This window comes from Schistocerca serialis, chromosome 5 (genome assembly GCF_023864345.2).
Source record: "Schistocerca serialis cubense isolate TAMUIC-IGC-003099 chromosome 5, iqSchSeri2.2, whole genome shotgun sequence".
NCBI classification, from domain to species: domain Eukaryota; kingdom Metazoa; phylum Arthropoda; class Insecta; order Orthoptera; family Acrididae; genus Schistocerca; species Schistocerca serialis.
Genome location: NC_064642.1, coordinates 58523132 through 58595220, shown reverse-complemented (window position 1 = coordinate 58595220; position 72089 = coordinate 58523132).

Here is a 72089-nt window from a genome sequence, read left to right as displayed (position 1 = left end):
TTGTGCATCCATTTTGACATTACGCTTGCTCTCTCTTAAACTTAGTACATAACTCATAAAACATCAAAACACTAAGTATAAAAATCTTTTGTTGAGTAGAGGCAAACTATGCAGGTACATGCTCTTATTCTAGTGACCCGTTCATGTGAGCAGAGTGATGTATATATTTGTAAAGTAATAAGATAACCGTCAATTAACTCCTTCCTTCAGTTTCTCACTACTGTTCAGTTGTGATCCTCTTAGGTAAGGACGACTGTGCAGGCACATGTCTTTTGCAAATATTCCTCACGTTGATATGTAATAAAATTTCGTAAGTGTACACATCATGACTTGATAGTATATTTGCATTTCAGCCTCTGTGAACTCCCATAAATTATTCACATAAGTTTTGTACTTATGAACCTCCCAAAATGCAACAAAAATGAAACTGTGTAAACAGATGGATCTCTTGACAAATAAATGAACTAGAGTATAAGTTTACCAGTGTGTGACTGATTCTATGTGCCTTCAGCATAGTAGAATCTGAAATACAAGTGTGGTTAAGTAGTATAGTACCTGACAAAGCTCTCCAATCATCCTGGTCCTTGGCCATCGTGCATACAATTCGTGAACAGCGAACAAATCACAAATACAGGACAGTAACAATGTGTGTATCTCACAAGAATACTGAGAAAATGGCTTACAAACTGCTGTGACTCACATAACTGAGGCAACCGTTTGCATATCATGCAGTATGACTTTGTATAGATTCTGTATGTGCACCATGAAACACAAGTAATTCGTATTTTATCAACAAAATATTTCCAGTAACATAACAATGTATGTGTAATCAGTTACTTAAAATCACTTTTAGTGGTGTGTATAGCATAAACAATGTAGAGCTCTTTCAAGTGAGCATATCTGAGTCAGTCTGTTGACAAACCCCAACGATCTCTTCCTAATAGTCTGCAAGACACTCAACAACTTGATGGCAAGAACCATAGTGAAAGTAATAGTCATCATACTCATTGGGTATCACTAATTCCTTTTTCCCTTTAGCAGTAGCATAAAAATCATGTTACCAGCATATGTAGACAATATGTGCCTTAAAAAGTAGTTTCAAGTGAAATATGTATGCATTGGATGAGAACAGTATCCATCTTCTTTTTACTCATTACAAATCAACCACAAAGTTAACACAATATGTATGTAAAGTATGTAACATGAATTCACAGGAATAGTCGCATTAGGATATGATCCTTTGTATCAAAGTAACACTTACATAGTACTTATGTACCAAAGTAAATTCCTGATCCCTTTATAACCTAAAGAAGTACACTGAAGAGCCAAAGAAACTGGCACACTTGCCTAAGTTCTTGTAGGACCCCTGCAAGCATGCAGAAATGGTGCAACAGGACATGACATGAACTCTATCAATGTCTGAAGTAAAACTGGAGGGAGCTGACATCATGAATCCTGCAGGGCTGTCCATAAATCCACAAGAGTACGACGAGGTGCAGATCTCTTCTGACTTGTTCCACATCATATCGATAAAATAATCGTGAAAATGATCTGCGCAGCATGACACAACTAAACTAAACTAAATAGCACTTTGCAAGGCATCCCAGATATGCTCAATAATTTTCATGTCTTGGGAATCTGGTGGCCACAGGAAGTGTTCAAACTCAAAAGAGTGTTCCTGGAGCCACTGTGTAGCAATCGATATGAATGGATGCAGATGATCAGATAGGATCCTTACGTACATGTCACCTGTCAGACTCTACATCTACATCTACATCTACATTTATACTCCGCAAGCCACCCAACGGTGTGTGGCGGAGGGCACTTTACGTGCCACTGTCATTACCTCCCTTTCCTGTTCCAGTCGCGTATGGTTCGCGGGAAGAACGACTGTCTGAAAGCCTCCGTGCGCGCTCTAATCTCTCTAATTTTACATTCGTGATCTCTTCGGGAGGTATAAGTAGGGGGAAGCAATATATTCGATACCTCATCCAGAAACGCACCCTCTTGAAACCTGGCGAGCAAGCTACACCGCGATGTAGAGCGCCTCTCTTGCAGAGTCTGCCACTTGAGTTTATTAAACATCTCCGTAACGCTATCACGGTTACCAAATAACCCTGTGACGAAACGCGCCGCTCTTCTTTGGATCTTCTCTATCTCCTCCGATCTGGTACGGATCCCACACTGATGAGCAATACTCAAGTATAGGTCGAACGAGTGTTTTGTAAGCCACCTCCTTTGTTGATGGACTACATTTTCTAAGCACTCTCCCAATGAATCTCAACCTGGTACCCGCCTTACCAACAATTAATTTTATGTGATCATTCCACTTCAAATCGTTCCGCATGCATACTCCCAGATATTTTACAGAAGTAACTGCTACCAGTGTTTGTTCCGCTATCATATAATCATACAATAAAGGATCCTTCTTTCTATGTATTCGCAATACATTACATTTGTCTATGTTAAGGGTCAGTTGCCACTCCCTGCACCAAGTGCCTATCCGCTGCAGATCTTCCTGCATTTCGCTACAATTTTCTAATGCTGCAACTTCTCTGTATACTACAGCATCATCCGCGAAAAGCCGCATGGAACTTCCGACACTATCTACTAGGTCATTTATATATATTGTGAAAATCAATGGTCCCATAACACTCCCCTGCGGCACGCCAGAGGTTACTTTAACATCTGTAGACGTCTCTCCATTGATAACAACATACTGTGTTCTGTTTGCTAAAAACTCTTCAATCCAGCCACACAGCTGGTCTGATATTCCGTAGGCTCTTACTTTGTTTATCAGGCGACAGTGCGGAACTGTATCGAACGCCTTCCGGAAGTCAAGAAAAATAGCATCTACCTGGGAGCCTGTATCTAATATTTTCTGGGTCTCATGAACAAATAAAGCGAGTTGGGTTTCACACGATCGCTGTTTCCGGAATCCATGTTGATTCCTACACAGTAGATTCTGGGTTTCCAAAAACGACATGATACTCGAGCAAAAAACATGTTCTAAAATTCTACAACAGATCGACGTCAGAGATATAGGTCTATAGTTTTGCGCATCTGCTCGACGACCCTTCTTGAAGACTGGGACTATCTGTGCTCTTTTCCAATCATTTGGAACCGTCCATTCCTCTAGAGACTTGCGGTACACGACTGTTAGAAGGGGGGCAAGTTCTTTCGCGTACTCTGTGTAGAATCGAATTGGTATCCCGTCAGGTCCAGTGGACTTTCCTCTATTGAGTGATTCCAGTTGCTTTTGTATTCCTTGGACACTTATTTCGATGTCAGCCATTTTTTCGTTTGTGCGAGGATTTAGAGAAGGAACTGCAGTGCGGTCTTCCTCTGTGAAACAGCTTTGGAAAAAGGTGTTTAGTATTTCAGCTTTACGCGTGTCATCCTCTGTTTCAATGCCATCATCATCCCATAGTGTCTGGATATGCTGTTTCGAGCCACTTACTGATTTAACGTAAGACCAGAACTTCCTAGGATTTTCTGTCAAGTCGGTACATAGAATTTTACTTTGAAATTCACTAAACGCTTCACGCATAGCCCTCCTTACGCTAACTTTGACATCGTTTAGCTTCTGTTTGTGAGAGAGGTTTTGGCTGCGTTTAAACTTGGTGTGGAGCTCTCTTTGCTTTCGCAATAGTGTCCTAACTTTGTTGTTGTACCACGGTGGGTTTTTCCCGTCCCTCACAGTTTTACTCGGCACGTACCTGTCTAAAACGCATTTTACGATTGCCTTGAACTTTTTCCATAAACACTCAACATTGTCAGTGTCGGAACAGAAATTTTCGTTTTGATCTGTTAGGTAGTCTGAAATCTGCCTTCTATTACTCTTGCTAAACAGATAAACCTTCCTCCCTTTTTTTATATTCCTATTAACTTCCATATTCAGGGATGCTGCAACGGCCTTATGATCACTGATTCCCTGTTCTGTACATACAGAGTCGAAAAGTTCGGGTCTGTTTGTTATCAGTAGGTCCAAGATGTTAACTCCACGAGTCGGTTCTCTGTTTAATTGCTCGAGGTATTTTTCAGATAGTGCACTCAGTATAATGTCACTCGATGCTCTGTCCCTACCACCCGTCCTAAACATCTGAGTGTCCCAGTCTATATCTGGTAAATTGAAATCTCCACCTAAGACTATAACATGCTGAGAAAATTTATGTGAAATGTATTCCAAATTTTCTCTCAGTTGTTCTGCCACTAATGCTGCTGAGTCGGGAGGTCGGTAAAAGGAGCCAATTATTAACCTAGTTCGGTTGTTGAGTGTAACCTCCACCCATAATAATTCACAGGAACTATCCACTTCTACTCCACTACAGGATAAACTACTACTAACAGCGACGAACACTCCACCACCGGTTGCATGCAATCTATCCTTTCTAAACACCGTCTGCACCTTTGTAAAAATTTCGGCAGAATTTATCTCTGGCTTAAGCCAGCTTTCTGTACCTATAACGATTTCAGCTTCGGTGCTTTCTATCAGCGCTTGAAGTTCTGGTACTTTACCAACGCAGCTTCGACAGTTGACAATTACAATACCGATTGCTGCTTGGTCCCCGCATGTCCTGACTTTGCCCTGCACCCGTTGAGGCTGTTGCCCTTTCTGTACTTACCCAAGGCCATCTAACCTAAAAAACCGCCCAGCCCACGCCACACAACCCCTGCTACCCGTGTAGCCGCTTGTTGCGTGTAGTGAACTCCTGACCTATCCAGCGGAACCCGAAACCCCACCACCCTATGGCGCAAGTCGAGGAATCTGCAGCCCACACGGTCGCAGAACCGTCTCAGCCTCTGATTCAGACCCTCCACTCGGCTCTGTACCAAAGGTCCGCAGTCAGTCCTGTTGACGATGCTGCAGATGGTGAGCTCTGCTTTCATCCCGCTAGCGAGACTGGCAGTCTTCACCAAATCAGATAGCCGCCGGAAGCCAGAGAGGATTTCCTCGGATCCATAGCGACACACATCATTGGTGCCGACATGAGCGACCACCTGCAGATGGCGCAAGTCGAGGAATCTGCAGCCCACAAGGTCGCAGAACCGTCTCAGCCTCTGATTCAGACCCTCCACTCGGCTCTGTACCAAAGGTCCGCAGTCAGTCCTGTTGACGATGCTGCAGATGGTGAGCTCTGCTTTCATCCCGCTAGCGAGACTGGCAGTCTTCACCAAATCAGATAGCTGCCGGAAGCCAGAGAGGATTTCCTCCGATCCATAGCGACACACATCATTGGTGCCAACATGAGCGACCACCTGCAGATGGGTGCACCCTGTACCCTTCATTGCATCCGGAAGGACCATTTCCACATCTGTAATGACTCCCCCCGGTATGCACACTGAGTGCACATTGGTTTTCTTCCCCTCTCTTGCTGCCATTTCCCTAAGGGGCCCCATTATGCGCCTGACGTTGGAGCTCCCAATTACCAGTAAGCCCACCCTCTGCGACTTCCCGGATCTTGCAGACTGAGGGGCAACCTCTGGAACAGGACAAGCAGCCATGTCAGGCCGAAGGTCAGTATCAGCCTGAGACAGAGCCTGAAACCGGTTCGTCAGACAAACTGGAGAGGCTTTCCGTTCAGCCCTCCGGAATGTCTTTCGCCCTCTGCCACACCTTGAGACGACCTCCCACTCTACCACAGGTGAGGGATCAGCCTCAATGCGGGCAGTATCCTGGGCAACCACAGTCGTAGTCCGATCAGGGGATGCGTGGGACGAGCTGGCCGTCCCCGACAAATCCCCATCCGGACCCCCACAGTGATGCCCACTGGCAACAGCCTCAAGCTGTGTGACCGAAGCCAACACTGCCTGAAGCTGGGAGCGAAGGGATGCCAACTCAACCTGCATCCGAACACAGCAGTTGCAGTCCCTATCCACGCTAAAAACTGTTTTGCAAAGACCGTCTGAACTAATCTACTGAGAGCGCAAACAAATCGACAAAATGTAAACGGTTATTAAAATATAAGATTGCCTAGTAAATGCAGTAATGCTGCTACTTGCGCACTGCTGACACTGCTCGGCGGCGGAAGAAGACTAAGCCCGCATCTCGTGGTCGTGCGGTAGCGTTCTCGCTTCCCACGCCCGGGTTCCCGGGTTCGATTCCCGGCGGGGTTAGGGATTTTCTCTGCCTCGTGATGGCTGGGTGTTGTGTGCTGTCCTTAGGTTAGTTAGGTTTAAGTAGTTCTAAGTTCTAGGGGACTGATGACCATAGATGTTAAGTCCCATAGTGCTCAGAGCCATTTTTTTGAAGAAGACTACACGAATTTACACTATTCAGGTACTAAAACGCGATGCTACACTCTCAAATACTATAATACTCCCGAAATTTATGAATTAAACAATGCAAGTACCAAAAACACGCAAAGAAATTAAGAATTAAACTATGTAACAAATGAGTGAGCTAGGAGTATACGACTTGCTGCTCAGCTGCTTATCCAACGTATCTAGATGTATCAGGGGTCCCATATAACTCGAACAACTCACATCCTATACCATTACAGAGCCTCCATCAGCTTGAACAGTCCCCTGCTGACATGCAGGGTCCATGGATTCATGAGGTTGTCTCCATACCTGTACACATCCATCTGCTTGATACAACTTGAAACCAGACTTGTCCGACCAGACAACATGTTTCGGGTCATCAACAGTCTAATATCAGTTTTGACAGGCCCAGGTGAGTCATAAAACTTTGTGTCCTGCAGTCATCAAGGGTACATGGGTGGGAGTTCAGCTCCAAAAGCCAATATTGATGATGTTTCATTGAATGTTTTGCAAGCTGACACTTGTTGTGCAGCCTTTCCGCAAACTGCTGTAGGTTTCATTCACCTACAGCAGTTTGCGGAAAGGCTGCACTTCTGTAACGTTGAACGATTCTCTTCAGCCATCATTGGTCCCGTTATTGCAGGATCTTATTCTGGTTGCGGCGATGTCAGAGATTTGATATTTTACCGAATTCCTGATATTCAAGGTACACTAGTGAAATGGTCGTATGGGAAAATTACCTCTTCCTCACTACTTCAGAGGTGCTGTGTCCCATCGCTCGTGCGCCGACTATAACACCACGTTCAAACTCACTTAAATCTTGACAACCTGCCATTATAGCAGCAGTAAACGATCTAACAACTGTGCCAGACACTTGTTGTCTTATATATGCGTTTCCGACCGCAGCGCCATATTCTGCCTGTGTACATATCGTGTATTTGAATACGCCTGCCTATACCAGTTTCTTTAGCGCTTCAGTGTATATCTATCAGTATCAATAATAATTGATTTCCGTGGCTTCTTTCTTAACACTGTTAGGACAACTAATTGATTCCAAGTATAAAATTCTGTGGGCATAGTTAAGTGTTTACTTCAAAACAACTTAGCTCAGTTTACATTGATCAGCCAGAACATTATGATCACATACTTAATAGCTGGTATGTCCCCACCTTTGGCACAGATACCAGTGTCAAAGAATCTTGGCATGGAAGCAGCGAGATCTTGGAAGCTCGCCGAAGGGTGATGGCATCACATCTGCACACACAAGTCACCTAATTCCCGTAAATTCCAGAGAGGGTGGCAATGAGCTCTGATGCTGCGTACAATCACATCCCAGAAGTTTTCGATAGGGTTCACATCTGGCCAGTTGGAGAGCCAGCACATCAATTGCAACGCCCTACTGTTTTGCTCGAACCACTCCATCAGACGCCTGGTCTTGTAACATGGCGCATTATCTTGTTCAAAAATGCCCCTGCCGTAGGGAAATATGATGGTCATGAAGGGCTGTACGGTGCTCCTTGGCTGTCATGATGCTTGCACGAGTTCCAATTGACCCATGGATACCTGTGGCAATATTCCCCAGAGTATAATAGATTCGACACCAGCTTGTCTCCATCCCTCAGTGCAGGTGTCAAGGAGCTGTTCCCCTGGAAGACGATGGATTCGCGCCTTCTTATCAGCATAATGGAAAGGTTTAGGATTCATCAGGCCATGCAAAGTTCTGTCACTGTGCCAACATCGAGTGTCGATGGTCATGTGCCCATTTCAGTTGTAGTAGCCAATGTCGTGGTGTTAACATTGGCACATGCTTGGATCATTGGCTGTGGAAGCCGATCATTAGGAGTGTTCAGTGCACTGTGTGTTCAGACATACTAGTACTATGTTGCACTTAAGTCTGATGTTAGTTCCACAACAGTTTGCCACCTGCCCTCTTTTACCGGTCTGTCGAGCCTACGATGTCTGACGTCCATAGTGAAGGGTGGTCGCCAAACGCCATGATGTTTCGACATGGTATCACCTTGGTTCACCACATGTTGAAGACACTCACCACAGCACTCCTTGAATAGCTGACAATTCATGCAGTTTCTGAAATGCTCGTGCCAAACCTCTGGGGCATCAGAATCAGCCCTCAATCAAACTCAGGTACTTCGTGCACTTTCCCCATTCTACATACGAAAAGCAAGCGCACTGATACTAAATGCTCCATGCATGTGTCTGACTACCAGTCATTTCTCGCCAGGTGACGTTGTTATCACGTGGACGTGTTTATATCGATAGTAGGTCGATGGTCACAATGATCTGGCTGATCAGTGTAGTTTTACATAGTATACACACACAAACATACACACACTTAGTGTGTACAATCCACTACTTCAACAAAGTCTTCCAATACTGCAGCAATATGTGTTTCATGTATGTAATATTATTTGACTTAACTTGTAGTATATAGTGATGTAGATGACAAACCCACAGAATACAAGTAAGCTGGAATTAATATATAAATAACAAAAGTGTCTGTGCACTGATTGCGATTATTTGTAGAATTAATATTTCATCATTTGTACCTGAGTAATTTTGTAATATAATGTAAACTTTTCTCTTCCAACTATGCAAAATAACTACAATTTCACACCGTTAGTTAAGTTAAAATTGACATTCAGAAGTCAAATGTCGGCAGCAGAGATAGAATAAAAGAGTAGTTAGCGAGAAACTGTACATCAGATATTATATTTTATGTTTCTTGCATTCAGAAAATAGTGTGTAACAGGTTTCTAACTTTTCCACTCAAGATCACATGGCAGTTTACTTGCTCTTTCCTTGTATGTAAGCTTTTAGTTGTACTAATTCTTTAAATCAGATGTTTTTCCTGTTTTACAATAAACTAATTTCTAAGCATTTGGATAAGGATTTGATATCACTTCAAATGGTCCAATGCACATGTCAAAAGACCTTATGATTTTTTTATTAATTGCGCTAGATTTTTTATTAGTCTTCACAAGAACCAGGTCACTAATTCTGAACTGTGCAGTTTTTATTTTTCTTAAATTGTACTGTTGTTGCATGGTCTTCGTAACAATTTTCCCACATTCCTTGTGCGGTTTAGCTTTTACATTAATGGTGATTTATTAATTCACTGAAAATATTGTCAAGTTTTGTGTCACACATGATTTCATAAGGAGAAAATCTCTGGCACACTGTTGTTAACTATTTAAAACGTCTACAAGGTCTCTTACACAGTATATTCATCAACAGTGAGGTTTACTGCGATATTTCCTAAACAATCTACCTATCTCTCTCATGTACTTTTCCATTGGATTGATAGCCAGAAAATATGCAGATATTAATATGTGTTTTATGTTTTCATCCCTCAAAATGTTTTACATGCTCTGGAAGTGGATTTAGTCTTTATATATTTCAGAGATAGTCTTCTTACTTGTAGCTTTTCTTAATGAGTAAAGTCTCATGAATTTTGAGAACAGATCACCCATTTAAAAAATATAATTATAACCACCATTACATTTTGGTAACTGCCCAAAAAATTCCACCCATACGAATTCCATTTGTGTTTTTGGAGAACATTTTGCATATAGTCTCTACATTTTTGATTACCAACAATTATTCTCTGGTACCTGCCACAAGTTGCTAAAGGGTTTTTAATTCTGTTTTGTATGTTACAAAAACAAAATTTTCTGTATACATTTTAGTGTTCCACAGTAGCTTTCATGTAATTACCAAATAAGTGTGTCAATAAATTATTCTGGCCAACATAACTTCCACCTGTCACTGTTTCTCCAAAAAAGATTCCCCTTGGAAACCTTAGACTTTTTCTTTTCTCTTCATACCAATACAGCTTTTATTATTTTCCAGTGTGAATCATGAAACTGATTCTGCCGAATGTCCTTAGATATCTTAGTTATCTACTTCTCATCTTTAATTCTCCTCATAAACATAGTTTTTATATTTTTATGACATTCCTTTCCATTCTTCTCATTCTTACCCCCCCCCCTCTCACCCAACAGTAATCTAGATAATGCATCAGCAGTCACGTTTTCTTTATCTTTAATAATTAAATTGTTGTAGAAGTGTTCATCACCTGGTCCTGTTGTGGTATAGTTTAAAGTCCTGTAAATAGTTCAGTGCTTTACAATCTGAATGCACAGTGATTTCATGTTCTAACAGACGATTACTGAATTTTAAAAAATGCCCAGTGAATAGCAAATACTTACTTTTCTGTAACTGCGCTATTTTTTGCATGATTCTGTGAAGTTATACTTCCCAAAACAATTGAACAGTGCTCCACTTTCCCAGATACAGATTTTTCTTCAAATAAGTGAGCCCCAAACCTACTATTAGTGATGTCATACATTATTAAAAAGGGTAGAGAAAGTTTGAGCTGTCCCCGCCCCACTGATGAGTTCTATTATTTGCGTAGTTCGGCTCTGTCTTAATGTTGACTAAATTCGTCGAGTGAAAGAGGGGACGGCGCAGCTGTTCCAGAAAATGTCGCCTATGGCGATCATTCACCAGTAACTGACGCTGACTGACTGCTTCTCATCATAGCTCTTATTCAGAACTCCTTTTTTACAATAGTTACAGCGATTTATTTCAGATACCTATGTACAGTCGGCGCTTTAGGTACCGCCTATTGCATTACCAGCAAAATTGCTTCTTCCTACTTTCGCTGTTATACTCAAAGTTCGTCATTATACATTCTTCCTTTTTTTTTTTTTTTTCTCCGAAGTCCAACAACCGCCTCGGAGTATCCCGCCGCCGCGACTCTGGACCTCCATGGAGTGACGTCATCAGCCTCACTGTGTTTGCTGCACGACAGCCCACTACTTGCCGCGTCAACGAAAGTCTGCGCCCGTTGCGGGCTCGGTGTTTGAATTATCTGCACATATAAAAACCAAATACTTCCACAGTATTTATGCACATAACTAACAAATCCTAACCCGCAACTCAATTTTATCATTTAATTAGAATTTGTGCTAGGCCAGGGGCGATGGATGGCGCATGCAACAGACCACTTGTCGTCTGTTACACCACAAGTTCAGGTTTGTGTAAGATTTTCTGTCATTAAGTTGTTTCTTTATCTCCTCAAAGACTTGCTAACCATTTTTAACCCAAATCCAGTACTGTTTTCCTTAAGAAGATTATTCAGACATGGTGCATTAAGGGCTTGTATCTTTACATATGTTCAGTAGAAATTAGTTAATTTAAAAAGACTTTAATCCTTTTTTATTTCTAGAAATAGGAAATTTTACTGTGGTCAAGATTTTCTCTTCGTCAGGTAATACTCCTTTGTCTATTATGATATGTCCCAGAAACTTCAATTTAGATATAGTAAACTTGCACTTTTCTAATTTTCAGGTCATTCCCCCTTTCCTTAATTTCTGCCCACTTCTATTAAAATATTCAAATGCTCCCTCCAGTTTTTACTAGTTTCAAGTATGTCCTCCTCATATAAAGTAAGTTTGTTTAACAGATCCAAATCCCTTATAATCTCAGCTACAGACACATTGCAATGTAACCCTCAGGGTGTATGTTTGGGTTAAGTATCAGTAGAACTCTACCCAGTGGGAGGATTACCGTTACTTAACGAGTCCAGAGCTTATGTAAGTTGCCCTCTGTAGCTTTGGCTCAATATTCGTGTGGTGCACGAAACAATAGGTCCGAGACTTAATACTGGGGTGTTAATGCTTCAACAAGGTGGTTTAATTAACACACCAAATTATAAACGCAACGGATAACGCGTCTATAAAAGCCGCTACAGAAAGCGCCTAAACAGATCTCATTAGGGGGCATCTGATCTTTCAATATTTGTTGATTAGATCAAACATGTGACTAGCTAACGGGATTCATTTGTCTCTCACCTCTTAGGGAAGATTAGTTAATTTCTAATTTCTGTACTGGAGCATTTGAGCTATTTGAAATTTGAATGTGGCTTTAAATTATTGATAACAGGTGTGAGGAAAAACTATTGGCAGTTCTATACTGATTGGAATTTATTTTCTAAATGATACCAAAACAATTGTTAACACATTAGTACTAAGCAAGAACCAAAGTCATACAACTGCAAGGGTATCAGCCCTATTTACTCTCAAAGAAGGTCTCTCTAACAAAATATGCTTATGGTAATTACCACGCAATTGTGGGAAGGGAGGGATGGAGTGCTGACCTGGCTTCATATTCAACCAAACAGTCATGCCTAGACCCATGCTTTGCTTTGGTATTATTACTAAGTGCTGCAACTGAAACGCAGAGCAAGTCCAGCTATCGAGAACTCAAGTATACTGGTCAGTACCAACAGGATGCACGATATGCCAACATGTGTCTCATAAGGATGTAGCAAGTTGTCTGCTTATCTTTGGTTTGGCAATTCGGATTTATTTATGTGTTAAGATTATGCAGACATACTATCACATTCCAGGACCCAGCTTTCCTTATTAAACATAGCTTCCTTGATTGTAACCCGTAAATTGGAGCAAATAATTTTCACACACATCTACCGTTCACACATAGATAAAATGGGGCACACACGCACATTTACTAAGTACCAAGTGGCTGGGAAATGATGTAACTATCAGGGCCATCAAAACTATACGTAAAATTGGGGCTCTTTCAAATAAATAGTACCTTACTGTGCATGTTTCAGGGTAAACATCATTATAAAGCAAAAGATAAACTGGTGGGGGAATGCTTATCTCGTACCACGTGGCGGTAAAGTTACGTGAATGTTAATGATAGAATTATCCATAAAAATCAGAAATCTCTCTAATAAACGGTATCGTTCACTGAAGGTTGCGTGGCAGCCACCATTATTCTAAAGCAAAGTGGTTGGGGGGGAGCTCAGTAACGTTTGCCTCGTACCACGTGGCGGGGAGTGTTATGTAAGTCTTGATAGGAGCACAAATTATACCGAAAAACGGAAATTTCTCTAATAAACTGTATCGCGCACTAAACATTTCGCGGCAAGCTCCGTTATTCTAAAGCAAAGTGATTAAAGGAACTCAGGAACATCTACCCATTACCACGTGGTGTCAAAATCACACGAGTATTAATGCCGGCAAAATCGGAGCTCATTACCAGGTAAACAGTACTGTACTCCGCAAGTCACCCAGTACACTTCATTCTTAGCAAGGCAAAATGTTTAAAGAGGAGGGCACACGCACATCTGCCAACTAACATTGGTCCCAGCTCGCACTCGTGGCCAAGTTGGAGTAACTCAAAGCATGGACAATTCACGAAATCTTGACACACCAGATTAACTCGACCGTTTATTGCAGTCGTGCACTACTGTTTAATTATTCATTTGGGTCTCATATTGATAAATCTGACCTGTTTTCTTATGAATGGCCCTTGATCCCACTTCACGCCAAAATGAGCCCGCGCACATTCCCTAACATCAAATATTAATTTTAGGCACGTATTTATAATCACGGAACTAATTTACTAGCGAAACTGTACTGAAGCTAATTGAACATCTAAGCGATAACCGATCTATACTTTAATGCCATGACCGTTACCCCAACTGGCCACATGGCTGGAAACTGTGTACACAAAGAAAACATCGAAAAAATCATAAATATCCTCCAAAACTTTACCATACAGAAGGGAGCACACAAAAAGCCATGAAATGAAATAACAATCTTCACACTTAGACCCAAAATACGACCGTGAGCTTAGGGCCCATGGTCCATGCCTGTGCAACGCACAAACCGAAAGTTCTTACGGAAATTTAAACCAAATAGCGAAAATAAATTCCGTTATGGGGGTTTGCCGGTAACGTTACACCTGCTTCCACCATCCTGACCTTAATCAGCAGCAGTTTTGAAACATTCCAATACATTACATCATACTACCATAAAGTGCAGAACTGCAACTTCTGCGTCTGTACTGCGCCGCTGCCCCGGAACAAGTGCTCTTCCAACCGAATTCGCCTAACCGTTCTGCTTACAATCGTGGTGGGGGTGGCGCGCCAACCTGATAGAGCCAATTCGCGCTCCTACGTGTCATCTTTGCACTGACCATCAAACTGGGTATCTGCTAAACTTGTTCACGCTTGGGGGTTGGTACTACCCTACCATAGAACTCATTTATACCCTCCAGGTCGCACAAAGGAAAGGAAAATGGGAAACGTGGTACACAACAGAAAAAAAATTCAATAGATAACACATTTAGTCCATTCTCTCCTTTTGGACACCAGCTGAGGTACTACCTGCAAGAGAAGAAACTCTTGCTAATAATTTATGCATGCTAGAAATTTAATAAAACATTGGAACAGTACAAGAAGTTCCGTTTCAACATTTAACCCAAAAAGGTATGACACAATACTGGAAACATCTCCCATCAAACAAACAAAAACTGTGTATTTCCTAAAATTACGCTCAAGACAAATCCCATGGAAATCAGAGGTGAGGTCAATACTTGAAATATAGGATAGGCGTTGAAATTTATTTAGAAGGTCATCTGTATTTTCTGTATGATCTGTTTCTCTCTACATATGTTTATTCAACTTTCTGAAAATAAGTACAATAATTCTCATCTCTCGTTTCTCCAGTCACCAACAGATTATTATATTCACTACAACCCTTTTCTATGTCCCCATAAGTCTTCATTTTCTGTAGTTCCCTCTCAACAGCTTCTCTTTTTGAAATTGGGTTGCAGTAAGATTTTGTGAAAAATGGGTCATAAATTTTCAACTTTAAATTACTTTTACAGTTCTTCACTCTTCCAGGTTTCTCATTAAAAACTACTTGATATACAAGTACAAATGCTTTCAATTCCCATATTTAGTTCTTGGTTAAGCTCACTAGCCTCATTAACTTTTGAATTTAGCAAATAATAACACCCATATACTTCTTGTTCTTCATCATTACTGTCTTCTTTGTCAATTGCATAGGCCCTGTCTTAATTATAAACAATCCCTTTTATCTGATTGGTTTCACTGCTACAATTTAACATAAACAATTTTGTTTTCCCAGTAATTACACTCTTTGGGTCTGTAAAAATTAACCCTGAGCTACCTGACTGAAACATATCCTTGCTTTAACAACGCAGTCAGCCCAAAAACTTAATGAGCCAATGATCAGGAAAACTGAAGGTCACCTCAACAGGTATCTATCTGTTTGGGTAGAGATAAAATCATTGGGATCAGGCAAAACCATATAGGACTAGAGAACGCAACGTGAAATCCCACAGATTCAGTAGTAAGGGGATTTCCCAGGTAGGTAGATTACATTTTGATAGCGATTGATTTGAAAGCAATGAAGTTTGATGTATATAATAGAAGAAATTTAGAAACTGGGAAAAGATGTGAATGTAGACTGGATGCAGAAACTTTCACAAAATCTATATACAACAGTGCAAATGTGATGGCCTGAAACTGTTAATGATAATGATAACTGTGATACTAATAGTGTAAATAATCTGATGAGTAATGGATGTATGGGAAGTGTGAGTGAATCTTTTTGTTATGGCGCTGAAATTAGTGAGGCTGTTGATCTTGTTCCAAAGGGGGAAACAGAGAGTATTAAACAGTGCTGAGGCTGATGAGGTTCATAATGATTTAGCAGCTTATGAGGCTGAGGAAACTGACAATGTTTCTGTGATTTGTGAAAGTAATACTGAGAGATTTTGTGACATTGGAAGTTAATATATTGTAGATGGAACTGATGATGAGATGAGAAATGAGATTGCTCTTAATGATGTTTTAGATGGGATGATTTATGTGGAGATTAAAGGTGACGTTTTGAAGGGAGATGATGATGTAAACAGGGATACTGCATCACTGGGGAGTGATGCATGTGTTAGGGTGGCAAAAGAAGTCAGATGTTGCAAGTGAATGTCGGAAAAGCATGGGACACTGATACTGAGCATGGGACATTTCTGTTCATTTCCAATGATAACCAATTCTGACCCTATTCACATCTCTCCTCACATATTTAGCCAGATTTTTACTCTTACTTCATCGGTTTGGTTCATATCTGTTATTGCTACTAAAATTACTGTCTTGATTTTCGTATTATTTCAAAGCTCTATATAGTTTGTCCACATATCTTAGGAATTCTTCTACAGATTCATCTAGCCCGTACCCAAGTCCCTACTGCACTCTGCTGTCAAGTCTCCTTTTCAAGATATCAGTCTGAGTAAGTTAACCAAGTGATTTCTTTAAATCAATTAGTCTCCTAAGCTGTTTCTTGCAAAATGCTTTCATGCTTTCCTGCCTCTCTACAAATCGACCCATTCAAAAATGCTCTCTTTATTTTTTCTTGCTCTGTTTCAGACTAAAATTTATTTGGAAAACACCTCTTAGATTCATGATAAGAAATTTAAGTATTAATATTTAGATTTGTCCATGATGGCCCCTCCCCACCCGAAAATTCCTTTACAAATTCAAATTTTAAAATAGTAATTTGGCTCAGGAACTATCCCCGCATTGGTGCAAAACATCACCTGGGCGAATTTTACTGTCATCTAGAAACTTCTTGATTGAAATGTTAACCCAAAAGTCAGTACAATTATTGCTAAACTTTTAGCTATAAAATTTTCGTACAACTCAGTGAATCCTTTGTTCGTATCGTTTATTTTGCTAGTACATGTGTCTGTATTGGTAGTTAGAAATTATTTTACATTAGTGACTTTGTAGTGTCACTTTGATATTCTGTTATTACAAATGTCTTCTACATTTTTTAATTTAAATTCAAAGTCTGACTTACTGTTATTTACTGTATTTTTCAGTGCAACATCATTATCTTCTACATTTTTCTAAACAACTTTGAAACTGTATTGGTATTACCGATTTCCTTGTTGAGTTCTGTTTGGTACCAAGTACCCAGCTTGAGCATCACCCTGTTTCCAATCTGTTCTTACCTGATTTTTAAGTTTTGTTATGTTGTCTTCGATTTCAGTTATTCTTTTATTACTATTTTCCAACAGCAAGTTAAGGCCCTTCAAAGTACTGTTTGTTTCAACGATTTGGATGCCTAAAGTACTAGTTAGAGTATCAGTTAAAGAATCTGGCAGCTGAAGCTTCAACTGTTTCAGTAATTCTGCCACCTTAACTTTCTCTTGTAGCCTTGATTTTCGCAATGAACCTGGTCGATAGTTCTACAATTCCACTGCTCGAGCCTGCAGCTTCACTTCTGTTATGAAATGCCAAACAAGTACTCACATTAACATTTCGTACTGCTTCATTGTCACAAATCTGGTTCTGTGTTGCCTCATTGTTTACTTTGGATTCACTCTGATTATTGGTAGTATAGCTGTTCAAACGCACAACATTGTCTACTATGTGTTCCTGATTTCTTACTGGTACAATTTCTTTGTCATTATTGCTTGTCATAATGATAAACAAACACATGAAAGTCTCCGGCAGCAAACCCGAAGAGACTTTCATGACTTATTACGCCGGAAAAGCCTACGTAATCACATAAACAAACACAGATCTAAACAGTTTTAATGAAAATTTCAGTCTTCACACTAAAATTCTAGTCTTCACACTAAAATTGTAGTCTTCACACGAAATTTCTACCCCACAACAAAAAGTATTAACAATGAAACCACTTATCTTAACTTTCTACAATGACATAGCTTCATGACACAAACATCTACTTTTTTGAGTCCACTTTTTTGGTTATCGTCTCTCTATTTTCCTTTCTGAGTCAATATGTAATCCATTTCAGATTTCCATACCATGACTGTCCTTTAAATTTTCCTTTTTATCAGCGTCCATAATTGCAGAAAACAACCTGTAACTAAGATTCCTGATACCAAAACGTTATTAGCAGGTGTAGTCCCAGCTCCTCAGTCACAACTGAAATATTATGAGTCTATTCCAGGCATAACTGTTAGTAGAGAATACTCATCTTTGTTTAGTGGCGAACTCTGACACTACAGTGGCTGCAAAGGAAAATGCAAGTATCTGCTCCACCAAATTTGCTGCAACTTCCTGAGTCTTCACAGTGTACGTAATAGTTCATTTGTGCCAACAGAATTTTTAAGCAATCAAGTCGACATGAAATTCGGAATTATTTGTTTATTGTACAGAAACTATCTTAAAATTGTAGCAAAACTAGCCCACCATGACTGATCCGCCATTACTTACATATTGTTTCAATAATTGCAGGGGGAATCATCTATTATCATTAACAGAATATTTTATTATATCAGTCAGACACTTACGGGAATATACAAAGTGGCAGTAAAAATGAAGTACCAATTCGCTCCTCCCACACTGCCACATTAAATTTTACTTGGTTCTTATTTTTTACCATTGAAATTCAATGTCTTACAAAGTTGCTTATATCATTGGAGTTATTAGCTGAATAATGTTGCTATCATGTACTTGAGTTCTTTACATAAATGTGGTAAAACCGAAAAGCTAAGCATTCTTAAGTTACAAACTAAGAGTGTTTATGATTTATGTTTAGGTATCGATTAGTAACCCCCCCCCCCCCCCCCCATGAACCATGGACCATGCCATTGGTGGGGAGGCTTGTCTGCCTCAACGATACAGATAGCCATACCGTAGGTGCAACCACAACGGAGGGGTATCTGCTGAGAGGCCAGACAAACGTGTGGTTCCTGAAGAGGTTCAGCAGCCTTTTCAGAAGTTTCAGGGGCAACAGTCTGGATGATTGACTGATCTGGCCCTGTAACACTAACCAAAATGGCCTTGCTGTACTAGTACTGTGAACGGCTGAAAGCAAGGGGAAACTACAGCCGCAATTTTTCCCAAGGGCACGCAGCTTTACTGTATGATTAAATGATGATGGCGTCCTCTTGGGTAAAATATTCTGGAGGTAAAATAGTCCCCCATTCAGATCTTCGGGCAGGGACTACTCAAGAGGACGTTGTTATCGGGAGAAAGAAAGCTGGCGTTCTACGGATCGGAGCGTGGAATGTCAGATCCCTTAATCGGGCAGGTAGGTTAGAAAATTTAAAAAGGGAAATGGATAGGTTACAGTTAGATATAGTGGGAATTAGTGAAATTCGGTGGCAGGAGGAACAAGACTTTGGTCAGGTGACCACAGGGTTATAAATACAAAATCAAATAGGGGTAATGCAGGAGTAGGTTTAATAATGAATAAAATAATAGGAGTATGGCTAAGCTACTACAAACAGCATAGTGAACACATTATTGTAGCCAAGATAGACACGAAGCCCACACCTACTACAGTAGTACAAGTTTATATGCCAACCAGCTCTGCAGATGACGAAGAAATTGATGAAATGTATGATGAGATAAAAATAATTATTCAGGTAGTGAAGGGAGACGAAAATTTAGTAGTCATGGGTGACTGGAATTCAAGAGTAGGAAAAGGGAGAGAATGAAACATTGTAAGTGAATATGGATTGGGGCTAAGAAATAAAAGAGGAAACCACCTGGTAGAAATTTGCGCAGAGCATAACTTAATCATAGCTAACACTTGGTTTAAGAATCATGAAAGAAGGTTGTATACATGGAAGAACCCTAGAGATACTAGAAGGTTTCAGGTAGATTATATAATGGTAAGACAGAGATTTAGGAACCAGGTTTTAAATTGTAAGACATTTCCAGGGGCAGACGTGGACTCTGACCAAAATCTATTGGTTATGAACTGTAGATTAAAACTGATGAAACTGCAAAAAGGCGGGAGTTTAAGGAGATGGGACCTGGATAAACTGAAAAAACCAGAGGTTGTACAGAGTTTCAGGGAGAGCATAAGGGAACAATTGATGGGAATGGGGGAAAGAAATACAGTAGAAGAAGAATGGGTAGCTTTGAGGGACCAAATAGCGAAGGCAGCAGAGGATCAAGTAGGTAAAAAGACGAGGGCTAGTAGAAATCCTTGGGTAACAGAAGAGATACTGAATTTAATTGATGAAAGAAGAAAATACAAAAATGCAGTAAATGAAGCAGGCAAAAAGGAATACAAACGTCTCAAAAATGAGATCGACAGGAACTGCAAAATGGCTAAGCAGGGATGGCTAGAGGACAAATGTAAGGATGTAGAGGCTTATCTCACGAGGGGTAAGATAGATACTGCCTACAGGAAAATTAAAGAGACCTTTGGAGAAAAGAGAACCACTTGCATGAATATCAAGCGCTCAGATGGAAACGCAGTTCTAAGCAAAGAAGGGAAAGCAGAAAGGTGGAAGGAGTATATAGAAGGTCTATACAGGGGCGATGTACTTGAGGAAAATATTATGGAAATGGAAGGGGATGAAGATGAAATGGGAGATATGATACTGCGCGAAGAGTTCGACAAAGCACTGAAAGACCTGAGTCGAAACAAGGCCCTGGGAGTAGACAACATTCCATTAGAACTACTGACACCCTTGGGAGAGCCAGTTGTGACAGAACTCTACCATCTGGTGAGCAAGATGTATGAGACAGGTGAAGTACCCTCAGACTTCAACAACAGTATAATCATTCCAATCTGAAAGAAAGCAGGTGTCGATAGGTGTGAAAATTACCGAATTATCAGTTTAATAAGTCACGGCTACAAAATACTAGCATGAATTATTTTCAGATGACTGGAAAAACTGATAGAAGCCGACCTCGGGGAAGATCAGTTTGGATTCCGTAGAAATGTTGGAACACGAGAGACAATACTGACCCTACGACTTATCTTAGAAGAAAGATTAAGGAAAGGCAAACCTACGTTTCTAGCATTTGTAGACTTAGAGAAAGCTTTTGACAATGTTGATTGGAATACTCTGTTTCAAATTCTGACGGTTGCAGGGGTAAACTACAGGGAGCGAAAGACTTTTTACAATTTGTACAGAAAGCAGATGGCAGTTATAAGAGTCGAGGGGTATGAAAGGGAAGCAGTGGTTGGGAAGGGAGTGAGACAGGGTTGTAGCCTCTCCCCGATGTTATTCAATCTGTATATTGAGCAAGCAATAAAGGAAACAAAAGAAAAGTTTGCATTAGGTATTAAAATATGTGGAGAAGAAATAAAAACTTTCAGGTTCGCCGATTACATTGTAATTCTGTCGGAGACAGCAAAGGACTTGGAAGGTCAGTTGAACGGAATGGACAGTGACTTGAAAGGAGGATATAAGATGACAATCAACAAAAGTAAAACGAGGATAATGGAATGTAGTCGAATTAAGTCGGGTGATGCTGAGGGAATTAGATTAGGAAATGGGACACTTAAAGTAGTAAAGTTGTTTTGCTATTTGGGGAGCAAAATAACTGATGATGGTCGAAGTAGAGAGAATATAAAATGTAGACTGGTAATGGCAAGGAAAGCGTTTCTGAAGAAGAAAAATTTGTTAACATCGAGTATAAATGTCAGGAAGTCGTTTCTGAAAGTATTTGTATGGAGTGTAGCCATGTATGGAAGTGAAACATGTACGATAAATACTCTGGAGAGGAAAAGGATAGAAGCTGTCGAAATGTGGTGCTACAGAAGAATGCTGAAGATTAGATGGGTAGATATATCTAATGAGGAGGTATTGAATAGAATTGGGGAGAAGAGCTTGTGGCACAACTTGACTAGAAGAAGGGATCGGTTGGTATTACATATTCTGAGACATCGAGGTATCACCAATTTAGTACTGGAGGGCAGCGTGGAGGGTAAAAGTCGTAGAGGGAGACCAAGAGATGAATACACTAAGCGGATTCAGAAGGATGTAGGCTGCAGTAGGTACTGCGAGATGAAGAAGCTTGCACAGAATAGAGTAGCATGGAGAGCTGCATCAAACCAGTCTCAGGACTGAAGACCACAACAACAACAACAACAACAACAACAACAATCGATTAGTAACTGTCGAACTAGGACAGAGATGTTTCTGCACATGATAAAACTCAAATGAAATTAGTGATTGTTTAATAAAGTGAGTTTCAAAACGACCAGACAAATGAAATAACAGTCTTCCAAATTTATATAACCCTGTAAATGTGGCACCCTAACACCTGATGTCAACACTTCATGTCATTTTTCCTAACTGTCATATATTGGTTCGTTTCACTTATCAAGTTGTGACCTGTGGGAGTGCAAAATGATTACCCCTAAGAAGGAGAGGTCCTCAGAGGTGGGATAGACTTTTTGAAACAATCTATACAGTGATGTAGGTTAAGGTATAAGGAATCACACCCTGCAACCATTCAACCTAGTGGGCCACCATTTGTGAGTAATCAATGAAGGAATATTTCGGACATGTGTGTCATGCCATATACCTGTAAAAACCGTATCAAATCACCTACTGATTGTGTAGTGTCATGTTCAAGGCACTGACTTGACATGTGAAAGGTTGTTGGTTTAAATCTCGTCAGATAGGCTGAATTTTTCTATTTTTAAATCTTTTTGGGAATGACCATAATCATTATTTTTATTCAAGTAATTAATTCAAATATAATTTTTTCTGTTCATTTGTCAAATCATATTATTCATCATCTGAATGATATCATTTGCTCTCACTTTTCTTCCCATCAGTCATTTTCTATTTGGAATCCTCGTTCATAGTATTTTAATTATTGTTATTTAGTAACTTTGATTTAGTTGCTTCCATTTTGTCATCTGAGATTTTATTGCATTCATTATTTCTAAATCTCATTTTGCTAGAATTTCATTTTACTTATAATGTCTGCTTTCGTTTAAATCATCATCCAAGTTATTTTGTTCATATTTTAACCATTGCGGCCGGCTTTTGTGGCCGAGCGCTTCTAGGCGCTTCAGTCTGGAACCGTGCGACTGCTATGGCCGCAGGTTCGAATCCTGCCTTGGGCATGGATGTGTGTGATGTCAGGTTAGTTAGGTTTAAGTAGTTCTAAGTTCTAGGGGACTGATGAGCTCAGATGTTAAGTCACGTAGTGCTCAGAGCCATTTGAACCATTTTTGTAACCATTGCGCTATGCAACACATGCAACCGGTCTTTAAGTTGTTACCATTATTAAATCTATGTATCATCACTCGAAATTCGGAACCTTTTTTCATCGATTACTCGCAAATGAAGGCCCACCAGGATGAATGATTACAGGGTGTGATTTATTCGACCTTTACCTACATCACTTTATAGATTGTTTCAAAAAGTCCATCTCGTCCTCTGGGGACCTCTCCTTGTAGGTGAGGTATGATGGGTCATTTACATAACAGAAAATTCTTTAGAAAATTCTTCATACAGAAACAGGTTTCTTCTTTTATACATTTTCTTCAAGTGATCTTCCTTACCAAGTTCTATTCAATATCCTTTACTTTTACCTCTCTTTGTTATGTATGTAAATCTTTCCTGAAGTTAAAATTTTTTGTTCTTTTCTAGCTATAAACTTGATCCATGTCCTATGTCTTGGAGTGGGGTGGAACAAATGATGCCTCTCCCATCACAAAATGAACATTAACTCATTTACGTTTACACCTACTTGGTTCAATGGCCTATAACATGGAAAGGAGTACATACAATATTCGCACTTTGCTAATACAATATTTCATTTCTAATTTTTTTATATAAAGTTAGCTGCACACATTTAGAATTTCCTTATTAAAACATTAAGATAACATCTGAGATAACTAGTTTAGGCATTTTAAATAGATCACTGAATGTAATGTTGACCACTTTCAATTTTCCAACTTCCAGTTACTTTTGTGTATTTCATTGTGAAAATTTTCATCTTCTTTCCTAATTAGCACATGATGATTTTTAAACGAATTTTATACTGTGAACTTCTTTCAATTTTCTATTATCATACTACATTACTGTTTACAGAATTAAATTAGAAATCAAAATATTTGTTACTATTTACAATAATGTTACATTTACAGAACTTTGGGACTTGCGAGTATATAAGTAAAATGCAGCTGCTTTATTCTACCACAATAATGTATCGGTATTCCATTGTTATCTGATTGGTTTATTCCAGTTAGGCTTTGTCTGAGAGGTATTGATTCTGTTTGGTTGGTTTATGAGTGGAAAATTAGATGAAAATAGGCACGGGGAAGACTGAGGAATAATGTGCTTTTACAAGCTGTTTGTCATTCTAAAACGATTTTCTGTCTTCACTTAGATATTTGTTGCCCTATATACATCTACATTTCAGTTTGAACTTCATTAATGAGAAGAAGCGTTTTTCCAGCTCTAAAAATAACTATGATTAAATATTCGCTACTGGTAAGTCAGTTTTATTACAGTTTTACATCTTACTTACTTCTGAATATTTCAAATTGAATGGTGCTTTACCACAGCTCTTCTGTAAGTGAATGCATTGATTTATACTTGTTTAGGAATGTCTGATTACTATACAAAACCCTTATCTGCTTTGGAACTTATGGCCATATTGGATGAAGATGATGATTGTGAGGTTGCAGAAAGCACTGATTGTGCATACATTCTACTAGATATCGACTAGGTCACAGATAAAGAAGACATTGGTGAAGATATTCTTGTTGAAGAAGAGGAAGCAACTGACATCGCTGGTACATTTAAAATACATGCACATAGTGAGCAAGAGATAGTGAATTCAGCTGCAGGCCTAGAATGAAGTGCATCTGCTAAGAAAAGAAAACAAATTGTTGTGAAGGTAACAGAAGGAAATGAAAGTGTTCCAAATTGGAAGAAGGTTCAACCAACTTACATTTCTTCACCAATGACAGAGGAGTTAACCAAATAGAGTAGAGGGTCTACAGCCCTATGAAAGTTTTTCACTTTGCTTTGACTCATAAGTGTTTTCAAAAATTACTGAAAACAAATAAATATGTACAAAACAATAATTGGCATTCACTTCAAACAGCTGTTCTACTGCTGAAGCAACTTAATGGAATAATGATCCTTTAAGGTTAAAGGACATTACCTGCAACAAAACTTTACTGGTCGAAAGATGGAGGCAAAGGATTGCCAATAGTAAGAAGTTGTGTGAGTAGTTATAAATTCTTGTCAATCAAACAAAACATCCATTTGCCTGATAATGAGAAATAGGACAGAAATGAAAATTTGAATATGAAATATTTTCAATAATTTATTTAATGGTGAGAACTGATCCCTTATTTTGGGAGACAATCCTGCAAGATTTTCATCAAAGGAAAACCTGTCAGATTTGGCTTCAAATTATGATACTTATGCAGTTCAAATGGCTAATTGTACAAATTTATTCCTTATGGAGAGAAGATGGCAGAATCTGAATTTTCTTTATGTGAGCAAGTAGTTATAAATATTCTTTCAGTTGTTGAAGGCCTGTCTCCTCATGGTATATGTTTTCATAATTTCTTTTCTTCTTATTCTTTATATCGTATTTTAAAACGAAAGGCATTTTTGGCCCTTGCACTATTCATGAGAACTGCACTGCAATATGTCCTTGGGAATCCATCTCAAGCACAAAGAAAAAGGGCTGGGGTGTGTTTGAGTTTCTTTTTTACAATAAAGCTGAAGTCATGATCGTAATGTGGAATGACAAAACCATTGTGACAGTAGTTACCAACAATGGCACCATCCAGCATTTAGCGAATGCAAAAAGGTACCACTGTAAAGAAAAGAAAAGTTTTTCTCTGTCCCAGGCCAGGGTAATATCTCAACACAATCAGCGTGTGTGGGGTGTTTATTTACGCAGTAATGCTATTGATGGTTACAGAATTCGAATAAGGGGCAAGAAATGTCGGTGGTCTTTCTTCGCCAACTTGGTAGCCAGTGTAACTGTCAATTCATGGAAATTATACAATTTTGCAAATGAAGAAAATATGTCAGACTTGATTTTCGATCATACTTATGCATGATCCTAATGCTGTCAGAAAATACTGTGGCCGAGAATGAAGTAAATACAGAAACTGCAACCCCTCAGGATACAGGGCAATGCACTTATTGATGTCCTTCCAAAAGCAGTCTTCTGAAAGAAATACTCTGTGATGACGTAGGCCACATATTAGAAGAGGGGGAAAACAAAGCAAGAAGATGTAATTTTAGTAAAAGTACAATTGTTTACAAATGTAGCAAATGTATGTACATCTCCATTCAGACTGTTTTCAAAAATTTCATAATAGAAATAAATAAGACTCCTTCCAGTCTCAAGGTTGCATAAATGCAACATTTTATTGTACTTTAATTAGGGCCTGAATATTTCTTTCTAGTATATTTATGTCGATATTAGATAGATCGAGAGATCAAGTAAATATTTTAAAAATCGTATTATTTTAATGTTTGGTTCTTAATGGGTTAAATTATCATTTTCAGTTGTGAATTTCATTGACAGGTAAGAAGACATATTGATACAATCTCTCTTCTGGAGTGATATGTATTCTGACAAGCGTCTGATTCCTTTTCCCCTTGTCTTTCTTTATTTTAAGTGTTCTGCAATGCCTTGGTTGTATTCATACTTAACCATAGAAATACTTGTTAGTGAAAAGTAGGCACCACAGCAGCATACACAATGCTGTTCCTTGCAGGTGGACCACTGTGAATTAATTTTTCTTTTGTTGACTCAATACATAACAGTCTGTGAAAATCTTCTACATAAGAATTTAAAGTAATATTGTCGCTTTCACAAGAAGTGATCTGGTACAGTAACAAATCATTTCACTTTCATATGTTTTATATATTTTTATGTCTCCCTGTCACAATAAAACACTTTAAGCTTCATGTGCTAGATATTTTGAGAATTAACTCTTTTTTCCACATTTTATTTTATAATCCTAGTGGTTGTTTTATGTATTGGTAATGATCATTTTATCAATTAATTTATTTTGTTGTTTCATAAACTGTGTTTGCTCTTATATTTTACTGAGTATGTTGTCCATGCAGCCAAGTTTACTAATTCTTCTCTCTCTTTTTTATAAAAGAAAATAATTTTGGAATATTTGATTTGTGCAATATCGTAATTTCATCTCAAAATTGCATAGCTATGTATTTCTAAACTACTAAATTACAAAAATTTGTAATAGTTACTTTTGTTAAACATTTCACTTAGATTTATTTCAATTTTTCTTTAGTGTCTAAATATGTTTTTCAGGTTATATAGTCGCAATTGCTGTATTTGCATCTGTTATATCTGGAAGACAAACACGAAATAATAAACTGACAACATATCAAGAAAGGATGAAATCCTTAGTTGCTTTCATGAAGACAAATAGGATTCACAGTGATCTGCAAAGGTCAGAGTACACCACAGTATTCAGAGCGATGTTAAGAATATATTTATCATGTAAGACATTTTGCTACAATGTACACAAAGAGCACAACTTCAGTTGCCTCTATACTACCATTTTTGTTTGTCAGTACCAACCTGTTTGTAAGTGCTGATATCATCGTGAAGAAACACTGGTCATCATCCCAACAATGTTATTTTGAAGCTAATAAATATGTAAAAAAGTGCACTTAAATTAAGGTGTTGGGTACATTTTTGGAACAAATACCATCAAATACTGAATAATATTTTCAGCTTCAATACAATATACTAACATCTACATGATTACCCTGCAATACACCCTTCAGTGTCTGGCAGAGGTTTCTGCAAACCACATTTTGACTACTATTCTGTAGAAGAAAGCAGATGTCTTGAATTGCCAAACTAATCTGACAACAGAAAATCAGGAATTAACACAGCAACAAACAACATTTTCCAGCAGTAATGATAGTATTGATTTTCCTGTCATATAGTACTGACTAAGACTGAATTAATCTTAAGATTGTGTTGTTGTTAGTGTTAGTGTTATTGAAATCCACTTCAGGATCATTTGTTACAATAGAGTACCCAACAGGGATTCAAGTGCATACTGTAATAGCTACTGAAAATTAGCTTTGAGAATCAACCAGTGATTTAGATTTAAGGCAAATAGTTTGTCATTTATGTGGCCATGATGGTCAAACTGTGACTGAAAGTTTCGACCATTCAGATTAATATTACAAAAAGGTAAGTATTGTGTCATATAATTACAAAATATGATTCAGCCATACTATTTTTAAAAAAATCAGTATTAGATTATTTGGCACAGATTTAAAAAATAGGTAGTTTTGGTTGAATATTTTCCTTACATTATTCCTACATCATTTTGAATGTTTTCTCAAAGCAAACAAGGATAAATAACAGCAAAGTAGAGCCAGTGAAGGATAACCATAGGGGCTAAGCAAACTTCTAAAAGCAAACTGTATTAAATTCAAAGGAACAGCTTCAAATGCTACCATGTGTTTATAACTCAGAGTTCCACAGTTATTATTTAAAATCTACAAAAATTTAATATTGCTATTTGCATGTGACACGGTTGAAATAAGTCAACAAACATCACCAAGTGGTAATAACATTTACAGTGAAAAATGTAGTGGTTTTTCTTAGTGGTATACTTCAGCTGCTGTTTGTGTTTGGAACTTTTTCATCAGATCAGATCTGCCAATCAGCTGTTATAAATCTTGCTGACAAATGGTCACCTTTAGAAACTGTTCTGGTGGTCCAGATACTATGTTCCATCACTGTGTATGGAATTTGCTTTTCTTCTGAACTTCATCCTTGCTGAGTGATACTGAAACATTAAATGACAATGACTCCTTCAAGCCATTAAATATACTTTGAACTCTCATTCACACTTCCCTGTATTTAAAGTCTTCAAATCTGACAATGAAAAATCCCAATAATTCGAACTCAAAATAGTTTGACGAAACATCGAACATTACACCTACCTATACATCTCTTAGTCTTAGGACTTATATCATAGTTCTCTCTCATATAAAAGTAATTCTTTTGGTTTGCGTTCTGATTGACATTGTCAGTGACCCTCTTACCATGAGCTGTCCTTGACATGACCAACTCAGAGTGCCAAAGCATACATATAGCCTGATACAGCAAGTGAACATCACACATCACATCATATGACTGCTAATCAGTGCTCTTGTTGTGGTGCACGCACCCTCTACAAATACATTAAAAATCGTTTTCTGGGAATTATCTATTTTACTGTCAGTCCCAAAAAATCTTTCAGGATTCATCACATAGTGTATCTGGCTGTCAACTTCCTACAATTTGTACACAACAACTGCTCATAATTTCAGTATATGCTTGTGTCCACATTTCGTGAAACATTATTTACATTAGCTTTTACTAATTCCATTCTACTTGCCTTATTACTAATATGCAAGCAATATTCTACCCTTCAGCAAGAACACTGACTTTTTTAATCGATTCATTTACCATCAGTACACATTCTGTTTCGATATTATTTACTCCAGCTTCCGTTATTTGAAAATTATGTACATTACTGTAAATAACTGAAGTTCAATATTTTATTTCATACTGTCATCTACTTCATCAAGAATATCATACATTCTGTTTCAGTGTCAGGAAAGGAATCATTATTTGCACCAACAGTCTCCTGATGTACCCCTCACATCAATCTGTTTTGCACTTAAAATCGTTTCACTGCTATCATCACAAGAGCAGTTGTGCACTACTTCTGTTCAATCAATCTGTCAAAAATAAACATCTCCTTATTACACAGTTTTTGAAACTCTTCTCCACTATCTCGCAAATTCTTACTCCAAGCATCCAATGATGGTTTCATACTTTCGAAAAACTTGTCCATTTCGCTTCTATGCAAACTTGCATTGAATCTAGTTTATTACTTATATCAGTATTCTGAAAGCCACTTTTATTTCAGTTTCAATGTCAGTAAGCTTTTGTTTATTTCTACTTTCAATCTGTGAAGGTCATTTATGTTACATACTTTATTTATCATAAACTTCATTAACATGACTTGGGGGTCCTCATTACCCAACTTTTCCTTTACCATCTCATAGTACAGACTGTTCTTCATTTACCTGTCACTCATTTTGACAATATTGTCCATCACTTAATAACAAAGACTATTTCCTTTATCTTCATTGTTGATCGCCATTGCCATCAATATTTGTCATTTACCTATTGTGCTTCAGTGTCAGTCAACAATTGATTACTGCTGAAATCCAAGCTGGATCTCCTCACTGGCGGATGCTCTGGCCAAAATGGTGTCGATCTCCTTGTGCTGGATTGGCTGAAGTCTTCTCGATCTAATGGTCTTATTTTGATGCTGGTTGAACCGTGTCACAATTAACTTTGTTCTCGCCATTCACATTGACTGTCCTATTCACAGTTTCGTTCGATTGTGCCACACAAAATAATTTTTGATCGTAAGTTTATTTCTACTGCGTCAGGGTCAGGGCACCAATTAATAAGTCAAAACATGGTTTTCTGCAGCCTTCACCACCTCCATGTTAGCAGAAGATCAAAACGAATTGCAAAATGATTTTAAAAAAATCTGTATGGTGCTAAAAGTGGCAATTGCCTTTGAAGAAGGGATTTGTGAGGTCATCCACTTGTGTGCAAATCACACAACTTTAAAAGGAGGCAATAAACTCATTATCTAGGAGATAGATCATGAACAACTTAAATTGGAATCGTCTCATAGATAATGATGTGAGGAAGGCAAACTAAAGTCTGCATTTTGTAGGCAGAACACTTAGAAGATGCAATAGGTCTACTAAAGACACGACCTACATTAAACATGTTTTTCCTTTGCTAGAGTATTGTTGTCAGTGTGGGATTCTTACCAGATATGACTGACAATGGACATAGAAAAATTCCAAAGAAGGGCAGTTCTTTCTGTAATATATCGAAGTAGGGGAGAGAGTGATAATTCAGTCTCAGATCAATCATTGTTGTGGAGATATCTTTCCACAAAGTTTAAATCACGTACTTTCTCCTATGAATGTGAAAATATTTTGTTGATGTCAGTCTACATAGGGAGAAATGATCATAGTAATAAAATAAGGGAAAACAAAGCTTGTATAGAGAGATTTAAATCTTCATTTTTCCCATGAGCTGTTCTAGAGTGTAACATTAGAAAATAATAGTCTGAAGCCGATTTTCAGAACCCTTTGCCAGACACTTAAGAGTGTATTAGAGGGTAATCATGTAGATGTACATGTCATTCTGTTGTCTTTAAACTGAAAATTTTATTCAGTATTTGGTAGTATTTGATCGATAAAAGTACCCAACAACTCTATTTAAATGCACCTTCTTACACATTTATAATCCACAAAAGAAAATTTTTGGGATGATGACCAGGTTTCCTTCGTGAGATTGTTAGCACTTACAAACATTTTGATACTCACAAGCAGACAAGTGTCCAGTGGTTGAATTACTCAAATAAATTTTATAGTCATTGAAGCACAAATTAATAACATTTTCCAAAATCAGTAGTATCCAAAACATGTCACCAATCAAATATTTAAGCATGGCAAATACAAAGTTCATATTTACTCAGAACATAAAAGTTCACACACTGTACAGTACTATCTTATATTATTCCTCCAAGTAAAAGTACACTTCAATAATTTACTAAGTTCAGTCACTAATGAAAGTCACCATACTTAACAATGGCTCATTTAAGTGACAGTGACAGTCCATGCCCCTAACAACTACAATACAATTCAGACAAAATATCCAATGATCTGAGTTGCAGAAATCACTTGAAAGTTTTTAGATATTGATATTACTAATTTTTGCGGATGCTACTACATGCATTTCCTCAAACTACTTGTACTAATGTAGCTATTTCTGAAATTGGATGTTAATTACCTCATAAATTAAATAGTTTCACAGAATTTGGAGAACACTATTTGAAAGTTGAACTATGAGTCTTTACAAATTATTGTGTTACTATGCCCATAACAACATATTAGCTCAAAATGTTCTTTTTGTAGTCATGTACTGGAATCTTCATTTATATAGAATTTCTGATTAACTGATTTTCCAATAGAATTAAGTGAAGGATTAGAACTGCCATAAAAACATTCCCTTGAATAATGAATCTAAGTGGGAAACAGTGTAGCTGTTATTCTGAAGTATTTGAACTACTCCCACATTACACTGCTTAGAAACTGTACAGAATTTGAAAAAAATGTTAGGAGAGAATGGTTATTGACAAGAGGTGAAGTCAGCAGATGGAATAGCTCCAGCTTGCTATATCACAACAGACCTAAATCGTCCTCTCTTTAAACATCTTCACCTTTCTCACCCTGATACATATTTTAAGGCACAGCAACATGTTTCAAATGCGTACCTCTTTAAAATGCATACCTCCTTAATCTTATACACCTATTGCTTTGAGACATTCTCACTCTTAATTAGCAAATAAATACACCTGATAGCTTAGTATAGATTATCTTTATCTGTAACAATACCAATCCAGACCGCTTTAGCCAGTAGACTTTGTGAACAATGTATATGTATATTAAATCAACTAGTACTTGTTACCATTAAGTTACTCTTTATAAAATAATATATGTCTACTGTAATGTTATTTTCACAGTTACAAAGAAAGATATTACAATAACTGTCACTGTTAACTAATAATGAGCTCACATTATGCTCTCAGTCAAGTAACTTGCCTATTCTTCTCCTCATTTCAACATTGTTAACATCCTCAAAAAGCAATTTTTCTGTTGTATACATTTAAATGATATTCATTATACAAAACTAGTATGGACCACAGACACGCAAACAGCGTTGGACCACTCTAAGGATTAAGTAGCAACAGCAGTCTGGCTGGTACACCCTATACCAGATACTGAAATCACTGTCACCACAGAACCAGAGACTCAGCTATCAAGGCTAGCCTCCCGTAAAAGGTGACCAGTGCTACATAGCCTCTCCAAATTTTCTACAGGGAACTAACAGCATCCCAAAGAAAATGGTCAGCATTTGATTGTGAATTACTGGCACTGTAAGAGACAGTACAGTGCTGAAATGATTGTACATGCTCTAATTTTCAGGAATCTCCATCTCAGGAAGTTCAGCTGTCGAGTTGCAAAGTCTTTTCAGTTGACATCACATTGGGCAACTTGAATACCAATGTTAATGGGGACAACACAACACCCAGTCTCCAACCTGGCTGGGAATCGAACCAGGACCTCTCTATGACAGTCAGACACGCTTACCACTTAGAGTATTGAGGTGGATGACTGTACGATTCCCTCCAGTGATTCACATTTGAGTTCCTAAAACATCTCTTTCACATTTGCACATTGTTCAAACCTACAGGTAACAGATCCAGCAGATTGACTTGAATTACTTCGATGTCTTCCTCTAATCGGATCTGGTGTGGAACCCATACACTAGAACAGTACTCAACAATGGGTTGCACTAGTATCCTATATGTGGTTCCTTCACAGGTGAACCACACCTCCCAAAAATACTTCCAATTAACTGAAGTCAACCATTTACCTTCCTTATCACAGTCCTCACATAGGCTTACTCATTCTCTCTCATACTGCTAAGTAACGTAATGTGTAGATATTGAATAGATGTGATGTGTCAAGTAGCACACTACTAATGCTGTATTCAAAAATTTTTCTACATTTAGAGCTAGTTGCCATTCATCATACTAACTAGAAGTTATCTTGTATCCTCATACAGTCACCTAAAGCCGACACCTTTCCATACATCACAGCATCATCAGTAGACGACTGCAGATTGCTTTCACACTGTCAACCAGATCACTTATGTATATAGAAAATAACAGCGGTCCTATCACACTTACCTAGGCACTCCTGACAATACCCATGTCTGTGATGAATATGTGCCATCGGGGACAACATACTGTATTTTGATACCTAAGAAGTCTTTGAGCTTCTCACATACACTGAAGCGCCTAAGAAACTGGTATAGACATGTGTATTCAAATGCAGAGATATGTAAACAGGCAGAATAAGCTGATTCGGTCAGCAATGCCTATATAAGACAACAAGTGTCTGGCGCAGTTGTTAGATCGGTTACTGCTGCTAGAATGGCAGGTTATCAAGATAGAAGTGAGTTTCAACGTGGTTCTATAGTCGGCGCACGAGCGGTGGGACATAGCATCTCCGAGGTAGCAATGAAGTGGAGATTTTCCAATATGGCCATTTCATGAGTGTACCTTGAAGATCAGGAATCTGGTAAGACATCAAATCTCAGACATCGCTGCGGCCGGAAAAAAGATAGTGCAATAAGGGGACCAATGATGATTGAAGAGAATCGTCCAACATGACGGAAGTGCAACGCTTCCGCAAATTGCTGCAAATTTCAATTCTGGGCCACCAACAAGTGTCAGCATGCAAACCATTCAACGAAACATCATCGATATAGGCTTTTGGAGCCGAAGTCCCACTCATGTACCATTGATGACTGCACAACACAAAGCTTTACATTTCACCTGGGCCTGTCAACAACGACATTGGACTGTTGATGATTGGAAACGTGTTGCCTGGTTGGACGAGTCTCGTTTCAAATTATATCGAGTGGATGGACATGTATGAGTATGGAGACCACATCATGAATCCATGGTTCCTGCATATCAGCAGGGGACTGTTCAAGCTGGTGGAGGCTATGTGATGGTGTGGGGTGTGTGCAGTTGGAGTGATATGGGACACCTGATACGTCTAGATACACTGATGGGTGACACATATGTAAGCATCCTATCTGATCACCTGCATCCATTCATGTCCATTGAGCATTCTAACGGACTTGGGCAATTCCAGTAGGACAATGCGACATCCCACACGTCCATAATTGCTACAGAGTTTAAACACTTCCACTTGCCACTAAACTCCCCAGACACAAACATTATTGAACATACCTTTAGTGCCTTGCAACGTGCTGTTCAGAAGATATCTCCACTCTCTTGTACTCTTACAGACGTATGGACAGATCTGCAGGATGCATGGTGTCAGTTCCCTCCAGCACTACTTCAGACATTAGTCGAGTCCATGCCACGTCGTGTTGCAGCACTTCTGTGTGTTCTCAGGTGCCCTACACGATATTAGGCAGGTGTACCAGTTTCTTTGGCTCTTCAATGTACAGGGTGTAAATTTTAAGTTGACAAACCAGAATAACTCGAAAAATAAGCTTCACGCGAAAAAATGTGTAGACTCCAAAGTTTATTATTTTCGATGGGACATGTGCTGGTGTTAAAATTAGCCCACCACCCCAGCCCCCTGGGGGTGGGGTGGAAGGCACCTTTAAATTTGAAATGGGAACCGGCATTTCTTTTTGCAGAATCAGATTCTACATAAAAAACCACGTACATTTTGTCTGAAACATTTGTCTTGATTCTTGGTAGTTGGCACTCTTCAAGAAAATCCATATTCTTATTTTTGCAAGTAAAATTGTTATGGATAAATAAAAAATACTTATTTACTTCGTAAATTTTGATTCGCTGAAACTAAAACTCTCCCTCTCCCCCCAAAGGGTGGCGTTTGAGAGAGAGGATTTAGAATTTTACAAAAGTTGACCCATTTGACCAATGTTGTTTAGGTCAACATTTGTAAAACTCTAATTCCTCTCTCTGAAACCTCACGCTATGGGAAGAGAGGGAAAGTTTTAGTTTTAGCAAATCAAAATTTACGAAGTAAATAAGTATTTTTTATTTATCCATAACAATTTTCCTCGCAAAAATGAGAACATGGATTTTCTTGAATTACAGCGCCAACTACAAAGTATCAAAACAAATGTTTCAGACAAAATGTACGTAGTTTTTATGTAGAATCTGATTCTGCGATAAAAAATGTGGATCCCCATTTGAAATTTTAAAGTTACCTTCCGCCTCACCCCCAGGGGGCTGGGGTAGCGGGCTAATTTTAGCACCAGCAGATGTCCCCCTCGAATATAATCAACTTGGGATTCTGCACATTTTTTCGTGTGAAGCTTGAAAACGAGTTATGGTTCAAATGGCTCTAAGCACCATGGGACCTAACATTGGAGGCCATCAGTCCCCTAGGCTTAGAACTACGTAAACCTAACTATCCTAAAGACATCACACACATCCATGCCCGAGGCAGGATTCGAACCTGCGACCGTAGCCGCCGCGTGGTTCCGGAATGAAGCGCCTAGAACCTCTCGGCCACCGCGGCCGGCTTTCGAGCTATTCTGGTTTGTCATCTTAAAGTTTACAGCCTGTACATGGTAACCTATTCTACGTGCTTGTACCTTTATTGACAGACGGTAGCATGCCATCATATCAAATGCTTTACAGAAATCTATAAATATGGATCCATTTCGACCAATGACCTGGCTTGTCACTGAGCACTTTGTTTGGTAGGATGTCAACTGCCATGAGTGGAGACACATGTGCCTTGATTGTTAGCGAAGCAAGGTGGACCGACACTTGCTAACACCCCTCAGCTGTTTCTAAATAGCACGTGGCGCCTCTGTCATGCACATTTAAACCTCATGAGACCTGTGCCATAGTTAGAAGGGTACAAATACCTTCTCTCAATGATTGACCGAGTTTCACCTCAGGTGGAGGCTATTCTTCTGACTTATATCACGCTGGAATGTATGGTAAAGGCCTAAATAATGGTGTGAATGTCACTTTTTTTGCTGCCTGGCTGTGATCACTATCGATCAGGGGTGCCTTTTCGAACCAGCATTCTTTACTGCCCTCTGCTGCTTCTGCAGCATTTCATGAAACTCCATCATGGCATACCACACACATAGAAATGGCCTGGCGGAATGATGGCACTGCATAATGAAGACAGCACTCACGTGTCATGAGGGAGTATGGACCAAGTTCCTTCCATGGATTTTTCTCAGCGTCCACACAGCCTTCAAGACAAACCTACAGGCCTCGCTTGCAGAGATCCTTTTCAGTGAGGGGCTCACATTGTCAGCAGAATTTGTATTACTGACTCCTACATCAGATGCATAAGATATCCCTACAATAGTACAACAGGTCAGAAACCACATTCGCAATTCTTCAGTGCCTACTCCACCTGCATATTTCGCCCCAAAACCATTCACACACTTGAGTGTCACAGACTGCACGTATGTGATTCTCCACTGTGACACAGTGTGTCTGGTCTTACAGCTTCCCTAGAACGGCCCATTCTGAGTGTTACAAAGCGTCACGCACGCTTTTGATACGACAGTCTCTATTAAAAGGCTAAAACCGATTTTCTTCCTTCTTTCTCTAGGAACCACTCATGTGTAGATGCCAATCGTTTGAGGGTCCAAACTTTTCTATAGGATGACAACAATACTCTAAATGAATATTAATTCTGGGGGGAAATACATCACCAGTTTCAATAGGCTGATTCATTTTGATGACCTGAAGCCAGTCTTCTGCTCCGGAATGTTTGTTGACCTTGGATCAATGGCTCAGAAAACGCCTATCTGTTGGCCCATTTAGAAACATATTTGTCATACTGTGTGAGTTCTGTATTTTATTTCTATTGCACCCTTGATTATTCATGTTATTACTTTGTGTTTTTACTTTTGGTTGAAGTATGTAGTTTCACTTTTCTGTTGAAATCGTGTTTGGATAATGATTTATGTCATTTTTATTACCAGACTGAAAATTTTCCCTTTGGGTACAGTTTCCTCAACCCCTGTTTAATGTAGCTCGTCTTTTAAATGTTAGTATCACCTTAAACTTTTTCCTCTCCTTAGGCCATATTTCCTTTTGTACGTGGCATAGGAGTCTACAAACCACTACCTTTATTAAATGACTTTCATCCATACGACCATAAAAATTCTTTGACCCAGTTAAATGTGATGCAATGTATTTCTCACAACTTCCCATCGTCTGTTATAATAATTAATGTTCAACAACTCAAGTGGTATCTCCTCTTGAGTGTTTTATGAGCAACATTTATTTTCAAATTTTTCTTGGAAAGCTTTCCAGAACGTGAATTCCTCAGGGTGTGCTACTCCCCATTCTGTACCATCTTCTTCTGGGTAACTTAGTACAAACATTATTATTTTATGTCGTCTTAACGGTTAGTTAGTGACATAGAAAATCTTCCTAGGAAATACGTATGATGTCACTGATCTGGACTATCTTTCTTGTGCGGTCTTTGATATGTTGTTTCGAAGTCTTAAAATGGTGAGCTTGTACCCATGTATGTTTATCATGTTGGAACAAAACATGTTCTTTGAACTGTGATGTGCTGCACATTTGTCTGAGCGCTGGGTACTAATCAGAAGGTTACTTCACTATGAAAATTATGAAAAGACCCTTAAGAAGTCTTCGCACCACTGACATATCTGTGAACTTACTCCATATGCTCGTATTTTAATTAACTGCCTGGATTGGGGCACAGTGTCAAACGCCTTCCAGAAATCTAGAGATACGGAATCAGTCTGTTGGCCTTCATCCATCATGTGAGAAAAGGGCAAGTTGGGTTTCGCAAGAGTGGTGCTTTTTAAAACCATGCCAATTTATGGACATATGGTTCTCAGTCTGAAGAATGTTTATTATATTCGAATTGAGAATATGTTCAAGGATTCTGCAGCAAACGGAAATTAGGGATATTGGTCTGTAATTTTGCGAGTCCTTTCTATTACTCTCGCCCCCCAGGGCTCAGCATTCGTTTGCTGGGTATGGGCTTGGCGACCCCAGGGTTCCTGAGCTGGTGACTGGTAAGCGCCGCCAGTCCCCTGTCGCCGTAAGCTCTGGGCATGCTTCAGCGACCACCATGCGGCGCGGCAGTGGAACATTGTGTGTCTTAGGGAATGAGGATCTTGGCTTGACCACCCGGTTTGCGAGGAAGGAATAAAGCTGTATAAAAAAAACCTCAATCCCAAGGTGTGCTGCGCGCCTATAAGATGCATGGCTGTTGAGGTAGAACAGCCGTTTGCGGGCAACCTCAGTTGTATAAGGCTTAGTTAGGCACGTGGGGCTCTGCCTAGGTGGACTTCTAGTTCCCTAGCTGCTCGAGGGACCGAGATGGAACCCTCGAACTTTTATTTTTCTCCTCCCAGCGGAAAGATTGGGCCGCCGGTAGGTTCCAACACCCAATCTAACAACAGGGCTCGTGTAGTCAGTTCTCCTGATTCTGTTAGTTGTAACAGAACGCATGCTGCTTCGCAGAACGTGTTTCTTCTAGTTAAAAGAAAAGAGGAGAGTTTTGATAAAGTTTCACCATTTTATATCCAGAAAGGCTTAGAAGGCATTGCTGGGACCTTAAAATCTGTTAAGCGCTTGCGAAATGGGGCATTTTTGGTTGAAACATCTAGCTTCCAACAAATCAAGAACCTTCAGAAGGCACAATTCCTTGAGGAATTGAATTTCACTGAATTTCAGAACACCTTGAACTACAGCTAAGGTGTTGTGACTTGCAGGGATCTCGTCGACGTTCCCCAAGAAGAATTGAAAGCTGAATGGTCCCTGGAAGGAATTGTCGACGTGCAACACGTTATGACACGGGTGGATGGCGCTCTCGTGAAGTCCAACTCGTTTATTCTTACCTTTGACATCACCAAACTACCAGAGCATGTGAAGGCAGGTTTCCTATGTCTCAGTGTACAGCCTTATTACCCCAATCCAATGCAGTGTTTTAAATGCCAACACTTTGGGCACACTACTCTTGGCTGTAGAGGGGAATCCACTTGCGGGAAATATGGTAAAGCCGTCCATGAGGGAGTTGGTTGCTCCTCTCCTCCCAAGTGTGTCAACTGCTCTGGGGATCACCCTGTGTGGAGTAGGGACTGCAGAGTTTTCCTTGAGGAATGAAAGATCCAGGAACTTAAAACCACCTAACGCATCCCGTATGGTGAAGCGAAGAAAATATACAAGTCCATACAGCCAACCACGTTCGCTGCCTCCATTTCTTCCGTTCTGAAACCGCCAGTCCTGGAAACTGATGCCGCTTCACAAACGGAAGTTGCTACTGTCAGCACTGACACCTGCATTTATCAATGCACGTGTGTATGTGTGCTGCTGCAGTTCCTGAGAAGCCTGCTGGTCCCCCCCCCCCCACCCCACCACCCCACCCCCCGCTGGAATTCAGAAACGGGCGTGGTGGCTGATATCATGGACCTTCCTGCCCCACCCCACGTCAAGTCTTGTGCACTGCCCAGTGCTGCTACACCCCCTCCCACTTCTGAGGTTGTGGCTCCAATGCCACCTCAGACCAAAAAATTGAAACCAAAGCCAAAGGCAAAGACTTGCCTGCTGAAGGAGACTGAAGGTATACAGTCTGCTAATGTTGATGTCATTCTCTCTGACGTCTCTCTCGACTCCTCTTGAGAGGCAATGGATGTTGATCTCAGACTGGGACAAGCATCTCGCCCCAAAACTGAGCCTCCACCTGTTGTGGGCTCTCCTCTCTGGCAGAAAGTCAGGATGAAGGTACACCCACCCTGATAGATAGTTCCCATTATACAGTGGAACATCAATGGATTCCGGACACATGTGGAGGAACTAACTGCAACTCCTAGCACAGCAACGCCCCCTGTGCTTGTATTTACAGGAAACACATTTAAAAACATCTGATGCTCCTGTACTAAGGGTCTATACATTATATCGCAAGGATGACCTGACTGGGGAAAGGGCCAAAGGTGGAGTCGCCGTGTTTGTCAATAATGGCCACCACTCCTCTGCTCTCCCCATGGATACAGATCTGTAAGCTGTTGCAGTTGAAATTCATTCACGTCGGAGGCTTACCGTTTGCTCCCTTTATTTACCTCCTCTGGATGCAGTGGACTTACAGGCTCTCACAGATCTTATTGAACAACTCCCCCGCATATTTCTCCTCCTGGGCAACTTCAATGCCCATCATGTCCTGTGGGGCTCAACTTCTATTTTCGCTCGGGGTCGAGTTTTGGAGAGCCTCCTGACATCTCAAGCGTTGTGCATCATCAACACTGGTACTCCAACTCATTTCTCTGCTGCTACTGGGACATTATCAGCCATTGACCTATCTTTCTGCTCTCCGACCCTCACCGACTCTGTTCACTGGGAGGTCATTGACAACCTTCATTCCAGCGATCACTTCCCCATTCACATTCATTTTCTGGATGGTGTATTGCTGGAACAGAAGCCGCCAACATGTATGATTGGCAGGGCTAACTGGCCACTGTTCAGTCGGTTGGCTGTCTTTGAACGCTGTAACAGCATACAGGAATGAGTGGATCAGAAGAGTGCCATTCAGCCATTCAGGACAGGCGTGCGGCTCTTCGACGATTTAGATGCCACCCAACAGTGTTCAATCTTAGCGTCTTTCGAATCGCGAGAGCCTGGGCACGTCGTGTCAGTAAAGAGAGCAAAAAAAGGTCATGGTAGGAGTTCCTGGATTCCATCAACCGTTCCACTTGTTCCACAAAAGTATGGGAAGCGCTCCAGAGGATTTCCTGTACACGCAGCCGTTTACCGATTGCAGGAGTGCTGAAACAAGGGTGCCTCCAAACGGCGCCCAGAGACATTGCTCAGACGCTGGCCGAGCATTTTGCGCAAACTACTGCCAATGTAAGCCAGGATCCCGCGTTTTGTCGCTACCATGCAACTGTAGAGAGGGAAAAGTTGGACTTCAGGTCCAATGGTTCTGAGGCCTACAACTCCCCTTTCTCTATGTGGGAGCTCGAATCGTCACTGGCTGAGACTGCTGACACTGCACCCAGTCACGACCACATCTGGTATTGCATGCTTCGTCATTTGCCAGCAGCGTCCCAGGAAATCCTCCTCGACTGTTTTAATCTAGTGTGGCAGACAGGTAACTCCCCCAACTCGTGATGGGAGGCAATTCTGGCCCCTCTGCTCAAACCAGGTAAGGACCGCACGTCTCCAAGTAGTTATCAGAGCATCACCCTAACAATCTGTATAAGAAAGACGCTGGAACGGGTGGTTAACCGTCGTCTGGTCTGGCTTTTGGAGACCAGGCAACTTCTTAGCCGCTCTCAGTGTGGATTCTTCAAATATCGGTCCACAATCGACAACTTGACCCTCCTAGAGGCGGCTATTCAGCAGGCTTTTCTCCATCAGCATCACTGTATTGGCATATTCTTTGATATCAGTAAGGCATGTGATACTCCTTGGAAACTCTGTATTTTTGTACAACTGCATGAATGGGGCTTTAATGGGCATCTCCCCGTTTTCATTCGGTCTTTCCTGTCTCAGCGGCTTTTTCGGACCCGAGTTGGTAACACACTGTCTGATCGATTTAAGCAGGAGAATGGCATCCCCCAGGTCAGTGTTTTAAGTGTTACACTCTTTGCCGTAGCCATCAACAGTATACAACAGTATAACGTCTACAGTGAGGAGTCCAGTACAGTGCTCCTTATTTGTGGACGACTTTGCTGTTTTCTGTTCCTCCTCCAGTGTTGCAACAGTGAGCCGTCAGTTGTAACTAACAGTAAGGTGGTTAGAGAAGTGGGCTGCAAAGACGGGTTTTCAGTTTTCTGCCGATAATTGTGTTTGTGTTCATTTTAATAGTTCTCGTCGACCTTTTAATTTGCCTGTCTTGCATATGGGGGATACTCTCCTACATTTTAGAGACACAGTGCGGTTTCTGGGCCTAATTTTTGACTCCAGGTTGTCATGGCTGCCACACCTACGAGACTTGAAAACCAGTACCCTGAAGGCACTGAACATCCTCAAGTGCCTCAGCCACAGGTCTTGGGGGGGGGGGGGGGGGGAGATAGGGCGCGTCGCGTCCAGTTTTATCGGGCTTTTGTGCGCTCAAGGCTGTACTATGAGTGCACAGTGTATGGGTCAGCGAGACAGTGTTGTTTGCGGATCCTTGACGCTGTCCACCATGCAGGGATTCGACTGCCCACAGGTGCTTATCGGACCAGCCCCATACCCAGCCTCTGTGCTGAGGCCGGAGAACCGCCACTTACCATCCAGCGGCAGCTCCTACTTGTGCGCCAAGCTTGTACGTTTCTTGCAGCTCCAACCTCGCCTGCTCACCATATTGGTGCTCATCCGCCTCTGGACCGCCTTTTTTCCCACCTTTCCCAGGCTAAGTTGCCGTTTGGGATCCGTGTGCAATGTGTGCTAGAGTCCCTCGGTGTGGAGTCTGTACGACCCCAAATCCAGGGTTTTAACCACCTGCCACCCTGGTTACTGGAGAGGCCCAGAGTGATTTTAGATTTGGTGCAGTACAGGAGAGATAGCACTCCTGCTTCCGTTTTTAAGGGGGTCTTTTCTGCCGTTTTATCTGAGCACCACGACCATGTAGCTGTTTTTACGGATGGGTGTAAGAAGGGTGGCTCTGTACGGTGCTCTGTCGTCTTCTCTGATCGTGTCCTCAAAGTCAGACTGCCTCCAGAATTTACCATCTTTGACGCAGAATTATATGCCATCTTGCGGGCACTGGAGCAGATGAGACTTTCTCCCAGTGTTAGATTTCTCGTCTGTTCAGATTCTTTGAGCGCCCTTTACTCTCTCCAGCGTTTGTACCCAGCAGAGAAAAGAACCCAGACTGTCCACGACGCCCTCCTCCAACTACAGCGACTGGGGAAGCGGGTGTCTTTCTGCTACGTACCAGGGCACATGGGAATTCTGGGGAATGAAAGGGCTGATCGAACAGCCAAAGAGGCGTGTCGTGACTGTCAGGTCTTTCAGTGTGCTATCCCATATAACTCAATAACACCTGAAACGACTCATACAAATCTAGTGTCAGTGGTTATCTCTTCTAATATATTTTCTGTGAATATTACATCTTACAAATTGCAAGCCAGAATATTTATTCTGTACATGAAAAAGTGAATTTTCTAGTAAATAAAATACGAAATAATGAAATTAGTGGATGCATTAGTAAATAGATGTAATTACAGAGGTACCACTGTAATTAGTTAATTGTTTAAAGTTTATTAGTGGTATAACTACATAATATAGTGTCCACATGAACAAAATCTCAATTTATAAGGAAAAAGTTGAAGTTAGACGAAACCTAATGTAGCGTTGAGAACCGAACGAAATTTATATCCAAATTCGTTTATAATATGTATATATATCATTAAATGTATAGTTTTTGTATGCGATCGGATGTCGGAAACATTTGGTCTTTACTTAACATCAATGTGAGGATATAGGTAATGGCGGTCATTTTCACGCAGCACTCATTTGGAGCAGAGTTCATGAACAGGTAGGATGTGTCTGTGGCTGGACGTCGCCTCGTGTGTGTGCATGAGTAATATTTTCTACGTTTTTGGTCATGGATTCGTAAAAATTTCATATGTGATGACAAGAGGAACTCTGAGATATTTTTAGCTTGTGTGGACTTGGAAAAATATGCATCACATGAACTCGTTGGTTGAGACTTGTAAATATTTTGCATGAGTCGATCATAAAGACTTTGAAATTTTTTCAGTATGAGGTCTGTAAAAATTTTGGCTTAGTCGCCTTAGTCGAAACTTCTATGAACTGCCTTGCAGTCAACTTTGATTGTGATCTGCAATTAAAATACAGTTCGTTCACGATCACAGAACTTCAACTTGCAAATTCCCTAAAACACTTTAAATAATTTACACTACTGGCCATTAAAACTGCTACACCAAGAAGAAATGCTGATGATAAACGGGTATTCATTGGAAAAATATATTATACTAGAATTGACATGTGATTACATTTTCACGCAGTGTGGGTGAATAGATCCTGAGAATTCAGTACCCAGAACAACCACCTCTGGCCGTAATAACGGCCTTGATACACCTGGGCATTGAGTCAAACAGGGCTTGTATGGCGTTTACAGGCACAGCTGCCCATGCAGCCTTAACACCATACCACAGGTCATCAAGAGTAGTGACTGGCGTATTGTGGCGAGCCAGTTGCTCGGCTACCATTGACCAGACGTTTTCAATTGGTGAGAGGTCTGGAGAATGTGCTGGCCAGGGCAACAGTCGAACATTTTCTGTATCCAGAAAGGCCCGTACAGGACCTGCAACATGCGGTCGTGCATTATCCTGCTGAAGTGTAGGATTTCGCAGGGATCGAATGAAGGGTAGAGCCACGGGTCGTAACACATCTGAAATGTAACGTCCACTGTTCAAAGTGCCGTCAATGCCAACAAAAGGTGAACGAGGCGTGTAACCAATGGCACCCAGTACCATCACGCCAGGTGATACGCCAGTATGGCGATGACGAATACACGCTTCCAATGTGCGTTCACCGTGATGTCGCCAAACACAGATGCGACCATCATGATGCTGTAATTAGAACCTGGATTCATCCGAAAAAATGACGTTTTGCAATTCGTGCACCCAGGTTCGTCGTTGAGTACACCATCGCAGGAGCTCCTGTCTATTGGGAGCTCCAACGTTAGGCGGGTGATGGAGCCCCTTAGGGAAATAGCGGAAAGGACGGGGAAGAATGCCAGTGTTCACTCTGTCTGCTTGCCGGGGGTCTCATCCGAGATGTGGAGGAGGCCCTGCCGGCGGCGATAGAGAGCACTGGGTGCACCCGACTGCAAATTGTTGCTCATGTCGGCATCAATGACTCCTGCCGTCTGGGTTCAGAGGTCATCCTCAGTTCGTACAGGCGGTTGACGGAATTGGTGAAGGCGGAAAGCCTCGCTCGCGGGGTGGAATCAGAGCTAACTATTTGTAGTATCGTTCCCAGAACTGATCGCGGTCCTCTGGTTTGGAGCCGAGTCGAAGGCTTAACCAGAGGCTCAGACGATTCTGCGATCTGGGGTGCAAATTTCTCGACCTCCACTATCGGGTGGAGAAATGTACGGTCCCCCTGAATAGGTCAGGCGTGCACTACACGCCGGAAGCGGCTACAAGGGTAGCGGAGTACGTGTGGAGTGCACATAAGGGTTTTTTTAGGTTAGAGAATTCCCTCCCTAGGCCCGACAAGACACCTCCTGAGACGCAGCAAGGTACAAGTAAGCAAAATGCAACAGGGAATAACAATATTAATGTGCTAATAGTAATCTGCAGGAGCGTCTATAGAAAGGTCCCAGAACTGCTCTCATTAATAAACGGTCACAACGCCCATATAGTACTAGGGACAGAAAGTTGGCTGAAACCAGACGTAAATAGTAATGAAATCCTAAACTCAGATTGGAATGTATACCACAGAGACAGGCTGGACAGTGAAGGGGGAGGCGTGTTTATAGCGATAAGAAGTGCAATAGTATCGAAGAAAATTGACGGAGATCCGAAATGTAAAATAATTTGGGTGAAGGTCACGGTTAAAGCGGGCTCAGACATGGTAATTGGATGTCTCTATAGGCCCCCTGGCTCAGCAGCTGTTGTGGCTGAGAACCTGAAGGATAATTTGGATAACATTTCGAGTAGATTTCCCCACCATGTTATAGTTCTGGGTGGAGATTTTGATTTGCCGGATATAGACTGGGAGACTCAAACGTTCATAACGGGTGGCAGGGACAAAGAATCCAGTGAAATTTTTTTAAGTGATTTATCTGAAAACTACCTTGAGCAGTTAAACAGAGAACCGACTCGTGGCGATAACATATTAGACCTTCTGGTGACAAACAGACCCGAACTATTTGAAACAGTTAACGCAGAACAGGGAATCAGCGATCATAAAGCGGTTACTGCATCGATGATTTCTGCCGTAAATAGAAATATTAAAAAGGGTAGCAAAATTTTTCTGTTTAGCAAAAGTGACAAAAAGCAGATTATAGAGTACCTGACGGCTCAACACAAGAGTTTTGTCTCAAGTACAGATAGTGTTGAGGATCAGTGGACAAAACCATCGTACAATATGCGTTAGATGAGTATGTGCCAAGCAAGATCGTAAGAGATGGAAAAGAGCCACCGTGGTACAACAACCGAGTTAGGAAACTGCTGCGGAAGCAAAGGGAACTTCACAGCAAACATAGACATAGCCAAAGCCTTGCAGACAAACAAAAATTACGCGAAGCGAAATTTAGTGTGAGGAGGGCTATGCGAGAGGCGTTCAATGAATTCAAAAGTAAAGCTCTATGTACTGACTTGGCAGAGAATCCTAAGAAATTTTGGTCTTATGTCAAAGCGGTAGGTGGATCAAAACAAAATGTCCAGACACTCTGTTACCAAAATGGTACTGAAACAGAGGATGACAGACTAAAGGCCGAAATACTAAATGTCTTTTTCCAAAGCTGTTTCACAGAGGAAGACTGCACTGTAGTTCCTTCTCTAGATTGTCGCACAGATTACAAAATGGTAGATATCGAAATAGACGACAGAGGGATAGAGAAACAATTAAAATCGCTCAAAAGAGGAAAGGCCGCTGGACCTGATGGGATACCAGTTCGATTTTACACAGAGTACGCGAAGGAACTTGCCCCTATTCTAGCACCGGTGTACCGTAGGTCTCTAGAAGAGCGTAGCGTTCCAAAGGATTGGAAATGGGCACAGGTCATCCCCGTTTTCAAGAAGGGACCTCGAACAGATGTGCAGAGCTATAGACCTATATCTCTAACGTCGATCAGTTGTAGAATTTTGGAACACGTATTATGTTCGAGTATAATGACTTTTCTGGAGACTAGAAATCTACTCGGTAGGAATCAGCATGGGTTTCGAAAAAGACGGTCTTGTGAAACCCAGCTCGCGCTATTCGTCCACGAGATTCAGAGAGCCATAGACACGGGTTCACAGGTAGATGCCGTGTTTCTTGACTTCCGCAAGGCGTTCGATACAGTTCCCCACAGTCTTTTAATGAACAAAGTAAGAGCATATGGACTATCAGACCAATTGTGAGATTGGATTGAAGAGTTCCTAGATAACAGGACGCAGCATGTCATTCTCAATGGAGAGAAGTCTTCCGAAGTAAGAGTGATTTCAGGTGTGCCGCAGGGGAGTGCCATAGGACCGTTGCTATTCACAATATACATAAATTACCTTGTGGATGACATCGGAAGTTCACTGAGGCTTTTTGCAGGTGATGCTGTGGTGTATCGAGAGGTTGTAACAATGGAAAATTGTACTGAAATGCAGGAGGATCTGCAGCGAATAGACGCATGGTGCAGGGAATGGCAATTGAATCTCAATGTAGACAAGTGTAATGTGGTGCGATTGCGTAGAAAGATAGTTCCCTTATCATTTAGCTACAAAATAGCAGGTCAGCAACTGGAAGCAGTTAATTCCATAAATTATCTGGGAGTACACATTAGGAGTGATTTAAAATGGAATGATCATATAAAGTTGATGGTCGGTAAAGCAGATGCCAGACTGAGATTCATTGGAAGAATCCTAAGGAAATGCAATCCGAAAACAAAGGAAGTAGGTTACAGTACGCTTGTTCGCCCACTGCTTGAATACTGCTCAACAGTGTGGGATCCGTACCAGATAGGGTTCATAGAAGAGATAGAGAAGATCCAACGGAGAGCAGCGCGCTTCGTTACAGGATCATTTAGTAATCGCGAAAGCGTTGCGGAGATGATATATAAATTCCAGTGGAAGACTCTGCAGAAGAGACGCTCAGTAGCTCGATACGGGCTTTTGTTAAAGCTTCGAGAACATACCTTCACCGAAGAGTCAAGCAGTATATTGCTCCCTCCTACGTATATCTCGCGAAGAGACCATCAGGATAAAATCAGAGAGATTAGAGCCCACACAGAAGCATACCGACAACCCTTCTTTCCACGAACAATACGAGACTGGAATAGAAGGGAGAACCGATAGAGGTACTCAGGGTACCCTCCGCCACACACCATCAGGTGGCTTGCGGAGTATGGATGTAGATGTAGATGTAGATGCAGCGTCAAGGGTAACCGCAGCCATGGTCTCCGAGCTGACAGTCCGTGCTGCTGCAAACATTTTCGAACTGTTCGTGCAGATGGTTGTTGTCTTGCAAACGTCCCCATCTGTTGACTCAGGGATCGAGACGGGGCTGCACGATCCGTTACAGCATACATGTCATCTCGACTGCCAGTGATACGAGGCCGTTGGGATGCAGCATGGCGTTCCGTATTACCCTCCTGAATCCACCGATTTCATATTCTGCCAACAGTCACTGGATCTCGACCAACGCGAGCAGCAATGTCGCGATACGATATAATGCAATCTTGATAGGCTACAATCCGACCTTTATCAAGTCGGAAACGTGATGGTACGCACTTCTCCTCCTTGCACGAGGCATCACAACAACGTTTCACCTGGCAACGCCAATCAACTGATGTTTGTGTATGAGAAATCTGTTGGAAACTTTCCTCATATCAGCACGTTGTAGGTGTCACCACCGGCGCCAACCTTGTGTGAATGCTCTGAAAAGCTAATCATTTGCACATCACAGCATCTTATTCCTGTCGGATAAATTTCGCGTCTGTAGCACGTCAAATTCATGGTGTAGCAATTTTAATGGCCAGTAGTGTATTTTGAATTTTCGGTAGGTTAAGCGAACACATGATTCTGGTCAACTTATATATGTTCTTTCACAGACAAATATAATGTTGATAAAAACCTATTTTGAAAAGTGTGTGAGGATATTTAGTTTGTTTATTTTTCTGCTATGAACTCCATATGTGAAAAGATTAAATCAGTGTGAGAAGTAAAAATGATTTCACCGCAAATTCTGGCCTGCATGTTAATTAGGCTTGTGACTGATTTCATTTTGAGTTGACATGACAGATGTGTTGGGTGGATCCTGGACAGTGACATAGCCAATTTTCTGAAATCCAACCATGTATTAGGAGCCCCAATGAACAGTGTTTTTCTTGCTTTATTTAATTTATATTTATAGTGATGGAAACAACAGTGTTTAATTCATTATTAGTCGTTTATCTTTCCGTTAGCAGGCAGTAAGAAGTACAGTGTGAACATTGGTTTCATTGCACTCATTGTATATTCACAAATATTACCCTACTATGTTGCATGATTTAACAGCTAATATTGTTTAATTACTGTTATTCTCATGCTTAGTCATACATTGAGTTGGAAATGACCAGTTGCCCTCATGCATTTAACAGAACTTGCAGATAAAGTGTTAATAAGGGTATGTTAACCTTTAATTAATTATTTTCTTTTCATTTCTTATGCCTGTCATCAAATGTTTCTTCATTCTACTTCTCCAAACATTTTCTCACTTTGCATCTATTTTTACTCAGCTTCAAATAATGGAAAGTCTAGAATGGAATAACAATAACATGGAAAGAAAAAATTAATACTCACCACATAGGGGATGCATTGAGTCACAGACAGAACGACAGAAAAGAACGCTAGAAATATTTAAGCTGTCAGACAAAGTGCTCCCTCAGATGTGTGACTGACACATTCACATGTCAGCAACTCACACACACATGGATATTGTTTCAAAACACTCAACTTCAGCAACATTTACTTGTGTTTCCTTAGTCCATTGTATAGAATATAAACTCTTGTCATTTGTGAATGCCAGATTCGGCTTAAATATGCAAATATGTTTACAGGGATGCAATTAATCATTTTGAACTCATATGGACACGTAAAAGAGGAAGAGATGTACATCAGATTTTCAGCACTTTTCATTGTGGTTTAAAAGAAGACATCCTTTATAATATTTATAGTGCTGCTCTGAGAAGGGTGAGCAAACAGCCTATATACAAAACATTATTAGCACATAAAATAACGAAATAACCATTTATCTGTTAGCTTTAGCACAATTAATATGTACCTTTAACGTTTCAGTAACACCATTAGTTGGCAGCAACAATCATGCAACCAACAAGAATTTTCTAATATAAAAAACACAGATTTCCCCATAGGAAATATTGTTGAGACTACAAGTAGTTGTTATTTCAAACTTTGCCACCTTTCATTAAATATTCTCTTAACACTGTGCAAATGCTGATTGGATGACTTTATCTCCACTGCAGCTGTTCTTGTGCTGAAATTTTTAAGTCTTGAATCACCTCTTCTAAATATCAGAAAATACTTCTCCTACTAAGAATAGTATATTGCAGTTCCAGATACAATTATTGAACCTAAAGAAACATTATGTTTATGAACACATATAGTTTGTAGAGTCAACTCAGACATTATATGAGTTGCATGTGAGCAGGTGTTGACAGATGTGAAAATTACCGAACTATCAGTTCAATAAGTCACAGCTGCAAAATACTAACACGAATTCTTTACAGACGAAAGGAAAAACTAGTAGAAGCCAACCTCAGGGAAGATCAGTTTGGATTCCGTAGAAACACTGGAACACGTGAGGCAATACTGACCTTACGACTTATCTTAGAAGAGAGATTAAGGAAAGACAAACCTACGTTTCTAGCATTTGTAGACTTAGAGAAAGCTTTTGACAATGTTGACTGGAATACTCTCTTTCAAATTCTAAAGGTGGCAGGGGTAAAATACAGGGAGCGAAAGGCTATTTACAATTTGTACAGAAACCAGATGGCAGTTATAAGAGTCGAGGGGTATGAAAGGGAAGCAGTGGTTGGGAAAGGGTGAGACAGGGTTGTAGCCTCTCCCCGATGTTATTCAATCTGTATATTGAGCAAGCAGTAAAGGAAACAAAAGAAAAATTCGGAGTAGGTATTAAAATTCATGGAGAAGAAGTAAAAACTTTTGAGGTTCCCCGATGACATTGTAATTCTGTCAGAGACAGCAAAGGACTTGGAAGAGCAGTTGAACAGAAGGGACAGTGTCTTGAAAGGAGGATATAAGATGAACATCAACAAAAGCAAAACGGAGATAATGGAATGTAGTCTAATTAAGTCGGATGATGCTGAGGGAATTAGATTAGGAAATGAGACACTTAAAGTAGTAAAGGAGTTTTGCTATTTGGGGAGCAAAATAACTGATGATCGTCGAAGTAGAGAGGATATAAAATGTAGACTGGCAATGGCAAGGAAAGCTTTTCTGAAGAAGAAAAATTTGTTAACATCGAGTATAGATTTAAGTGTCAGGAAGTCATTTCTGAAAGCATTTGTATGGAGTGTAGCCATGTATGGAAGTGAAACATGGACGATAAATAGTTTGGACAAGAAGAGAATAGAAGCATTCGAAATGTGGTGCTACAGAAGAATGCTGAAGGTTAGATGGGTAGATCACATAACTAATGAGGAAGTATTGAATAGGATTGGGGAGAAGAGAAGTTTGTGGCACAACTTGACCAGAAGGCGGCATCGGTTGGTAGGACATGTTCTGAGGCATCAAGGGATCACCAATTTAGTATTGGAGGGCAGCGTGGAGGGTAAAAATCGTAGAGGGAGACCAAGAGATGAATACACTAAGCAGATTCAGAAGGATGTAGATTGCAGTAGGTACTGGGAGAAGAAGAAGCTTGCACAGGATAGAGTAGCATGGAGAGCTGCATCAAACCAGTCTCAGGACTGAAGACCACAACAACAACAATGTGAGATTATAATAGTAACAGTTCTACAGATTTCTTCTCGTCTTCTGTTTGCCTGCATTGTCATGGGACATGCCTTATTTGATTGTGCATCCTGATTCTGCAAGCTGGGCTGCCAAAGCATGGAACAAACACAATTCCCATTATGTACTGCAGTGCACGCTAATACTGCAGAAACTATCCCACCATGAACACACATGACATTCATTCGTATCAATTAACACTCAGAAAGATAAAAAAACTTCAAATACTTTTCGATTACAAACTGCTTAACTAATATGTATAAATAGTTCCGGGTCGACAGAAGCGTCCGATCCCACGCGTCGGCTTTGACCCGTGACGTAAGGGTGTTGTCGTGTGTGACGTCATGACGGCGCGGAGTTTGGTTTGAGTGTGGCTGTCTCCAGGTCTGTTTTATCTTATTTTATTTAGTTTTCTGATCTGTTCGTTCTATCTCGTGAGATTTTTTTAAAAATTTAAAAACACTTATTACTTATTTTAATTGTCTGTTTCCTCGAATTTCTGTTTTAGTTTATTATATTTATCTTTCTGATCTGTTCGTTCCATCCCGTGAGATTTTTTTTTTAAGGACAAAAAACACTAATCTGCTACTGAAGCATCTTTATCTTCTATGGGTTGCAGGGGTTACGACCCCTGAGGAGGTGGGTGGGTATTCATGCAATGCTGTCTCCACTTACACGTTGCAGCTACGCAAGGCGTCTAAATTTGTTTATATTTAGTTTGCCCCCCACCCAAAACACCCCATTTCCCGCGCTTGTCCCGTTAGTGTCATTAGGCTTCTTGCGGAAAGTGTGTGTGTTTGTTTTTGTTTCCGCCATATTTGTGACGTCATGGGTCAAAGCAGACGGGTGGGATCGGACGCTTCCGTATTTCCATAGTTTCAAGTATTGTGGGCATCATTTGTCAGGTAGGTAAAACATTACTCTACCAGAATGATGTGTTTTACTACATATTTCCTCACAAAGGCTAATGATGTCGCAAGAAACAGGTATTCTAAATAAAGTATAGTATTTTCTTCTAAGCTTTTGGACTTACAACGTATGGATAACATAAATTACGAAATACACCTTAGCCTTTCATTTATCAAACTGCCTCTACATTTTTGATCTTTAGTATAGCATTGTATTGCATTCATTTCTTTCAAATTGGGATCAATAAAACGCCTACTATCGCTGTTATGTCAATGTTAGATTATGTTGTCTGGAGGTTACCTGACTACTGCTGTATCGCAGGCCACTCTGGCAAACTAGGTTGATGTATAAAAACAATAGAAGGAATTGTGTGATGGAACTACTGAATGTAGAAAGATGGAGGATAGAAATGGCACCACTCCCCATCTCAAGAATCAAAGGATCCTTCCTGTGGGGTGGGGAGCGTTGGGGGAGGGGGGGAAGGGGTAGGATGTTTCACTGTTGGGCCAGAGGAGTTCTTCAGCAATGCTATTGGATGGACACAAGCAACTTCAGCCTTACAGACCCCAAAAATTGTTTCTAGTATCTAGTGTTCAAAGTCTATTGAGAGAGTACTAGTATAAATAGTAACTTTCATCTGATTCACAAACTACACTACAAATAATTCGACTTCTTAATTACAGTCTTATTTTGCCTTAAATCCTTTCTTACCAGTAAGTTAGCGTAGGCAAGTAGCTCTATTATTATACTAAGTTTCCTACCACCCTTAAGATTTCTTTTATAAACCCAGCACATAACTTAGCCAACTCAAGGTACTACAAAATCTGTTTGTTCTGAACACATAGCCATTATTGTTAGTACCACCCCACAGAAAATTGTTATTCAGCACATTAAATGTCTATAAATCCCTTACCGATTACACTAACACATACTTCCTAGACTATGCATCCAGAACATGTCACTTGATGAGCACAATCGTTTTTACATTTATCCTACTAGAGAACTGATATTTCCTTCCTTAAAACTGCAAATATTTTGTGTTGGATTTATTCCTTTTTGTTCACTGCCACCAAACATGAGATGTTAGACATAGCTGCAAGTAGTAAATGAGTTTTGAGACTATACCAATCATTGTTACTTACATTATGAACAGTATACCAACCACTAATACTTGCAGCCTCATTATTTCCTGGTGCTGTACCTTTAGTTGCCTACTACAGCTCAGATAGGTTCCTTTAATTTGAAGCTCTGGTATAGACCTCAAAACCAGCAGTATTCCACCTCTGTAGAAACTATCAATGACACCATCTTCCTCATAAGTACATTTCCTAATCATATAAGCTATCACACAGCGATTGTATCCCTATATACAAACATACATCAGCAGAAGTTTTGCACAGCTCTTTTGTTTCGAAATTCATGTTACAGAAAACAAAAACTGGCTCTGAGGCATGTGTATGTGTTAATCTGAAGAGTGTTTACACCATCACATGAAACAGACAAACATTTGTGTAATGATAGAATAGTCTGTTTCCCGTGGGAGTTTTTCGAAAGTGCTCCTGATCAATGTCAATACAGGCTGTAATGTGTAATGTTCCATAGCTTGGATGGTGTCTTGAATCCCTCCTGGCATATTATTCATGACGATGAAATCATCAAGGTAACCTGATCCAAGTTGTCTCACTGTTTAATGGCGGTTCTACATAAGATGTGCAGAGTATGTAGTCATTGTGAATGTGCAATAACAGCTCGTTTTAGTTGATCCCACAAATCTTCAATTGGCTTCATGTCTGGAGAACAGGAAGCCCACTCTGTTCTGGTAATCCTAGAATGCTGAAGGATCATGTCCACGAGAACAGCTTCATGAGCACACAAGTTACCATTCAGCAAAAGCAAATTTTCACCAAATTGTTGGCGATATGGTAACTCTAATGGTTGCCGAATTTCTTCGCTGTACCATAGCGCAATGAGACTGCTCTCACCAAGCAAAAGAAATGTGTGGCCACCCCATGCAATGCCACCCCAGAAAGTCGTTTCACCATCATCTTGTTGCACATGTGGGACACCGTTTTGGAGACATTCGATATTATCAGATAATCTCCAGACACTTTTTCTGCAGTTATCAGTATACAAAGAAATCAGAGCTTGTTGGAATATGGTACACGTATATCAATAACGTAGAAATAATGAAGCAGGCTCTCAACGATGAGTGCATATGCTTGCACAACAGTTAGTTCCGTGCTCTGAGAAGGATTGTGATTCAAAAAAATAGTCATCGGTTATGAACTTGTGGAACTGCAGTATGCAATGCTGACAGATAATAAAGAAGACTTTTAGAAGTTATAGAGCACAGCAATTAGTCGTACTTTTTTTCACATTTTATTACACAAATCCAGATTTCGGCTAGTGCCTAGCCATAGCCATTATCGATGCACTATTTTCTAATCTCGATGCATGTTAGTTCCCTGTTGTTTGGGCGTCAGTCACAGTTCTTTGAATACTACTCAAGTATTCAAAGAACTGTGACTGACGCCCGAACAACAGGGACAATATTGTTTAGACTACAAGTAGTTGTTATCCTTAAACTTTGAACTTTGCCACCTTTTATTAAATATTCTGTTAACAATGTGCAAATGCTGATTGGACGACTTTATCTCCACTGCAGCTGTTATTGTGCTGAAATTTTTAAGTCTTGAATCATCTCTTCTAAATATCAGTCATAGTTCTTTGAATAGTACTCAAGTATTTAATGAACTGTAACTGACGCCCAAACAACAGGGGACTAACTTGCATCAAGATTAGAAAATAGTGAATAGATAATGGCTAGGCACTAGCCGAAATCTGGATTTGCGCAATAAAACTTGCAAAAAAAAAAAAAAGGATGACTGATTGCTGCGCTCTATAATTTATAAATCACATAACAGTCGCTGAGCGCACCCACTTTCCTAATGGAAGATAACCCAATAAAGAACACTGTAAGTATGGTGTACAAAGTACATTTTATTAAACACGACACAATACATATAAGAACACGCAACTGTACACTATAAAGCAGTGCAGAACACAGTGGTAAGTTGATGGCTGGTGTGGTCTTACCACAAGTAGTTGGTATATGCCATAAGGCATAGAGTTCATAACCACACAGATGTGGAGGCACGTGAATAGTGCAGGCTTGGGGCTACGTGACACCAAAGCGAGCTCACAGTCTGGGGCAGTGAACGGGATACGGTGGTGGTGAGATGCCCAGCATTGCTGTAGCAAACAGCAAACAGAGGTTCAAAGCAGTAGTATCTGCAGATAGTAGGAATGTCTCACAAAAGTGGTATTTGTCTGATTCATTTGAAGTCTTGCAGTCTGCATGCATCTGTTCGGCGATTAGATCAGCACTAGTTGAAGATCCTGAGGGTAGAAACATTTTACATTCAGAGAAACTTCGATGAGGACTGATGTTTCCATTGGAAGGGAGTGAGAAGCAACATTAGGTGAGGTGCACGCTGTAGATGATGATATATCTGTAACAGCACATTCGTCATTGAGTGCCCAGGCCAGTTTGAGTCTGCTGAGGAAGACAGTGACAGGCTTGCCATGCACCAAGATATTGAACATGTGAGCAGTGTGGAAAGGCACTTTCTGGTTGCCTCACTAGGCGGATTGAAGGACCACTTTTAATGTCACAATAAATGACGAATTCATAGTCCTAAAGCTTTTTAAACAGGAAGATATTCAGAGCTGAATGAGGGAAGGGGGAAGATATGTGGAGTGTACAAATGCGCTTTCTGACTCAGTCAACGAGGGGGTTCAGAAGAGATATCACATAGGGAGGTTAGTGCAAAACGAAATCGCCTGGGAGTGACAACATCTCACCATAATGCAGCTCAGCAGATGAGGTATCCAGGTCGCAATTATAACCTGTGCACACACCAAGAAGTATGCAGGGGAAGCCCTTTCGCCTCTGTGGCACATTATGGCCGCCTTGAGGGTACAATGGCACACCTCAATGAGCCTGTTGCTTTTTCGGAAGATATGCAGTCGTTCTGTAGTGAGTGCTTCTCCACAAGTTGTGTAGTTCGAGGAATAAAGAGTATTCATATTGTCTCCATTCGTCTGAAGTGATGGAAAAGGTGTATCTGAAATGAGTGAACCGAGTTGACACCAGAGCCTTCACAACAGTTTCCATCATAATGTCTGGATGGGGTCGCATCATCCCACCATGTCACGCAGTCAGACATACAACGGTAGCCAGCTGAGAGAGGCAGGGGCCCTGTAAGGTCGACGTGTATTTGTTGGAACTGGCTTTTCGGTTTCTCAAAGTGGCCTAGAGGTGGTTGGGTATTTCGCGGGGTTATGCTTCATTACAGGGAAAACATGCTCTTGTCCGCAGCATATAGTCTTCCTTGATGTTCACTCAAACAAAAAACTCAGTGAAAAGTTGGTCGCACTCAAGGATGAGCAAGATTCTGATATTGTTCGGTGATCAGGGGCCAGAAGGATTGAGGGGCCAGGGGGCATGTTCAGTTCCATGAGGTATCACAGAGAACCAGACAGATCGCACCCAGTATGAGTCTGAGTTTGGGGTGAAAGTTCATTGTGGGATCGTTACGCAGATCTTTGGGCTACTGGTTGCTGTTTGTGCCTGTGCAAATTCCTTGTACTCAATGTGCACAGAAATAGGGCCAATACACATGAGGTCATCAACTACACATTTGTCTGCACCTTCTACATGTCGGATATTGTTTGTATATCGTGCAATGTACTCCAAGTATCCGTGTTGTCTATGGCTCTCGTTTATGGGCAGTTTATAAATAGCATCTGTGAGCGGTCAGTGAGCAGCATATATGACAAGTGGATCACCTCCATTGTCCTCTCGAAAGTAGTGCACGGCTTTATAAACAGCTGACAGTCCTGTGTGGAAATTGGACAATTTACATTGAGGTTGTGCAAGCTTGCGCAAGAAGAATGGTTGTTGGGCCCATTTACTTCCTGTTGCAGTGCAGCTCCAATGATCAGGTCACAAGCAACTGCAGTAATTGAAAGCTGAGTGCTTGAGGGTGGATGGCTCGAGGTGGCAGCCTTCACAGGGATGTGATACGTTCGAAGTTACGCTGTATATCCAGTTTCCACACAAAAATTTGTGTTGGCAAGAGGTGTTCTTGTCCTTTAGCACTTGTGTGAGGGGCCTGGATGGCACCTGCGTGGGGTATATGGCAGCGGTAGAAATTAATCGTTCTCTGGAAACTACACAGTTCGTGGAAGGTGGAAAGTGGAAATAGATGCCAAACGAGCTCTGTGCGCTCAAGTGTGGGTCAAATGCCTGAGGCACACGCAATGCGGCCTAGGAATGACTCGTCCATTTGCTAAAGCTGACACTTGGCATTGTTTATCACAATACCATTATCAGGTATTACATTGAGAACTTGTTCCATGTGAGAAAAATGATTGTCAAAGTTTGGTGAGAATATTAATATGTCGTCAAGATATACGTAGAGAAATTATAACGTAAATAGTAAACTGTCAATGAACTGTAGCAAAATTTGGACTGCGTTTTTGAGATTGTGTGGCGTATAGAGAAACTCGAACAGGCCGAAAGGCATGATTATAGCTTCTTGTGGGTGTCCTCTGTGTACATAGAACTCTGCAGTAAACTTTTTTCTGTTCAAGACGCTAAACACAGTAGCGCCAATGAGGTAGTGCGTGAAACCCTAAATGTTAGGTACAGGTTAATTGTCTATCATGGTGCGAGCACTGAGGGCATAATAATCATCATACAGTCTGACTGAACCATCTTTTTTAGAAATGGATTGATGATGCCAGCAGCTGTCCATAGGGCGTATAATGGCAACATGAGAAAGGTCATCAGCTGCTTTCTATGCTATATGGAGCCGATTAGGGTTAAATCTGCGAGAGTGTTGAGTGACTGCAGGCTTGGGGGTTGTGCTGAATTGGTGAATTGTTTCGTTCGTAAAGCACAGACCTGACAAACAAGTCTTTAGGGGCACAACACCGAGAGGCAAGGATCAGTCCACAAGTGGCAAGCTTATCACTAACCTGTAGTACCTCTGTGTGTCAGGAAATTTGTATTGGCGTTTAGCCAGTGCAGGTTGGTGGTAACACCAGGAGGTGAGGAACGGAGGCACTCGACGAAGTAAGTTGGCTCAGAAGGTTCATCCTTGGCCACACAAATGTGGAGTTGAACCATTTCATATTCATTCTGGAGGTGAGTTCATACTGCATAACCGTCCATGTGGAGCGGTTGGATGCCCTGAGTGCATTCAATATAATCAGTGCATTATCACAGGTACTTCTGAGCAGGAGATGATTGAGTTGCAAGCTACAGTCAGCAATTGGTTTCCCTGAGACATATTGTTGAGGTGGGAGGATCGGAGATTCCCTTGGTAGAACAACTGGAAGGTAAGTGTGTTAACTCGCCCTTGTGCATTGAGGGAATGAGGTGGAAGGCCTGAAGGAAATTAGCACCAAGAACTGGTTCACTCATGTTACCAATCATGAATGTACAAGTGAGATGTGGAGAATCACAGGTCGAGGGTGCAAGACTGTGAACCGTGAACAGCAGTGATGGAGCCATTAGCAGCCTTAAGATGGAGCTGTGGTGCATCTAACATTGGCAGGAAAGATGAAGACGCTGACATGCTAACCAGAGAACCGATATACAGTCTGTTATTTAGAGAACCATCCTGTGTTGAAGAGCATGAGACGTTCTTGTGACGATGGAGGCGACCTATGTATCTGACACGGCCTGGGGTGTCTCTCAAAGGTCATACACGGAGTTTGGGTGTTAACAGAGCTCTCGGCAGTTATTCATGGTGTTTCCGAAGTGTGCATGGTACCAGACGTTGCGCTACTGCACATGTGTGGCGGGCAGTGTGGTGGGGGTCTGCAGATGTGATAGCGTCTCTTTTTTCACCACCTGGTGTGATGACCATGGGGCCTGCAATGACACATCAGCATCCAGTGGGCTCAGGAGTGTTTGGCAGCAGGCGAAGGCAGCAGACGGATGTGTCTGGGGTGGTAGTGTGTACACTTGGCATCTTTATTGTTCGCATAGTGCATTCGTTGTCAGTGTTGAATATGTGCAAATATTCGATCAGCCAGGTGAAGATGGACGTCCAGCAGTTGATGGTCATTGGGTGCTAAAGACATTTGAACTTGAAGAGGGAATTTAACTAGGCGAAACCTCCTTAAGGCCTCATCAGGCAGGAGATGTACGTCGACTATTAAACGGTGGCGCAGCCATAATTGGGATGGGATCTCATTTTTTAAATGTTCATCATACATCGCATAATGTGGCTGCACCTCAGACGTGTGTGGCAAGCGCTATAGGAGCGTCGTTTTCACTGGCAGGTACTTGTCTCTGGGAGGGGTTAGGAGAACAATGTCGTTGATGATGCCTGCTTGGCTGCCCAATTGGCTGAGTAAGGTGACATATTTCATATCGTCGGGGATGAGAATTCGTAGGGAGAATGCTTTCCATGATAGTGAAGAAAAGCTAAGGGTAATCAGCTCGAGATAGCGGAAGCTTGAGTTGTGATGCCTCATACTGTTCTCGTGAAGGGTGTAGTGGAAGCAAGGCTGTCAATCTGGATGCGAGTGTTACAGGGATTTGAAGAGCAAAATTGAGCATGGACAAGAAGGATACTTGGGAAGATGAGAATCTGACCGCAGTGAACTACATATGTGGACCGATTTCGAACAGGCAACTGGAATTTACGAGTGCATTTGAGATAATGAAGAAGTTCGAAAAGTTATACTTTAAAGAACCAACAGCACGGCAAATTATTTGCAGAAACAACTTGGACAAACTAAGGTAAAAATGCTGTAGTGTCAAGATATCATTTTTCAGCATTTATCAAAACAAAAAATATTGAACGAATGAAAATTAGTAGGTGCGGAAGTGACAGATAAGGAAAAGCTAAACTACATGGTGAAACCGTTGCTGGAGTCTATGAGTTATATCAGGGACTTAATCGAAGTTTTGAAGGAATGAGGTCAGATAGTCAACTTTGATAAAAGTAAATTTCAAATGATGGTTGTAAAAGACAAGCATGTAAGTGGAGGCGCAAAGTCTACTGCATTTTATGCTGAAGAGAAAACAGTAGAGCTACTAGGGGCAGTTATGTTAGAGATCTGGCAAACCACAAAATTTCAAGAGGAACTGTCACCAATCATGAAACAGCAGAGATTCTGTGACACATGGCTGACTTGTTCCAGGAGATGTTTGTAGCAGTTAGCAACATAGGCAAAAAGCACAGCGTAACAGTGGTAACAACATTTGGTCACTTCATCGAAGAAACAGTATGGTTCAAGTGGCAGACACCATCTAGAACACAGATAATATCAACAGAACGGAAACAGCATGACCAGCTTTGTAATGGAGGTACAACCTATGATTCATATAATAATACTGGTGGATGGACAGGTAATAATGGACAGAGAGAGTGATTTTTAGACAGTGTTTGTACATATTATGTTGCTAATATTGACAATAATTTTTATGATTACATGTCTTTAAAAGACCATGAAAGTTATCAAAATTGCAAATAGTAAAGTTTTGTAAGCTACAGGAAGAGGTAATATAATTAGTTCTTTCCCAGAATGTGAAGACATGGTTCCCACAGAAATGAAAAATGGACTTCACTTGAAAGGCATCGATAGATATTTAATTAGCTACACTAAAGTGACAGAAAAGTATAAAATTTTATCAGAAAACAGTACCTCAAAAGTTTTCGTTAAAGATAGTGGTATACTTATGATTACTTTGAAAAAAAGCCTGCACAAAACGACAGGTTGAATAGTGAGGATAGTGTGTCAGTGAAGGATAAATGACAACATACACTTTGACATGGAAATTTTAACGATCTGAATACATTGTGTAAACATCAGTGAGGAAATCGACTGCCAACACATTTATAATCAGAGTTTATGAAGTACTGAAAATAAAATGTACAATTTACCTTTGAAAATAACAGAAGCGCCTCTCACTGATTGTTGGTTGTGTGGTGGTCATGCTTCTGCTTAGCAGGACGCAGACCACAGGCCAGTTTTCCGCGGGCCTATGATGAAAGCCGCCACTGCTCCTTGGAAAGTTTATAACTTTGCTTTGTAAACATCGTTCCACGTGCTGCACAAACCATACTAGGTTCAGAGATATACCAGATGACTTATGAAAATGGGTTAATTATATACATCATCTAAATATTGTATATAAAAGAAGTTACAGAAACAAACAGATTATTTATAATGTAAGCACTACATATAGCTTTTAATGAAATCATGCCACCAAAGGCATTGATCATTCAAATTGTTACTTTTGGTAATATGCATGACTGAGATAATAATAAAACCCATAACTCTTAATAATCAAGGTGAGGGAATCAGGTTACTTGGTAATTAATTAAATTCAGCATAACTTATTTGGTATAAAGACAGGAACACTGACAGCATTTCTGAATGTCTTGCCAGAGGAAACTAGTAACTACAAACATTATTTAGATTGTAAGTTTATTATTTTTATTAGCCACATTTATTGTTTAACGTTAAATTTACCTAGTTTATTACCATAGTTTGAACTTCATCAAAGATACGTAAATTCTGATTACAGTAATGAAAGTAGGACACTAAAATTGGTGAAAATTATACATAATTTGTAAGTGCAAAGTAAATAACCAAGATTCCAAGAGCATAAACAATTTAAACCCAAAAACTCTGGTTGTCAATAATTAAACTCTAATTTATATGCAAACTATGATAGTTACAAAGTACTATGATATATGTTTCTGAAGTAGAATTTTAAGCGGAATTTCAATTAAATATACATATAAAGTGTTGTAAATTTATACTGGTTAAGACATAAGGGACCTGTGTGATGTAACTGGGTGCACATTTCATAAGGGGGGGGGGGGGGGGAGATGCTGTGGCTCAGAGAAGGAGATAGTACCTGGAGGGGTGTGTTTCGTGGTCTGCCTGTTCAGGCAGTACTCAGCAGTCAGTCTGTTGGTGTTTGGGTATGATAAGAAAGTTTGGCTTTTGAGGCCTGTTAGTCTGTAGTTTGTAGCACAGCCACTGAATCAGAATTATTCTGGCTCAGTTTAGTCTGTGATAGCTTTCTTCATTGTGCCCCAGTAGTTGGTGCAAACGTTATTTGAATTTCATGTCTCGTCTACATAGAGGACAATTAAACACTGTGTAAGTTAGCTAGTTTTGAGTGAGAATATATATTTGTAATTTGTAGCTGTAAACACAGACTGATATTTTTTCCAGCTGAGGGAATGAGGTCGATGTCCCAAGGGAAATTGGTGCATTGTTACCCATCACTGCAGCCTCAAACGATATTGTTCTTTGCTTCATAATATCTTATGTTGATCACCAGTGTACAATAATGTGTGTTCATTGGACAGTAAACCTGACTGGTGAAAACTTAAATTGCTTGTAGTTGTGTTATTGATTTGAAATGTGCACCTATGTTTCAGCTTGGCTGTTACTAGAATTCTCACCACTCGACAGTAACTGTGCTGCAGTCTCAATTTTAAATTACAGTGATTTATTTTACATAAAAAGAAGTCTGCCACTAGATGAACAGGAACAGAGTCCAATTTCCCTATGGGATACTTCAGAAGTTGTTTCGTATTTTTTGTGGTGACTTTGCATTTTCCTCGTACATTCCCTTTCACATAAATTTGACAAGCTCTATAAAATATGCCATCTAATTAGTTTCTGCTTACATTATCAGCCATACTCAAGTAAATCGGTATCAGATTTAAATACCTGGGATGGACTTATTTTTAGGGGAAAGAATGTTGAACTTATTCTGAGAGAGAGGTACAGGCAGAAACAATATGTCAAGATCAGAATGGAAATTAATGTAAACAGCTTCACAAAATCTGTAATTTATCAATACATCATTCAAAAAATGAAAGGGCTATGCTCTTAAAAACACACAAAAAATGTTATTAGTATTTGAAACTGAAAAGTTTGAAAATCCATTACAACACAAACAACCAATTTCAGACATATAGCTCACTGTGTGTTTTGATGATGGATTGTAACCTGAAAATAAAATATGTATAATTCCAGATCTCATTATAAGTGATTTCAGCTCTTAGACTAAATTGTGAGCCAATATCTGATAAAATAACTTTTGATTTCCCTACATTGTCTTGAAAGGAGGATATAAGATGAACATCAACAAAAGCAAAACGAGGATAATGGAATGTAGTCGAATGAAATCGGGTGATGCTGAGGGAATTAGATTAGGATATGAGACACTTAACGTAGTAAAGGAGTTTTGCTATTTGGGGGCAAAATAATTGATGATGGTCGAAGTAGAGAAGATACAAAATGTAGACTGGTAATGGCAAGGAAAGCGTTTCTGAAGAAGAAAAATTTGTTAACATCGAGTATAGATTTAAATGTCAGGAAGTCGTTTCTGAAAGTATTTGTATGGAGTGTAGCCATGTATGGAAGTGAAACATGTACGATAAATACTCTGGAGAGGAAGGGAATAGAAGCTGTCGAAATGTGGTGCTACAGAAGAATGCTGAAGATTAGATGGGTAGATCACGTAACTAATGAGGAGGTATTGAATAGAATCGGGAAGAAGAGGTGTTTGTGGCGCAGCTTGACTAGAAGAAGGGATCAGTTGGTAGGACATGTTCTGAGGCATCAAGGGATCACAAATTTAGCATTGGAGGGCAGCGTGGAGGGTAAAAATCGTAGAGGGAGACCAAGAGATGAACACACTAAGCAGATTCAGAAGGATGTAGTTTGCAGGGATTTGTACAGGATAGGGTAGCATGGAGAGCTGCATCAAACCAGTCTCAGGACTGCAGACCACAACAATGACAACAACAACATTTTTGGAATAGTCTTTTTAAACTTGTGAGTAAATTTCTTTGCCTGTAGCTTTCTTGAGAAGGTACAACTTTATGAATTTCTATAAAATATGAATCATAACAAAAATTTAAAAGCGTTCACGTCTACTTTTTGGCAAAACTCCATAAAATACACAGTTAATAAATCCAAAGGTTTTTCAGGAATAATATTTTGCATTTCACCTCGACATGTCATATTATTTAGCTGGACTCAATGACATTTGTTACAAGTAGACAACTCTTTTCTTACCTTTTGGCTATATTAGAAAGATAAACATTTTCCTGTAGTTTTTGCATACAGTTTTAAACACCACAATGTCTATAGCTTTCATCTGCATATTTGATTGATCTCTATACTTCCACTTCTCTCTAACATAATTTCCAATAATTATCTGAATGTACATTTGTTCTTCTAAAATGTGTTGCATACTTACCTAATTTCTCATATTTCTTTTTATCTGAACATCCCTTACAAGTCTCCGATTAGAATCATGGTTCTGGCTTCTTGTAATTTTGTTGCAGTGTAATTACTAATTTTTTAATGATGTACACGTTTTGAACACTTCACTTTTAATTATTTATCTCCATCTTTTTGTTCTACATTACCAATTTTTCTTGCAAGATTGTACAGTTCAGTGTGTAGTGCTTTTACATTTTTCTCAAAACTAGAGATTTTTGTCTCAAAATGATGTTTACGCTGTTCAGCCGATTATTCTATTGTTTGTAAGCATTTAACATTTCCTAACATAAATTTTTCTGTATTTTAAAATCAGTCTTTACTCATTTTCATAGTTTGACCTAGCACCAACAGGATATCATTCACATCAATATCACCATTCCTCTGACTTGTTGGTTCAAATGATTCATCTTACTTTGTAATTTTTATGTCCCCTATGTGCAACACTTCCTCACTGTCCCCTACCTGTTCTGATTCGACCTTTGGCTTGCAAATAGTCATTTTCATTAAGTGTGCTTCCATGTACACAAAGTAAAAAATTAAAAAGAAAGTCAAAATCGTTACTTATCTTGTTGTGTCGACCTACACTGTCTTTACTGATCAGGCCATTTCCTCTATTGCTACCTCCATTAGAGTGTTACTTGTCCTTTGTTTGAAATATTTTCACATTTGTTAACAGTATTTACATTTCCTGCAACATACAAATTATATTGATATGATCCTGGGTATCATACCCCCAACTTATAGCATTTCGTTTTAGGTAAGGGTATAAGAGATAATCCTTACCGAAATCCACATCAGTCCAGATAAAAACACATCTTTTACAACAAACAGGTTACAAAGGAGCAAAGTACATGGAAAAAGTAAACAAAGAGATAGCAACAAAAGATAGAATATCTGGATTAAGTTATCTTGTCCCTGTTTCCCAGATCAATAGCTGTGGTTGCTACAGCAACCCCCCTTTTCTGAAACCAAGAATGTCTGAAAATTGTTTCCTCAACTTTCTGATGGCCTTTGTGATTGCAGACAGATGTGCAGATGAGGGCGAAGGCACTTGGTGGAAAGCATCTGTAGCAGTGTCGGCGCATTCCTGTGTTGCCTGTACATTTGGTGTCAGGGAACACTCGTACCCCAGCAGGGTCATCTGATGCCATTGCGTGGTATCTTTGTCCAGATGGGCCAATTTCAGCCTTTCAATAGAGAGCATTACCTGTTTGCTGTGCCAATCAATGATGAACATGTCGTCATGCCGTTGAAGGCATTGTATGGATCTGTGTGAACTGGTATTAGTGAAGGAGCTACACCGTCATCATGGAGTTAGAGATGTGGTGTGGTGCGTAGAAACTTATGGATAGACACAAGCTTATCTCCATGTAGCTGTGTCGATTTTGTCCGGAGCTGAACCATTCTGTGTTGTAACTCTAAGTTGAAGGCCACCATCGTATCACATGTCAGTTATGCATGAAGGACCTCCGCTAGCAGGCTCAGTTGTTCACGCCAAACCAGTTTGCCCAGTGAAAAATCTATGTCGTCTTCAATTACAGGTCTACAGACCCAAGAGAACCAGTTGTAGTGCATCTGACCATTCCTCCCCATTGCACATTAAAGCAATTCTAAGGTATTATTCCAAGGTCTGTTGTTGCTTTGTCGTAACTTGCTGCACACCAAATACCGAAATGCAGCCTGTCATGACTCCTATGCTACTGTTTCTCCTGCCATGTCAGCTACTGGAAAAGCTTCTGGACAATGCGTAAATCTGTTGACCGCTGTCAGTATGTAGTTATTCGATTCGGACCATGGCACTCATCCGACAGTGTCAAAAGAATATGCGTGTAGCGAGACGTCGATGTATTTAAGTCCTCCAAAGCCCCTGCCTCATGTCGATCAACTTTGCATTGTTGGCAACTTACGCTTGTATGCAATGGCACCAGTTTCTTTTCATTACCATCATACTGCTTCCTTTTTTGTAAGTTAACAAGCATTTCGCTGTCATTTACGTATATGGTCGAAAGAGTCAACCTTCAGGAATTGTGAGACGAACCCTGTCGTCCAGGACCGGATGCCACAAAGAGCTCAGATTCAAATCGAGATGGGGAAACTCGCAGGCGTCTATTGTCTATTGAAGCCTAAACACTGTAATGTGCGAGTGAGACAGGCGAGAACCTACATTGTAGGGAAACCCAGGAGAAGGCCTTTGTGGCCAAGGACACGTAGCAGTGTTAAATACGGCGGACCTAAGCTTGGCCATAAAGGGAAACATTTATAAAATTATTTAATTGTGTAGTAATGCAGGAAATCAAGCCACAATAATTTTAATCTGCCATCCTCCATAAAATTTCATGGTGATCCCAATAAAACTTGAATACTGATCATATCTATAATAGTTTAGGATTAACTGTTAAAGTTAAATTAACAAGTTTTGTAACCTGAATGCTAAATTCTGGATACTTTGGTCGATCTTAACGATCGACATTTCATACGAAGCGCATCATTAAAATGACAAATGTTGTAAATATCAACTCTGTAACTTTATTTGTTTAAAAGATGTAGTAAATTTAAATTATCAGTATTTTCTGTTAAGCGTCACATCATCATTTCCTCCACACAAAACACACTGAACGATGACAGCATGACACCTTATTGAATCATTGGGTAATAGAATATTTGTTGTAAAGTTTAGTGCGTAATAGTTCCTTTTGTTCTGTATTTATTTATCAGAAAGCACACTGGTGCAAGGCTAGTAGCCGTGACATTCAAAGTTAAAAAGGAAATTTTAGCGGTTTTGTGTAAAAGTATTTAGCGTTTATATGTAATGGATATTATTGTTACTTTATTTAGAACGTAAAAGTGATCAAGCTTTTATTATTTAAATATGTTGAAATGTAAAATAATGTAGAACAAGCTGTAGCCAATCAGATGGACGGCTTCAGGAAAGGGAACTGCCCTAGTCAGTGGAGCGAGGATATTCGGCACGCGGGGAAACGCGGCTGGGGGCGGGCAGAGAGTCATTTAGGGTGCAGACGCAAAAGCCGACAGTCCTGATCTAGACACCAAAGAGTACAGTTCGGCTGCAGACACAAAAAGGTACAGTGCAGGTGCAGACACGAAAGCGGGCGGTCGGTCCTTAGGCAGCTAGGAAGTGAAACGACTTAGAAAATTTTGCGTTGTGTACTATCGCGGGACTTAGTCTCTGAGCGGTTAGGAGCCGCGCGCCTGGTGTAACTCTTAACTTTTCGCATAGTTAACGAGGTGGAGTATCGAACTTGTAATTCGCGCTGAGATTGAGAATGATGGAACTATATCAAATGGATATGCGCTCGAGTGTAACAGGAACTCTAAATACCATCACTTTCACTATTAGTTGCTTTCCGAATAAACGTTATTCTAAGCAAATAGCAACTGTGTGGCCCACATCATTTATGGGTCCTTAATTTAGTTCCCGATATTATTATTACTGTTATTTATGTTATATTAACTTTCTATTTCGCAAACTTGCCGTCAGCCAGACAATTTAACCAAAGGGTCACAAGTGTCTAGTTTAGGGCGTGTAATGCGACACGTGCAGTTCAACCCCTAGAAGAGTTTGAGCCAAGACATTTCGACGAAGAGGAATCGTCTGTTAGCCCGAACATCTTTGGAATGTTTGCTCGAGCCTTGTGACAAGTACGGCCGCACTCCACACACTGTGTTGCGCCAAGCTGTCGAAGCTGTGAGCTGATATTACTGTGATGTGAACAGCCGCTGTAAGCTATGTGGTGTGTCCCACCATAAAGAAGTTCTGAGTTTTTGCACATAGACTGGTGACAGATCAAGGCTGTGTGTAAGTTCTTGCAGCCATTTGAAATCATTGTCCATTTCTTGTACTGCTGAAAGTTGTTGCCAAGGTATGAATTTTATGCTCATGCAGCAGCGTGAAAGGTAATCCGCAACCTCATTGCTGCTTCCACAAATATGCCTTATGTCAGTTGTGAGCTGTGATATATATTTTGCTTGTCTACAATGACAGGGCGGTTCAGCGTCTGTTACCTTCTACAGAATACATCATTAAGGCCGTAGGATCAGCGAATACCGTAAAATTTTTCCCTTCTACAGAGACTGAAATGTTGAATGTCAGAATAAATACAGTAAAGTTTCCTGTCTGCTCCTCCGTTGTGAGTACCTGAGAGAAGGACGCCAATGGTGGCCACTCCCCATTAACTAAGTGTTGTAGCACAGCTAATGAGCTAGCGCCCACCATTAACGCCATCTGGGCAGCATGATTGGGATGGGTGAGCCAAACCGTATGAGCTATATATTCCTGTATCTTCTTGAAATTTTCCAGTAGTTGTGGTGTACATTTTACTTTTACTTGGCCAAATGTAAATTCCCTTTCAATACATCCATCAGCAGAGTCTTAAGTTAAGGCACCTAATTATTTCCAAGAATCTTCTCACTTCTTTAAACGACTGTAGCAATGGAAAGGAGCGCAAATCAGGTACTCTTTCCGAAGTTGGTACACCTAAAGCAGAGATGATGAAACGCATAACATCTTCGACAATAGATATTGGTAGACTGGTCATGACGTAAATTTCGTGGCACCAACATCTCTACTGCTATACCACGCGACTATTGGCAAAACAATGGTGGTATCCTGTTGTGCTTATGGTTGCACCGAGCGTTTTGTGAAGGGAAGTAACGTTAAATTTAACGTGTAAGTATTATTAGTATAATTTAGCGGCATTTCTTGAATACTGATAAACTATTGTGTGTATCATATCCTAAACCAGAACGCCACAGTTACGTAAATTGGCGGTTTGAAGTGCTGTGTGTGTTTCCAGGCGCACATTGCAATCGTATATATTTCTTGAAATGGTAAGCTACAAAGCTGCTTTTTCTCTTTCGTATAGGTTTCCAAAGGGTGAAGGGCGCAGGCAGATGTGGATACAGGCAGTGAAACGAAAAGATTTCAAGCCTACTGCGCACACACGCATCTGTTCGAAGCACTTTGAACAAAGATGATGTGACTTACCAAACGAAAGCGCTGGCATGTCGATAGACACACAAACATACACACAAAATTCAAGCTTTCGCAACCAACGCTTGCTTCGTCACGAAAGAGGGAAAGAGAGGAAAAGACGAAAGGATGTGGGTTTTAAGGGAGAGGGTAAGGAGTCATTTCAATCCCAGGAGTGGAAAGACTTACCTTAGGGGGGAAAAAAGGACAGGTATACACACGCACACGCACACACACACACATACACACACACACACACACACACACACACACACACACACACATATCCATCCGCACATACACACCTATATATATATATATATATATATATATATATATATATATATATATATATATATATATATCACACACACACTATATATATATATATATTGTGTGTGTGTGTGAGAGAGAGAGAGAGAGTTTATTACCAATAACCCTTCCCACTCCAAAAGCAATGGCAATGTGCATTGCTACTACATAAGAAGAAAGGATGATTTTTACTATCCTGGGTTAAATCTGACTTTGGTACAAAAAGGGGTGAATTATGCTGGTATTATTTTAAAGAACAATTTGCAAAAACAAGTTAGGGGTTTGATTTCTCATCAGGGTTTAGTTTTATTTTGTACTTCCCAGTTGCAAAACATACGAATATCAGAAACAAATACTGAATACCATTTGCAAAAAGGTAGTTGTATGGCCTATGTTAAATTCCAGATAATAAGCTGTAATGTATGGGATAAATAATATGCTGCTACAAAAATCTTTGGTCATTTACCAAAAAGCATTAAAAGCCTGACAGATAGCCAACCAGCATTTAAAATCAAACTAAAAGAATCTATGAATGACAGCTCCTACTCAGTAGACGATTTTTTAGGTATAAATAAGTGATTGGAAGAATTGTCATGTAATGATAGGTCTACCTTTCATTAAACTGACACATCATTGTGAAGTATCGTATTCACGATCTGTGGACAAGTATTCATGTAAGTAGGTACTGATTTTGTAGATATCTTACTTGATACATCTACGAAACAAACTGTTTAAACCAAAAAAGAGCTTTCAAATGAAACTGCTTTACGTTTTGTGGGTGAACGACACAATTGAGTTCGTTACATTCGATGTGAACATGTGTGTTTACGTTACAGGTTTCGTTGTTTATGCCGATTTATGAAGTCTATAACACTTTCTACAACCAAGGCACTAAAACACACACACGCAATATTTACATTTTATGCAGTGCATAACGCGTATTATTAGTAGAGAATGCATCTCATAATTGGTACCACTGAAATATTCGCGGCGAATATATTGCCGAACATCGAAAGTGTTTCAGCAGTTCACAAAGTTCATTGTCAAGTAATGGCTGTAAAACTAAATTTGTACAGCGGTTACACAATAATTTATCACTTCTAGCTGTGTTTACATAAGCTACATTTAATGTGGTGAAGTTAGCAGGAAATCCACTGAGAAATACTGGAAGTGAAATCAGGAATCAGAATGCTGCCTTGAACTCCGGCCGACGTTCTGCCAACAGTCATGTGATTCTATGTTGCAGCCACGCCAGATGTATAGCCGCTGCACTGCTTGCCCAGTCTATTAGTATCTATGGTCGAAGCATAACATTCACACTGTTTT